At 39.0% G+C, this 72089-nt stretch overlaps 3 protein-coding genes across 5 annotated transcripts; 1 reads left to right on the top strand and 2 right to left on the bottom strand.

Annotated features, from left to right (window-relative positions):
* Positions 1-27794: 27794 nt before the first annotated feature.
* Positions 27795-49870, bottom strand: dars2 (aspartyl-tRNA synthetase 2, mitochondrial). 2 transcript variants are annotated; one of them, XM_072688239.1, is made up of 17 exons: positions 49306-49870; positions 48886-48985; positions 47736-47802; positions 47514-47615; positions 46774-46869; positions 46291-46414; positions 46161-46207; positions 43197-43303; positions 42990-43059; positions 42567-42746; positions 41962-42069; positions 39001-39063; positions 34379-34531; positions 30833-31051; positions 30392-30502; positions 28949-29024; positions 27795-28519 (listed from the first exon to the last, which is right to left on the bottom strand). In XM_072688239.1, exons 1-17 carry the CDS (start codon positions 49484-49486, stop codon positions 28329-28331), a joined length of 1995 nt encoding a protein of 664 aa, XP_072544340.1. In that variant the 5' UTR covers positions 49487-49870; the 3' UTR covers positions 27795-28328. The 2 variants fall into 2 exon arrangements, with proteins under 2 accessions (XP_072544340.1, XP_072544341.1); XM_072688240.1 differs by lacking the exon at positions 47736-47802 and having other exon boundaries at positions 48886-48922; positions 49343-49404.
* Positions 49871-50445: 575 nt separating this feature from the next.
* Positions 50446-54064, top strand: cenpl (centromere protein L). The gene is made up of 5 exons (XM_072688237.1): positions 50446-50468; positions 51250-51415; positions 51891-52142; positions 52572-53117; positions 53914-54064. Exons 1-5 carry the CDS (start codon positions 50452-50454, stop codon positions 53986-53988), a joined length of 1056 nt encoding a protein of 351 aa, XP_072544338.1. The 5' UTR covers positions 50446-50451; the 3' UTR covers positions 53989-54064.
* On the bottom strand, positions 54035-64210 carry klhl20 (kelch-like family member 20). 2 transcript variants are annotated; one of them, XM_072688236.1, is made up of 12 exons: positions 64066-64210; positions 61956-62322; positions 61287-61493; positions 59221-59379; positions 58536-58630; positions 58061-58176; positions 57759-57942; positions 57483-57626; positions 56575-56708; positions 55865-56073; positions 55671-55777; positions 54035-55587 (listed from the first exon to the last, which is right to left on the bottom strand). In XM_072688236.1, exons 2-12 carry the CDS (start codon positions 62289-62291, stop codon positions 55503-55505), a joined length of 1776 nt encoding a protein of 591 aa, XP_072544337.1. In that variant the 5' UTR covers positions 62292-62322; positions 64066-64210; the 3' UTR covers positions 54035-55502. The 2 variants fall into 2 exon arrangements, with proteins under 2 accessions (XP_072544337.1, XP_072544336.1); XM_072688235.1 differs by having other exon boundaries at positions 55671-56073.
* Positions 64211-72089: the final 7879 nt, after the last annotated feature.

Here is a 72089-nt window from a genome sequence, read left to right as displayed (position 1 = left end):
CAACCGTAGTAGTAGGCACAACAATTACAGTATTTTACAGCAGAACACATAAGCCCTTCTAACTTGTCATGAAAAAAAAGAATAGACACCCCATTAAAATGTTTTTTTTTTTTTTTTACATATTTAAACATATGGACATTTGATCTTTATTGTGCCAATATGGAAAGGATGTAATTGATGGAGGTCATATAACTAAATAATAACTCTGAAGAAAATAAATTTTAATCATGAAATGTAATTAATAAAGCTTATTATTTCCCTGTTAGGTTAGAAGGTTAGAAGACTTCCAGATTTATTACTACTTAAAATCCCTAAAATTTGTATGTAGCAGTGCTCTACATCAGCTGCAGATAATTGGAAAAACATTAGAGAGGATTTGGGATCATATTAAAACATCAGACGTTTAGTTAGGCTTGCTCTTGAATGTTGAAATGAGTAGCATCACTACAGCATAGAACTCTCTGATGCCTTTTAGAAAGAAGGTTGTAGATACATATGGTCTTCCTAGCAGGTTCAGCCCAAGAGCAGGCCCCAAGATGCATAAACAAGTCTCCAATAATTCTTAAATGTCATCTAGGCACCTACAAGTAGCTCTTGCCACAGTTGATATCAAAGTACACCATCAAAAAGAGAATGCTTAAGATTCGTAGTGCGGAAGAAGGAATCCCTTTCTGTACATACAAAAAAATCAAGTCAACATTTGGCCATCTTGGCAGCTGTTCTCTGCTTCTAAATGTTCTCCACTTGTAAATATTTTTTCATTCAACTGTCTGGATCTCACCATGGTGATACCACTTACTTCAACAAACTCTAAAATCTTCTCCAAAATCCCTTCTAATGACGTTCTAATCATTCTGATGTGCTGTGCCTGATTCTAATTTTAGGCAGGGTCAAAATTACATTTACATGCCCAAATATACAACCCCAAACATATGTTATTAATTCAGTTACTTGCTCTTAATTTCCTGCACTGAGTAGCTCAGTGTAGATCTGAGAAGGATGATCATAGATTTACAGGTATATAAAGCACTCGAAACCCAGACTTCAGTGAAAGTACTCTAATGCTCTATCTAATGTTCTTTAAGCACCGTACTTAAGCAGAAGTACTAAAGCATTCAACATTATTTGCACTTAAGTAATGCAAATAGTTTATTCTAAAATGTATTACTTAAGTACTGAAAGTAAAAGTACAAGTATTATGTTATGTAGTTATTACAGAAAGCAGTTTGAATATCATTGTTTATATTATTTCAAATGCTCAGACTTAAGTACTGTCACAATTCTTCTGGCTGTAGTACAAGGGCATGAATGTACAAGTCAGAGTACATGTACCTGCAGTCTTCAATTAACTCTCTAAACAAACTCCAAAAGAAAGGATTAACAGAATTAACAGCAAAATGCCATTTTTGTATGTAAAATACAAGTGAGGAGAGTACCTTAAAACACTGAGCTTAACTCTTTGTAAACAAAACTACAACTAAAAGATCTAAGGTCATTAGGCCACATACAAGTATTTCTTATGTATAAAAGTGATTAGTGCCACGATCACTGGAAGTTGAAGGTGGTGAAGATGGGATTTCTTCTGGTGGTTCTTCCATCTCGAAATAAATTAATAAAGATCTAGTGTTAGTGTTTTCAATACAGCAGCGGACTGAAAAGAAGAATGGCAGCATGCTCGATCACTCGCAGCTCGATCGCTTGTTCTGCTCAAAGTTGAGGTGGCTTTATCAGACCCAGTGACAGTGCCATCTAGCACTCTGGCCTGGTGATAATGTGAGTTTAAAATGATTCGTACCATTTTTTAATTGTAAAGAGTAACAATGCAGCACATGAAAATGTAACAGAGTAAAAGTATTAAACTCATCCAAAATATGTAATGAAGTAAAAGTAGGAGAAAACAATAATACTCCAATAGAGAACCGATACAGCATTTTAGTACTTGGTAGTGAAGTACTTCTACTTCGTTACTATACGTCTCTGTGTAGGACATGTAAGCAAGCAGCCAAGCAAATTATTTGCGATGGTGGGTTCATTGACAACATCTAGTAGTTTCCAGAGTCTATTAAGGGAAGTTGATTTGTCAGTGTGTAAGTCTAGGCTGCCATAGCAGAAACTCACCATACTATAAAAGATGCCACTACACTACAGCTGCAATCAATGATACTTAATTAATGTAAAACATGCATTCTGCTTGTAGTGTAGAAAAAATAGCATATGGAACATGGAATGGCACCACACTGGAGTACATTTCATCAGGGTCATTGAAAAAGGGATGTGAAATTATAAGGTGCTGATTATATATTAAAATAGCCATCTCCAGGGATATAAGTGAAAAATATTCATGTACAGTCAGGTCTATACGTATTTGGACAATGACACCATTTCTGTCATTTTGCCTCTGTACTCCACCATAATGGAAATGAATTGATGCAATCAAGTGATTGAAGTTTAGACTTTAAGCTTTAATTTCAAGAAGTATAAGAAAATGGTTGCATTATCTGTTTAGGTATTAGAAATTAGGATAACTTAACTAAAATTACAGCCTGCATCACTACACTCCAAAAAATATATTCTGCTGCGTTTAAAAGTTGTAGTAGAAGAACAAATTAAGCCATTTTATTTTAACACTGCTAATGGTGATGCAATGTTTGCAATTGTATCATAATGAAAGTTAGGAGACCACAGTAGTGTCTTGAAAAGAGTCCAACTCATATACTGAGAAGTTCAAACGTCCTTCAAAAGACAAATGGCACATAATCACGACACAAAACAAACAGAGACTATGAGTTGAACTGAAATGTGTAAGTACTTTAAACATGCCGTTTTTCAACTTGTAATGTTTATATGGGAATAGATGATCTGTTTTTAATCTGTTTGTGTATATGTTAATAGTTTTTAATGATATTTTAATGAATATATTATCTTGTGAACCTAATACAACCATAAATCTCTAAAACCAAAATAGGCAATTAGGCACTGTGGGGCAGGGCTTGTTTACTTTCTTTGTAGCGAGATGTGTCACACATGCTCAAAAGCACTGTTTACACCTGAGAGAGTGCGCTTTGCTCTTTTGTGGAGTGTGTGTGTGTATGTGTGTGAACACTCTCTTTCTGAAGCACCACCACAGAGACAATTAAGGCAGCCCAGAGCTGTGGGAGAGAGAGATATAGAGAGTGAGAGAGAGAGAGAGTGAGAGAGAGAGATGAGGGAGGTGGGGGGCATACAGAGGACTCTGATATACCTTTGTTTTTTCCATCTCTTTAGAAAGTGACGTGACTAATTTTTCCCAACGCACTCATCTCTTTGCTCCATCACACGCCTTGGCAGACCTCAATAAGAGAGAACAGCTGTGATGGATGGCTGCATCTTATGTTGGGAGGGAGGGGGAAAAAACACACACACACCCTCTGAAAAACAACTATGTCAACAATGGCTAAAGCATTTGTGCCCCCCCTCGCTCTCCCCAAAGTCAAGAACCCATTCTGATCTTTAAATATTCCTCTCCCAGCTGGCCTCCAAACAGCTGAAGCAAAAAGCTACGCTGCTCTTTGATATGCAATTGTGGGGAGTCATTTCTCTCCCTTTTTCTCGCTCCTTCCACGCTTACCACAGCAGACGAGATCGAGATCGGGGAGGGGGGAAAGGGGGGGATTCAAGGGGGGGATTCAAGCTCTGAAGCCGCTTTCCCCCTCAAACGGATGAGGCTGGCTAATGAATTTAATGACGGCTTCACTTTGTACTGTACTCACTCTGTCGCTTTTTTTCTCGTCCATGAGAAAGCGTTTTATTTCCCTGCCAGTGGGGACGCGGGTCCAACAGCATTGGGCTCGAGCAGAAGGCCGGGCTTGTGATAGTCGCAGATCAAAGTTAATGAGAGTTCAGTCATTTAGCACGGCGGATTCAGCCTGGGGATTTAGCGCCCAGTGATGCTGTGGCGACAGCATTTTTAAAGCTCATTCAATAAGCTTTAACTAAGTCAAAGTAACTGGATTTGTGTGTAGCATCGGGTGAAAGAAGAAGAAAGAGGAATACCTTGACAAGAACAGACCAGACTGAAGCACTCTAATTGAATCCCTGCATGCAAAACCTGCGGTCATTTATTTGATTTCTACAACCAGTGTTTGCATCATGACCAGCAGAGCCTGAGACGCTAATGACCTCGAATAAACGATGTGATTTCAAACAATGCGATTCTTGATTCAATGCAGAATGAAATCTCACATTTCATTTTACAATTATCATAATGTGCAATTTGGAAGCTGCTTTTACCTTCAGATTCCTCCTGTCTGTTTATCTGCTAACTGCTTGTAATCTGCTATGGCTTTATGTGGTCTTGTTATAATATGAGGTCTTCATTTAAAACAGTAACACAGTGCCCTCCCTAACTCCTTCAAAAGGCTACTGTTGCCAGGCCAGAGTGTGTGTAATCAGTGAAATCCAGAGCGGCAGCTGTAGTCAAATTTGTCCTGAGGTTGTTTTGGAAGGGAACGAGGGGTCATTAAAAATGCATGAGAAATGGAATGGGTGCCGTGAGCGTGAGATTAGAGCCAATTGCGTGAGTCTCACGGCCAATGCGTAAGAGTTGGCTGCCCTGCTAACTACCCCTAACTCTATGACACACACGAAACACGCTCTGTTTTAAATAAGAATGAGCCTCGTTCAAATCCACAAGACACAATCTGCAATGAGATGTGAGCTTTTTACAGGCTGAAAGATGTTGGCTACTGTTTTCTGCTTTATACACTGCTGCTACAATGAATGGTTAGGCACAGATGGTATGATGTTATATTTATTTATATTTAAAGAAGCTGGTCACTCAATGTCTACATTGTGGTTTGTTTGTTTTTTTAGATATTGAGCATATTAAGCCTACAGATAAAGGACATAACCTTGATCACATTTTTCCCTTTGATAGTTTGTTCCCTAAAGGGGTGGATGAGAAATTTATAATTAAAGTGTTTCTGTAGATTGTAACTTTCCCCCTTTTATTATTATTATTAATATTAGTACTATATTATTTTGTTCGGGTGATATACTGTATATGTATGTATATGACTGCCTTTTGGTTGACTCAGTAGTCAAGGCTGCCTAGGCTGCAGACGAGGTAGGCTGCCATTGCATCACAGAAGGCTGTTCCAAAGTGAAGGACCTTCGTATACTGCCTAGAAATGCAGCCCACGTTCGCAGTGATTTCGAGGTTGCAACTGATGTCCTTTCCAGCCTTTGGTAACCCACAGTTCTCTGCGCACATACAATGCACACAAAAGAAAAAAACAGCACCACAAAAATGGCTGAAAATGAAGCCGAGCTCGGGTAACCACGGCTTGTTTTAAAATGTGTAATCATAATTTATTTCTGTGACAGACTGAAAACTCACACAACTTTTGCACTGCAATTACAAGAAGCAGGGCTTGTTTGGTGTTGTCACTACACTGCCTAGTTAGACTGCTGTCATCTGTGTGACCAATAGGCTACTAAAAAGGAATCTTCATAGGACAGTCCTACTAAAGACCCGCCCTATCTCGGCTGTAGCTTGTAACCTCCTTTGCTCTAAGTTTTTTGTAGCTGCAGCCATTTTTTTGTCTCTCTTTAAAAAGGAACCTCCTGGTCTTTTTGTGTGAAAATATTCATATATTTCATACTCCAAACATATAACACAAGAGTACAGAATATGTACTTATGTATTTAAAGTACATAAAAAACACACTTTACTAAATATTGATTTAAAACCTTCCAACTGATTACACAGCCATCCATTTGTAAGCATGACATTCTTGTTAACAGCCTAAAACTAAAATGCTAATATTTCCTTATTGAACTCTATAAATGCTCCATCAATACATGTGCTCGTAGGAGGACGAGTCCATTTAGGTGACCATAAATGAACTCACTGACTAATAGGAGAGCTTTTAGGACAATGAGATTGTGAAGTATTTTACATAATACACACCTGATTGACATTTCCCACTTTTTCTCAGCCTTTTCAAGTCATTGATCGCTTAACAAAGCCAGTGGTGGGATTTTAGTGGGTGAAGAGCTCAGGGCTGCGTTTTTAAAACCTTATTAAACAACAAAAACAACCTTTATACAAAGTGTTTTCTCTCTGTTTTAAGTGCAAGACTCTAATTACTGCAGGCTCTAAGACTCTTCTAATTTAGAATGAATAATCTCACCTTTACAATGTTCTCATTAACCGCAGTGAGGCCAAAGAATTATTTACTGCACTTAATATAGATTTAATGCAATTGGAATTAACCTATTGAAGTTTCTAAATGAGAGATTTGCCCAAGCAGACAGATAATTATCTCAGTTATAAGATATATAGGACCTTTATACCTCATTAGTCTCTTCCTCCGTTAGCCACTGTCCTCAACTCACTTGCTCTGTGTTTCTCTGTGTCTCTCTCTTCCTGTTTCCTACTTCGATTAAATTTGGGGTTTATTTACTCTATGTGCACAGTCGAGCAATGCAAGAAAACTGCTTTGATATAAACATGAAATTGGACATTACAGCATGAAACACCATCTCATACTTAGTCCATTTTGTTTTATTTTCCGCTTCCCCCCAGTGAATGATAAGCTCTCAGTATTCCTTAAAACTCCCTCCAGTGCTTCACCAGTGTGTGTGTGTAAGAGAGAGGTAGAGAGAGAGAGTGAGAGAGAGAGAGAGAGAGAGAGAGAGAGATCTGCAATAAAGAAAACTATGTCCAAAAAGTCAGAAAACTGAATCAGCTCTAATTTGTTCTTTGAAATGACCCATTGGAAAGGACATACACTCCGCTGCACTGAGTGCATATCTGGCGAGGGAGTGAAGGCATTGCTGGAGGGGTCCTTGATCATACTCCAAATACGCTCAGCATGTGTAGTTTATTCAGTGGTGCAGAGAAGGCTCTACTGGACGTCTCAGAGAGCTGCCCAGCTGCCTGTCCTGTTAGGACCTGCCATGCACAGCCTGAAGTGTCTAAGTGACGGCACCATGGGTCTCAATTAGACGCCCCAAAGCCTTGTCATCACAACAAGTTCGGCACAGTACCCTTCACAGGACACACCTATAGGAATGCCTGCTTAGCAGGGTACAGAATATAACTTTCGACAGTCACGGTTCTTTGCTGTATTTCTGGGTTTATAAAAAGTGCCCAGGCACTAGCAAAGGTTGTGTAAATATGTACAGTCATGTGAAAAGACCGGATACCCCTTGACAACCTTTTTAAAATAATAATAATAATAATATTTAACAATTTTGGACTTATTTGGACATTTAATCTTCACTTTAACAATACTAAGAGATTTAGTTCACATGACTAAAATAAAACTGAAGAAGTCTTTTCAAAATAATATAATAAATAATGTATAGAGAATTAATAGAAATGCCTAAACAGGATTTAAAACAATCTCAGTTACATTAGCCATTCCATTGCCCCAAAAGTAATTTACAAGTGAAACATGGCACAACATGGGTAGGTCAGGTCATCCTAGCAGGTTCAGCACCAGGATGTGAGAAAGTCTTCTTATATCATAAAAAGTCATTACAGAACCAACAGGTAGCTTTTGCCACAGTTTATGTCAAAGTACAGCATCAACCATCAGAAAGAGACGTTTGATTTTCATGGGAGGTGTGCAAAGAGGAAAAAACACAAAAAAGATTTTTTTTTGACAGCAATCTTGCCATTGTGATACCACTAACTTCAACAATCAAGAGCAAACCAAACTAAATGTCCGAGGTTTAAAAAACGCGACTTACCATGTTCTAATCATCTGCTGCTGATGTGCCTCATTTTAAATTGCAATAAATTTAGCGTTGTCCTTTTTCCTCACAAGAAAATTGCATTTCTATTACTTACATTTTACACAGCAGTTATGTGCAGTTAACAGTGAGTGGCAGTTTTGTAGATGGAAATGCTTTGTTAATGTGAGAGGTCAAAGGACAATAGCCAGACTCAGATAACCACTCTGTACAACTCCGTAGTGACCAGAAAAGCTCAGAATCTCAGAATGCACAACATGTTGAATCTTGAGGCAGATGAGCTACAACAGCAGAAGTTGGGCTCCACTTCTGTCAGCCGGGAACAAGCTGAAACCACAGCAGGCATAGGCTCACCAAAACTAGACAGTTGAAGAATGGCAATATGTAGTCTGGTCTGATGGATTGTGATTTTTGCTGATGTAAAACACACAAAAAAGCACAATGATTATTAATATTGAATTATAAATAATGATAATCATAAATATATTTTTATATCTGGCATGCTTGCTAAAAGAAAATGTACATGACAACATGAGCTGGTGGTTCACTGTTGAGGCAAGCTGAAGCTGAGAAACTAAAGCAGAGGGGGTGGTAAGTTAAGCTAGCAATAACGATGCTTAAGAAAAGATCTAATGTACAGAGGCATTTTTATAGGAGAATCCTAACATTCTTAAATGTGAGCTCTTTCTGCAAGAATTCCCTTATCATTCATCAACATCGAACACGGCAAACCACCTGAAATGGGTTAGCTGCTATAGTCCAATTATCTGGGAGATTTAATACAGGCACTAAGTCTATTTACAGGCTATTTCAAAATATATGCTATGTATATCTCTGACCCCATCATAACACGGAAAAGTATGACCACATATCTGCCTTGTGATTTAAATGGGCCAGGACATCTTTCCTTTTAGACCTGTTAGTTATTTGTTGTGCTGAAAAGGCTGAAGACAAACATTTGCTATTTCATCTTAAATGATTCAGAATATAAATACAAGAGTTTACTTTGATTATTTATTTATCAAAGATTTATTTTTATTTAATGAACAATACAGTCACCTAATAAACCTGTAGAAGACGAGAAACTATTATTTCAAAGTGGGCAGTGCCGCAAATTTTTAGTTTTTCTTTTTTGTCTTTTAAAGAATTTCACATCTTGACTAATTTGTTTTGTTAATTTAGTTTTAGTTTATGAAAGAGAAATAAAGAAAAGTGTTGATCCTGTTGAAAAAAATGATTTCAATGTTAAAAAATGTTTAAAAATTTAAATTATTTTAAACATAAATACATGTGTGCTGGTTGTCTCATTATTATATAAATTCATATGGCAGTTCAGTGTTAAATGTTGGTAAGTAAAATAGTCTGCAGTCTTTCATCATACGCAGTGTCTCTTTTACTGATTTTTAAATGCTAAAAAATATGTTCTGTTATGAAGAAAAAACTAAAACTAAGCTCCAAGTCACGTAGAGCCTTTATATCTAAGTACCCAACCTGCCCTGTGTCAACAGTCCAGGGTGGTGAAGGTGGTGTAATGGTTTGGGCAGAGCAGGTCGGTGTACTAATTGTGTGTCCAAATGTACCATTTGGGTTAAAATGGTATAGCAGCTATATTTCAATGAACAGTGAACAATCATGCTGGAACACACTGACTGACAGCGAAAATCACCAGTGACACACCCCATTATCCTGGTGCATGTAAACCATAAGGCAGCTGTCTCCTGAAAGAGCATTTCTGGGCGACATATGCACAGAGGTCGTCCCATAGGCAGCAACTATGTTGTCACATTCCCAGGTATATCAGTCATGACATAAGTTGAAGGTGCAGCTTTATACTGAATTAAGCTGGCAACCTCTAAGAGTGACTCAATAGGTGGTACTGCAAAACCAGTGAAATTGGTGGGGTTCTATAATAATGTGACTGAACTGCACTGTGCATGCCTGAAGGCTTGAAACCATTGGAAGGCTATAATAAACTAATCTACAGGAAACAGTACAGCACTCTGTAAGAAGCAGTAGACTCTGTAAGATACTGTCATTACTGTAATGGTAATGGCTCACGTAAGTCCACAGACTTGGTGTCATAACATGCAATAGTCATCTAAAAGATTCACGATAGTGTCCCAAAGTCATTAGAACTGAAAATTGTGCCACAGCAACAGACTGTGATTCCACCAAAGCCCAAAGCCAATTAGTTGGTATTAGGTACTTCAAACTACAGCGGCTGAGTGCAATATTTTCACAAGGTAGTGTGGTACTGCAGCTGCGTGGTTGCATTAGATAAGCACTGTGGCCAGCCTATGGGGCTCGGAATGACAAGTTGTTCAGTAAAAACAACGGTACACCTCATTAGTCTCTACCTACTCTAGGCATTTGCATTCAAAATTCTAGGCTTTACTCACGCTTCCTTTTTCCCCCCTCTCTGGAGGAATGAGATGATATGAATCAGAAGACTTTTTCTCTCTCCGCCCTCTCGCTTTGATGACTGAACTGAATTTTACCACTGCTTAAAGGGTAGACTCTATTTCAAGGCAATAGCTGGGCTTTGTAGGCAATAGCACAGCCTGGATCCACTGCACCTCAATGGAATCAATCTCTCCTTTTTAAGGGAAGAGCGCGTTTATTATCAAAGTGCAATTGCCACTGACTGAATACAGATGGTGTTAGAAAGGATACAATCGGAAATAAATAATAAATATCCATTTTGCTAGCAAATCCCATTTCAACTCATTACACCAAATACCTTTGCTAGCAGCCTTGCTAGAATACTGGAAAGGCCAATATATAATTAGTTGACTTAAATAGGAAATTGTACCAGACCTTTGTCAGTTATGGATTAATTGTTGAACCATATAACTTCTATCACCTAAAAAACCTTAAAACTCCTTTTATAAAAAAATTGAACATCAGCTGCCATTTACGTTGTACCAATGAAACTTAGTGTTATTAGTTGTATTTATTAGTTGTTTTTATTAGAATTGCAGCAAATCATATTGTATTACATATCATGACTATGTGAGCTTTTAGCTTGTGGATGAACTGACTTTTGTCAATGATAAGTACAAATAATGTACTTTTATAATGTTAAAGGTTCTAATACATTGAATAGAAGAAGAGAATTTTACATATACACATTTTAAGTTTTAGATTTAGAAGTGTCCTACTTCTTTGGCAGGATATTTAGCTTGTTTTTAAGCATTAGTAAAAATCAGAAAGAAATAAGAGTTAAATAAAATGACTTAAATTACACGTAAAATGTCTAGATACATGTATAATAAACAATCTGAAATCTGAAAATATGAAATATTATATCGGATTCATGATGAGCTCACTTATTAAGATACCTCAACTTTTAAATGGTTATTCCAAACTTCTGAATGAATGTGAGTTTGAAAAGGCTGGAATCAGGCAACCAGCAGACCTTACCATGGTTGAAGGTGTAGGGCAAAATTGAAATGTTCAATGAACCTCTTCCCAATTCCTCTTCCAATGGCACTCTCAGTACTCAGTCAGGTCAGTAGTGCCCTCTATAGAGAATCTATCACTCCTCTGGACCCATCTTCTCAGACTCATGAGGCAAATGTGCATGTTCAAATGAAGTGTTCCAGAGGTTAAGGTTCAGCGTCTGACAAAAGGCTGTTAGAATGGAGAGTTTATCAGGCCAGGCTCAGGAGTATTAGTAGCGAAAGGAAAGGAAGGTGGTCTCTTTATCTCTAATAGAGGTCAGACCTCCCAGGGAACATGGCAGGAGGATTAGATATGGGGATTAGGCCGTCTTGTAATTACAGCCCATGGAGAAAAAAAAAATTATGCGAAAGCAGCATTAATCAATAGGTGAGGTCAGGCTAATCCTTGAGCCGGACAGCGTTTATGTCAAATACCTGAGATGGCGGCAGCACAACTTGCTTCATTTAATTCTGCTGGCAGACACAAGCAGGAGCGAAGCTGTCAATTTACACATAACAGCACGTGAGCCCAAAGCTGAAGTATTCTGGGAAGCTGCAAATGAAACACACGTTGAGACCTGAGGCGACATCCACTAGCGACCCGGAAACACACTTTTAAAGTCAGAGGAGGAATCTCAAACGGCTCCCTATATAGACTGCATCACATTGGTCATGAATTGACTTCTCCCCCACAACAGGGAGTCTTTTGGGATTTGGTTGCAACAACTTGGTACCAAGAGAAAATGGAGGCAACAGAGTTCTAAGCTCAAGGTTAACACAGATAAGGTGTGACGACTGTGGCCGTTCTAATATCAGCTGCCACACGGGTGGATTTATGGTGCGAATAGAATCCCAGACTGTCCCCCAGGCCATTACTCACCACTTCTTTTTTAACCGATTGTCAGGCCGTTGTAAATCTCAATGAATTAGTACGTCTGAAATCTCCCTGCATATGAGAAATGTCCACTTATTAAAGAAAAATAGAAGAGGCTGCCTTTGGCAGATAGAATCTCATTGAACTTGCTATAACGGATGTCTGGGGTTTCTTTTAAGTCTCAGGGTGATTCTGCTATCCATCATTGCTTGTGACAGAGCGCCTTGCATACGGCAGCGGGGGCTCTAGTAATAATTCTAGTTAATCACTGTCACTGAATGGCAGTAATATGAACTATTCATTACCCCTGATCTCACCTCAGAAATGAAGTATTGATGGATTCCGAAAACAACAACAGTGCCGCTGGCGACAGTTGCATTTTTTTTGTGGCTTGGTGCAACAGTGCCGCTCACAGCTATCAACTATACCACGCATGCGCTTCCATTCTCTTCCGGAAAATCGTGGCGGCTGATGAAAGCGCAGCCGGATGTTTTATTCATTGTGGCTGCGTGGGTCGAGGGGTTGAAATCGATGGAGATCTGCAGAAACCTGCCGCCAGCTCCGGTGACTGATTGAATTCGGAGGAGCTCTGAAGCTTTTACTCACTTGAGGAAGGAAACAGCAGTCTATTGGAGCCCCGCCGTAGAATAGTACCCCATTGTTAGTCTGCATGGGGGCAGAAGCAGGGAAGTCCATCCTGGCATGCAGCCTGTGTTAGTGGTCACGTTTGTGGACTGATGTGGCCGCCATGCCTGTGTGTGCTACAGCTTCCAACAGTCAGTGAATCAATACACAAGCGAACATGCAAGGGCTAACAGAAAAACTATCAAACGACTTAGCGTTGTGAGTATGAACATGACAGGTGGCCCACCCACCATATTATCTGCTTCACACTGCTTCACAAGGCTGGTTGGAAGTGGTTGATGAATATATACTCATTATGGACATGAATGTCAGATAACAGCTTATTTGAAGTCTTTATATATCTGGAATCTTTTGTAGATTAATAAACTCTTAGCAGAGTATCAGTATCACATCAACATATCAGCAGTGAAGCATCTGAATATATTAAGGATATCTTGAAGATGTGCTATTGATTCATTACTTACATTAAGTAGATTTACTGTTGATATGTTACACCAAGTACACTTAATATGGTACTTTCAATAAGAAAACCTAAACCAACCTTCCTCTGAACCTAACCTTAACCTTGAATATTACCTGGACCTGTTAGATGAACATCTAAAGATCTGAACATGAACGCTCCAAATAAACAGCATCTCAAAAATGTACTGAATGTTCAGATGCATAGTATTAATATGTTGTTGATTTGTCACTAAAAGTCTGATGAGTGTTTATTAGATCTAAACAGGACCACTCCAAATGAAGTTTAGCTTGCCAAATCCAAGGCCTCTTAACCTTCTGATAGTGATCATGATTGACTACAGCAAATAGGTTCTCTGTGCCTACAGAGCTTCTCTGTGCCTACAAACAAAGAGGATTTGTTTGACAGTACTCATATGGACAGACCAACACACAGTGCAGTAAGAAACTCCAAGAAGCTCAGTGCAGATCTGAGTAGGATGATTATAGATAAATAAAAAGATAAATTAATTGTTTTGTTTGTTTGCTGGTGGTGTTTATTGTAACAAATAGGCAGTACAGGTTATTACACAACAATAAATAAGCAAGATGCTGTTGGTTGGTTTGTGATCCTTCTGAAGCAGAACATTTCAGGGTTTTTGGAACATTCTTGTCATTATATAGACCATAGGAAATGGCTCAACTCCCAGTTACTACTATACACAGAGTTGATACAAGTAGTTGCTGTAAGACACATCTTCTCTCACACTCCCTTCACACACTCCCACATACCCATTTCTCTGCTATCTCCCTCTCTTACACCTTTCTCTGCTCAAACCATTAAAAAAACTCTCTTTTTCATATCAGTGCTGCTTCTCATCCGGCTGCCCTCCAAGGCACTATCTCTGGAGAACTTCATATGGAAATGTTTCCTGACTTAGGATCAAAGTAATAAGTCATGAGACTCTTTTGACATGACGATAAATGTTTCACATGTTTCTCATGATCTCTCTGTGTTTCCTTTTTCTGTATCAATATTGCCTCTGATCCAGTAGCCCTATGGAAATACACTCCACTTAGGATCACACAGATGCTTTGAGTTCTTATTTAAATCAAAAGACATGTTTGGAATTATGAAAGAATATGAGACACCAGCTCTTAAAGGTTGCCTTCAGTCATATAACATGTATGCCTCTACAGTGTATGGTCATGCATGAAAAGAGAACGTGAATGGAATGTGCTCAGTGGATACATTTGCTCAGTGAAGCCCTTTTGCTTGCGTTTAACTCTCTAGAGTCTTTACTGGATAATTAACTATGTAGTCAATGAGCAATGAGCATTCGTGAACACAGCACACATGGGACATAACTGTCAGCATGCGTGTCCATGAAAAGCATATCTACAAATAATCTGTTCTAAAAATAGCATGCATGCCTTGTTTTGTGCTGTGCCACACCATCAAGCAGTTCTACATTTTGACAGAAAAAATGACTGACAGGCTGATTTTCTACTGGGATAACCCGGTTAGGCAGTTGGTGGTGCTTTGCATTAAATATGTAATGGGTCATAGGCAATCATGGCGACACAAAAGTTGACTATCAGTCAATAACTGTGACGAAAATCAATTCGGTTAAAAGAAAATCCATCACAATTACTAAGCTCCCCACATTGCATGCTATTTTGAAAAGGTCATCCATGTAAGGAGATGGGGTCGTAAGAAAATTGATATATGCGTTGGCCTTTCACTAGCCTATATTTTAATACGAACTAATAACAACTGGCTTCTTGGCTCGTTGGGTTTGTTTGACCACAGCGGGTCGGATGAAATGACACAGGGCTTTTCAGTGGCTGAAATATGGAACCGGTTATAATTGTGTGGCGGGCACGAAATAACTCTCTCGAAATAACGTCCACAGTATCTGACTCCAAGACAACAACAAACTCTTGCAGAGGATGAACTGAAGGTAGAGCTTGACTTTATGTAAAAAAAGAGTGCTTCCTAATGTCTATCCAAGAAACAAAACAAGGCGCTAGTTCCAAAGGCCGCTTTGTAAAATACGCCTGGCATGAATAGACTGCAGGGCTAACATCCTGGCCCTTCAGGCATACTGTCCATCCAGAGGATCTTAAGACACCCAGTCCAGTAATCAGCCTGAAAGTGTCTGTAAACAAGTGTGTAAACAAGTGTGTAAACAACCTGCTCCCCTCGCGGATCAAGCAACAGAGTTAGATCTCTGGAGCTGTCCTTCAGATAGCAAATAAACAGCAGGTACTGCGAGGCCTCTAAATTGAATGACATTCACTAGAGGACTGTTAGCATTCAGAGTTGTGATTACAGCGTGTTTGGATCCTTGTAAACACTAAAGTAGACACTATCTAATCCAAAGGAGCGCTTTCCTATAAAGCTTTCAAAACACTAAGTCAGCTTTCATCACCTTTTCTTTTTAAATAACTTCAAATCATCAGCAGTTAGGGTTCTTTGTGATTTCAAGACATACTTTGAAATCTATACACCTCACGTCTGCAAGGTTGCCACATGAAGGTCCATTGTAGTTTAACGAGCAGGCATTCTTCTGAGCTAAAATTACTTGCTTCACACCTGCTGGGTTTAGGCATAATCTTAAAACAGATAGACAAGTTCAGAACATAAGTTTTAAATTTAATGATATCATTACTGAGTGAACAACAGTATTTTCCACTGTCTTCTGCCTTCTGCCAGAGAAGATGTAAAGCCCTGTGTTCTCAATAGAATTAATAAAATAAACTGCCTTTTATTTTAGATAAATATGAATATCTACTACTTATAAACACTCTCTCTGGTATGACCCTACACTTAAATCGCAATGAAAAATAATGGCATTTATAAACCAAACCGTTTACCATATTGATTGAGAGTCTATTTTCAGCGCAACAGGCCCTCTGGTCAATATTACCTTTCCTCCTCCAGTGCAGCGGGCATGGCTCCAAATTAGCCACAATGAACGTGTTTATTTTTTTGCCCTCCGAATAATTCAGCAGGCATGTGCTGTGCAGAGAGACCCTTAGCATACTGTGCGAAAAAGCTGTTTCAATATTGACAGTAAATGACATCAGGAGGCCTGACAGACTATCTATTATTCAAACCCCAGTACATCTAGGCAGATTGAGGGAGTGGTCAGACACACGTCTCAATCTTTCCTGCCAAAACAAGCTGCGATGAACGCGACAGCCACTCGTCATGCAAAGCAGTGGTCCAAGTGCTTCGGCAAGTGGCACAGAAGCAGTGGGAAAAACACATTTAAAAATAAGCACCATTTGCCCACACTGCACTCTTACTCAAAGATTTATATATAAAAATAACTTCCTTAATGTATCAAAAAGACTCTTCATGCGACTGAAGTAGTGAATCGCCACTTGACGCCCTCTCAGCTCTATGAGGGAGGCTCTAATGGGCAACACAGATCTGCGAGTTTGCTCCTGCTGCATGCTGGCCCACTGTTCGTTCGGCATCATTAACACAATCTCCTTCAAGCCCTGGGGAATCAAGCAGCAAGCCTTTCTTAATGAGTTTTAATAAGGACTGGATGGTTTGACGCATTACTGTACCTTTAAATAATTCTGGCCCATTGCCTTTTTGAACCCTGATGAATTTCCCCGCCTGTTTCTCTTGGATGGCTGAAAATCTCCATATGAGTGCAGAGGCCTGTCTCACACATTTGCACTTAAGTCTCACATGCTGATTGTCTCTTTCTGAAGAGGATGTTGTAAGGGTAGAGGGACAATGTTGTAAGGGTTTAAAGAGACAAACATACAGCCCATAGCTAAAAACAGTAGCAGCAGCCATCTTGAAGCCTGACAGTTATACACTGTGTGCAGAATTATTAGGCAAATGAGTATTTTGATCACATCATCCTTTTTATACATGTTGTCCTACTCCAAGCTCTATAGGCTTGAAAGCCAACTACTAATCAAGTAAATCAGGTGATGTGCATCTCTGTAATAAAAAGGGGTGTGGTCTAATGACATCAACACCCTATATAAGGTGTGCTTAATTATTAGGCAACTTCCTTTCCTTTGGCAAAATGGGTCAGAAGAGAGATTTGACAGACTCTAAAAAGTCTCATTGTGAGATGTCTTGCAGAGGGATGCAGCAGTCTTGAAATTGCCAAACTTTTGAAGTGTGATCACCGAACAATCAAGCGTTTCATGGCAAATAGCCAACAGGGTCGCAAGAATCGCGTTGAGAAAAAAAGGCGCAAAATAACTGCCCATGAATTGAGGAAAATCAAGCATGAAGCTGCCAAGATGCCATTTGCCACCAGTTTTGCCATATTTCAGAGCATCAACGTTACTGGAGTATCAAAAAGCACAAGGTGTGTAATACTCAGGGACATGGCCAAGGTAAGGAAGACTGAAAAACTACCACCTTTGAACAAGAAACATGAGATAAAATGTCAAGACTGGGCCAAGAAATATCTTAAGACTGATTTTTTATGGACTGATGAAATGCGAGTGACTCTTGATGGCCAGATGGATGGGCCCGAGGCTGGATCAGTAAAGGGCAGAGAGCTCCACTCCGACTTAGACGCCAGCAAGGTGGAGGTGGGGTACTGGTATGGGCTGGTATCATCAAAGATGAACTTGTGGGACCATTTCGGGTTGAGGATGGAGTGAAGCTCAACTCCCAGACCTACTGCCAGTTTCTGGAAGACACTTTCTTCAAGCAGTGGTACAGGGAGGGAAGACAGAACACCTCTCTGAACAGTGTCTGGGAGGCTGTGGTGTCTGCTGCACGCAATGTTGATCGTAAACAGATCAAGCAACTGACAGAATCTATGGATGGAAGGCTTTTGAGTGTCATCGTAAAGAAAGGTGGCTATATTGGTCACTGATTTGGTTTTGGTTTTGTTTTTGAATGTCAGAAATGTTTATTTCTAAATTTTGTGTTATATTGGTTTACCTGGTGAAAATAAACAAGTGAGATGGGTATATATTTGTTTATTATTAAGTTGCCTAATAATTCTGCACAGTAATAGTTACCTGCACAAACAAGATCTAGAAAAAGCCAAATCTAAAAAAAACACTCCAACTTCCAAAAATATTAAGCTTTGATATTTATGAGTCTTTTGGGTTGATTGAGAACATAGTTGCTGTTCAATAATAAAAAGAATCCTCTCAAATACAACTTGCCTAATAATTCTGCACACAGTGTACTGTCAGAACCTTCATTAGCAGCTCTTAAAACAATATACAGAATCTCACAATTCTTTTCCAAGTGTTTCTGTATATTTAATGTTTGCAAAAGCTAAACTAGCCTCTAGACAATATTAGAATTCTGATGTTTATTTCATTGCGAAGACTCAAAGAAACAAAAAAGAGTTTACACAACAGATTGTTGAAATCCTTATCCTCTTCTTCCTGTTCAGGGTCAGACAAGGCAAGAATACCCCCTGGACAAGGCGCCAGTTCATCACAGTGTACCACACACAAGCATTTACTCACACCTAGGGGCAATTTAGCATGGCCAGGTTCACCTACCGTGTTTATTTTTTGGGAGGAAGGAGAAAACTGGAGCACCCAGAAGAAACCTGGCGGACACAGGGTGAGCACACCAAACATCCCTACAGACAGTGACTGAACGGACAAACCCAGGCCTAATTGTTGAAATCTTTATTGAAAAATCTTACTTTTATTGTGTTTTTTGGGTCATTGTTTGTACAATATCTAGTATAAATCCAGCTACAAGCAATATCTTAAGAAGTCCATCTAAAATATTCTTAAGAATAAAGGGTCATAATTATCAAACAAACTATGATTAATGCAGGTATTGTAGGATATTGTGGGCATAGAGAAAAGCTGATCTTAAAATGGGCCTCAGAGCTGCATTTCCCAGTGAAATCTCAGAACACATGATTTATTTCTGGGACAGCTGTCAATAGTACAAAGGACATATTTGGATATTCAAGTTAGATTCTAACAGAAACAACCTTTTTACTAATACAAGACAGTGTTCTGATTTCTTCAGGCAAGCAGAAATATGTTTATAAAAGAATTTATTAGTGTGGATCTTGGCTTCTCTCTTCCTCTTGCTCTTACTATCTCCCTCACTCTCTCCCTCATGCGTGGGTGTGTTTGTGTGTACGTGCTTGTGCTCCTGCTTATTTACCGGTATGTGAGAGCAGAATTACAGAGTTTGTATCATTGTATTTTATTTTTTTTATTTTGAGCTGTTACGAGAAGCACCTATTGTTCCACCACGTTGTAGACCCCCACTGTTGTTCTTAACTGTTCACAGCTGTCTCCCTGAGCAGGCCCATTTTGATGAAAATACGTTTACAAGAAGAAAATTGGAAATAATGTAGCCATTGTTGTGTTGTTTACACAGGAAAGTAAAATCGTATCTCATCAGGTCATGCTGGGGGATGCATTTGAACAAAATCCAGATACTTTAATGACAGGTGCAAACAGGTCCTTTGTTGCCTGTTTAACAATGGGTGAAACTCAAAGTAGCTGAATGCATTCATTCGAAGGGTACACCTATAGTGTGTTTTTGTAAAGGTGCATGCATTTGTCACTGTACTAAGTACAGCGAAATGTCCAATGCATTTAACCCATCTGTGGTAGTGAACACACACACTAGTGAACTAGGGGCAGTGAGTATACACACACCCAGAGCGGTGGGCAGCCAACTCCAGCGCCCGGGGAGCAGAGAGGGTAAAGGGCCTTGCTCAAGGGACCAACAGTGGCAGCTTGCCAAGCCCGGGAATCGAACCCACAACCCTGTTATCAATAGCCCGGCACTCTAACCGCTGAGCAACCGCTATTTATTTATTATGAATTATTTTAGTGTTTTACTTTTACTACACCTAATGTTTTTTTTTCCCTATTCAATAATCCATACACATTGATCAATTTAAAGAATGATCCTCTTACCCTCCAGTTAACCGCTGCAGCATGTATGAGGGGTGGGGTGTTCCTTATACATTATATTTCTACCACATTGAAAGTGGCAACCCTAGTGGGCAACGCTGAATTTTAAAGAAGCAAACTTCACAAACCTCATGTCTTGGATCATTGACCATATTTGACAGTAAAGAGAAAATTGTGTAAATTACAGTTTTGGCCAGACCATCTCCCAAACTCTCCTACTCTATTTGTACCAATTAAAAAGCTGTGATTTGATGCAGTCAGTTGTTACAGGCAGAGCTGGGCCATCAGTGCCATATCTGTTTCTTCTTGTTCTAAAGTATTCTCAGCAAAAACTAACTAAATCAATCAATAAATAAAAAGCATACAAACAGACAATCCTCAAGAAACCCCTCTCTTGCTCTCAAAGTCCCCACTTCCCCAACCTCATAAAAAATCCAACAGGGGTACCCCATTAAGAGCAGCATGTTTAAGATTTGCAAAATTTCCTGCAGGAAAAACTGAGATGAGCCTTCCAGAATTAGCCAAACACTACTCAGTGCTGATTTGGTTTTTATTAGTATTCGCTGAAGGGGAATCTCATTGTCAGTAGTTTGCTACTTCATAGTTTTCTATAATATATTCCTTTTTTCAATTATTTACCACAAGCCTAGAATATGTACTGTACTACTCTATGCAGTATACAGTATGGCTAATGCAAATTTAATAATTCTCAAACATGTTCAATTTCTTTTTGAATTAATATATAAATCATCCATAAATGCAGAAAATGATCTTCATTGTGTGAGTTGTACAAAGATTTGTAGAGAATTATCCTCTTCTGCAGCCCGCCAGTTCACAAGCGACTTAACATGGGTGTTCTTGCATCGAGTCCACTGTCTAGTTTAGGGCTGTGTTGAATAAATGACCAAACGTGTGAAAATGTTTCTGCAGGTATGTTTTTACTGTCCTTATTTCCTTATTTTCACACACACACACACACACACATTAATGTATATATTAATATATATATTTTTTTTTATTTTTTTAAGAAAACAGTCATAGTATGGTAGGATCTGAAGACAGAGTACAACACTACAATCTAGTGGTAACTATTAATTAAAAAGTGATACTGTGTTTAAGAATATATGATACTGTATTGCAAAACATATTGCGAAACTTGAATATATCAATATTTTCTTACACTCCTCATGACCTCATGACATTTTATGGCAATAACAATAACTTACCATACTGCCCACTCCTTCTTCCAGATACGATACTGATACAGATACTGACAAAGTATTCAAATTGGACAGAGGCTGAGCTTTTTCTCTGACACCTCAGCTACATTGGTTATTCAGCTACATTTGTAATATTGGCAAATCTCCTGTTGCAATTTACTGTCGGACAAATAATTCATGGGGCATGAATTCAACCTTTCAGTTTGCTCTTGTGCAGCTGTGGCAAAAGCAGGAAGGGAAGGAAACTTAGGGTATTTTTCTTTAATAGGAAATTATACAAATGACTCTACGATTTCCTTATTTGACTTCCATCCAGTGATACACCTAGCAGTGAAATCACTAGAACTGTTGGAATTACATTGTTGGCTTTGGATAATGGCCCACCTACATTGGCAGAGATCATATGTAAAGATCACTGATATACAGAAAATATATCAAATAAACAAACTAAACAAACAAATAAACAAACAACAGATAACTAATAGCGTCTGTCAGTATGTTGTAGTCATCGGGCCTGGACGGCTGCCTCATACTGCTTTGTCATGTTTTTATGTTTTCTTAAAACCATATTAATGAATTTGTTCACACATTCGTCACTGCTGTTCTTCTCCAGACATTAGCCTGAACAGTCCCACCTCCCAAACCACAACTGTACAACTGACAAAATAAGATTAAGCCTGAAAAAAAAAAAAATAATAATAATAAATAGTCATCTGCTATTAATCATGTTAACCCAGTAGACCTTTTATGTTTACTTACTTAAGTCACAGATTAAAAATCGGTGTGCAAGTTCTACTTTTTCAGAGGGATTTACTGAAAATAACACATATACTCACTTAAATTGTTAACTCAGCTGTGCTAAAAGTTCCTTTTAACTTACCATTAAACCTCTTAACTTCTTGTTAGTGATCATGATTGACTAAAGCTGGTAGCTTCTCTGTGCCTACATATAAAGGGTATGTCTAACAGCAATCATTAAATTAACCAACATACAATACATTGGAAACAGCTCTGTGTAGATCTGAGAAAGTCAGGAATGTTTCTAGGAGCACATTTTAAACAACTGCAGATTCCATGATAATCAGTTCAAGCAACTGTACGCAAATACAAGTTATTAAAAGTTGTTAAGTGCCAAGATCTGGAAGAAGACCCAAAATGTCATTCCCACACAGCTGAGAGGTTATTGGTTATGATGGGCCTGCCATGAACTGGAAGCTGCTGGAACACCAGTGTTAATGTCTACAGTCATGCCAGTTTTACATCATCATGAACTAGGAAACTGCCATTCAAGAAAGAAGCCCTGCTCCAAATAAGACACTTTTAAGCACAACTACAGTGTGCAGCAGACCATGTGGACAAAGAAAACTCTGTCTGGTTTTATGGTCTGATGAAACAAATATTGTGGTGTTTGGCCACAATGGCCAGGGGTTTGTTTGAATAAGTAAAGGTGGCAATCCTAGAGTATCCTAAAGCCAAATAGGTGCAATGACGTGAAAAGGATGATTACCAAGTTCTTTAGCATAAACTGCACCCATCAGCTAGATTGAAACTTAGACACAATTGGGTGTTTCAATTCTGCCAAAAAGTGTGGTTCAATACCCAACCACAGTTCTGCCGGAAGCTTGTTGATGGCTAGCAGAAGCGCCTGGTCAAGTTGCAAAAAGGTAGGTAGCTAACTGTCTGATTTGTGAACATTACACAAGTCTTAGACTTTGTTGGATACCCAGAACTCATATGTGCTTATACAAGAAATTACTATAAAATATGTATTCATTTTATTCTTGATACTGGGCCTTCGGCAAGTTAGGGGTCAAATCTTGCATAGCTTGCATATTGGAAGAAAGATTCCTTTAAACACATCCCAAAACAGCCAAATATCTGTGCATGACATGCATTTGAGCAGTTCTTCCTAAGTGTCATTGAGTCAAAAGTGAGTGACTGGCCTTTTGAAACTCAGTCATAAAGTGCCACTTCCAGTATTGCACGTGGTACTGCAGGAGCTGATTAGCTCTGTGTCAGGCTTTATAGTGCAGTCAAAAGCCTGGATCTGCAAACTTCATAGATAATTAACAGCAGCAGAAAATCATTTCAGCTGTGAATTGTGGAAATCATTTGTCCTTAAGGAAGAAGATAAAGAAAAAACTTTCATTTACATTCAGCATGAATAAAACGTCACATCAGCACAATTACAACATGTGTGTTTACTTCATTTCTGTTGATGTAACATCTTGTTTTAATGGAACTGATGTTTGAATTACATATTTGAATTCAGACCACCCTTTTCTCCCAGTTAATTCTTTATTGATGAGCAGTAAACTGGCAACATCCTACAAATACCCGTTCAGATTAGCAGTGAGTGCTCTGCGTCCATCAGCCGAGCTCATTATCCGCCTGCGTGTCTGTAAGCTACCTAAAGGAGTCCTCCCTACTGACCACATCCACTTGGCTTACTCTGTCCCAAGAGATTACAAAACGGGGGAGATTTACACAGAGACAAATTAAGCCGTGGAAAAAAAAGACTCTCAGCTGGAATCCATTATAATTACTCTTCTTCCACAGCCCCGGAGAGTCACCGCGCTGGGGAAACTTGCCAATTCAAAGTGGTTTACGCGGCAGGGAGAAATTTCGCAGTCCTTTACCTGACCTTTCGTGTTTGTTGCGTGCTTCAAGCACCGACGGCAGGTTATTTTAGGCCGTTTGAGTGCATGAATAAATCGAGAGTGGCGGTAATATGGGCATAAAGAGAGAGACTGAGAGAGAGAGAGAGAGAGAGAGAGCACAATGGGGGAGTTTCTGAACACGAGTTAAACAACAATTTCGGCGGCTATTCGCTCGCTCTCCAAACAGTGGTGAGGCTTGGAGCAGCGCCACGAGTGAATTTACGCTTGACTCCAGTGCTTCGCTGTCAGCTGTGCTTTATTCGCTATTTTTTTATCAGGGAGCTTGGGTACCTTAAAGAACGCGTGACTGGGGTGACTGTTCTCCATCTGCTAAGACGAGGAACGTTCCCAGTCGAACCTGCAGCGACAAGCAGTGACTACTGATGCTTCTTGGCCTTATGTTTCTTTGTTTGCTTGTTTTGTTTTTTTTAGGTTGCAGATGCAGAGTTTCTGGTTTATTTAAGCAGTCATTACATGCAATGCATAGCAATAACTCCATAGTCCATTGGTTATATAAATGTTTACACACAACATAAAGAAGTAGCTACACCTTCGGAAAAAAATACCAGCTTTTCTTTCCACAGCTCAGATACACCTCCATGTACAGGTCCATGTTTATTATTATTTCAGGAGTACTTTAATGCTCTAAATATCCAGTTCTACCTTATCATGAAGGCGTTCATAATAATGTTCATTAGACAAGTTTGAGATGTGACATGATGCATGAAATATGATTATACACAAGATATTAGAACAAAAAAAAAAAAAAACTGTGGCACAACAACTCTGCTTATACCTGAATAAGAATGACATGTGTGAGAAATTCCAATCTGAATTCAGACCCCATCACAGTACAGAGACAGCCCTAGTGAAGATTACAAACGATCCCCTTACTGCCTCTGATCAAGACTATGTATCTTTATTAGCCCTACTTGACCTCAGTGCAGCCTTTGATACAATAGATCACACTATTCTACTAGAAAGATTAAAGAACATGGTTGGAATCACAGGAACAGCCCTGTCGTGGTTCAATTCATATCTAACTAAACACTATCAGTTTGTAAAGATAAAAGATTTATCTTCAAATTACACAAAAGTAAGATATGGAGTTCTGCAAGGCTCAATTTTAGGGCCGCTATTATTTACATTATACATGTTACCACTGGGCTCAGTTATAAGGAGACAGGACGTTAATTTCTAATGTTCTGTAGATGACACACAGCTCTATATATCAGGCAAGCCTGACGATAAATCTAGATTAAAGACAATTAAGGACTGTGTAAAGGATATAAAACTCACATAACAGATGGATGTCACATAACTTCCTTCTTTTTAACAGTAACAAAACCAAGGTTCTCCTTTTAGGTGCAAAATAAATAATAAATCAGACTTAATGTTAGACTTGGCCGATTTCTTCATTATTCCTCCATATTCGATTTAGATTTATTGTTTGAGAAACATATAGCTAATATTATTAGAACAGCCTTTCTGCATCTTAGGAACATTGCCAAACTATAAAATTCTTTATCTCTACAGGATGCAGAAAAGCTAGTACACGCTTTTATTACCTCAAGGCTAGATTATTTTAACACACTATTGTCAGGTTGTTCCAGCAGGAACCTCAATAAACTTCAACTAGTTCAAAAGGCTTCAGCCAGGGTCTTTACTAAAACTAGAAAATTTGACCATATCTATTCTAACCTTCCAGAAAATATTTGGCAATCTTTAAATCTAGGCTGAAAACTCATCTGTTTAGTTTAGCTTTTGGTAATTAATGTTTCCCCTTAAATAAAAGTTGTAGGTCCAGGCACAGGGAATGTAGTATATCGAGATGTTGGAGCTGTCGTCTTGCTGCTTGGATGCGATCACTCAGGTTTGTGGAGGGTGGAACAGATGGACACTACCGTTTCAGCTGCCACCCACCAGTCCAACCACCAGACTTCCCTACCACCCATGCCAGACCGGCTGCACACTCCTACCACTGCTACCTGCCTAATGACCATGTTAAAACCTAAATGGACTCTTAACTATCTGCCACTATTAATATTACCACTATTAATTATCAATACTCTCATTATTCTGACCATCACTGCATGACTTTATTAAGTTATACGCCATGATTATTATATTATTATTAAGAATATGTTGCACACCTGAGCAGTACAACAGTCTTGGTGGTTTTGTGATTTTTATCAGTGCATAGTAGTACATAGTATAGTTTATACATAGTTCTGACCAGAGGAGGATGGGTCCCCCTTCTGAGTCTTGGTTCCTCCAGCTCTAAGGGAGTTTTTCCTAACCAATGTCCCCTTTGGCTGCTCACTGGGGGTCTTAGATTTCCATGCCTTCTTATATTGTTGATTTCTTGTCTTTTTACAAATTACTGATTGTGTAAAGCTGCTTTCTGACAACACCAGTTGTGAAAAAAAGCACTATACAAATACATTTGATTTGATTTGATTTGATGGTTATGCTGAAGATACCAATAGAAGATGGGTAAATTGTGGTAATGAAAGGATTCACATGATAAAGAACAATATTCAAATAAGCAACCAATGATTGATCGGTATCAAGAAGCCCAAAGCGTGCCAAGAAAACATCCCAACCACCACAGCACCACCCCCACCAACCTGGACTGCTGAAACATGGCAGGCAGGGTCCATGGGTTCATGCTGCTTTATCATTTATCTTTCCAGGCCATGTTCTACCAGTCTTCAACCGTGCAGTATTGGTGAGTCTGTGGTCACTGCAGCTTCAGCTTTCTATTCTTGGCTGACGGACATAGACGGACATGGTCTTCTGTTGTCGTAGCCCAGCCACCTTAAGGTTCGATGTATGTGCATTTTGAGGTGCTTTTCTGCTTACCACAGCCGTACAGTGTGTGGGGTAAGTGACTTGTGATTGTCAATTGTCCTCACCCAGTAAATGGTTGGATATATACTGACATAACTTAAACCAAAACAGCAACTTGTGATGTATGATTCTAAATGCTTTGTACATGAGAATTGACTAACATTTACTTCTATTAAATGCAACTGAACTATAACAAAATCTATTGCATTTCATTTAAACCCAACTCTAAGCCTAAGACTAGTTATACTCTTAACCTCAAGCCTAAACCTAGACCTAATTTAAATTTTCGAGATTCTGCTTCAACAGATCAGTGGACTATCAAAAGAAAGTGTTATTCTTCCACTTGTCCATCTCATATCCTCTTTAATTCTGTCCCCACATATACACACAAAGAAATTATTGGGTTTTGAGTTTACTCTTGCAGTTGTACCTTGAAAGCCCCAAAATCATAAATCAGGGGTTGCCAAATTGAGTGTGTGTATGCCTATTGAGAAGGGTGTGTGTATGTGTTTGGAGAATTAATGAGAACATCTGTGTGCAAGCCTGATGGTGTCAGCAAGCGGCGGCATAGCAAATGCCGTCCCATCAACAGACGGTGAGCTTTCGCTGAAAGGTGGGCCTGCAGCACAGCAGGGCGGAGGCTATGCATCATTAACAAAGAATGATAAGTGAATTGGCAGTATTCAAGAACACCAAAACCTGTTCTCCACTTTCTCTTAGCATATAGGTTGTAGTCTGAAATAACACTCCGTGTCATGTCTGGACCATAGCCCAGGAGATCAGCATGCTGCTGTTGTAGGTAAGGCATCAGCCCTTAGCAGAAAACTCACTCTGTATTTGGAAGTCCAATGCTGGAGATATTGTAAGATATGCAATGCTTGCTGCCTCAATTCAGGAGGCTTGAAGAAAAAAAAAAAAAAAAAGCAATGTGGTGGAACAAGGCTACCCCCTACTGGAACATTACCCTTCCTCTCACACTCTTTTTGGAGTCATAAAGAAATTATAACGGTTTTAAAGCCCTGTCTTTAATTAATATGTGTCAAAAACAGGGAATATAAAAACACAGTCATTGACAACAATAGATTAAAAGGTATACTTTAACAGATAGATGTACAATTCTGGATTACTGAAGGACAAAGTAGATACATTTCCTCTCTCAGGCACATCTATTACTGGCAACCAACTGCTGAGGTTTGCTTAAGCAGAGAAATCATTAACACTGTCCAAGACTGGAGCTGGACACCTCTGGCATTATGAATTTCAACAACATACAGGTCATTAATAACGAGTGTTTCGGTTCATGGACAAGATGGAGGTTGTTCAGTCATTTTCCTCCACCATGCACCCTCATACAGAGGCTGTGTAATTCTTTTCTGAGATGGGGTCACAGTTCGTCTATTGCACAGAAGCAATCACCAGTGGCAAACACAAAAAGTGGACAGTGACCGCTACAAACCTGCCACAGTCTCTTACCTCCCTTCACAAACACTTAACAGGCTTAACAGGCATGAGTTACTCTGGAAGATGGAGCAGAACGGAACGGTCAGGGCTGTTTGTCCTCTCTGCTGTCCGTGCTTGGCCATACAACAGAGATGTGGTATGACTTCAGCTCCTCCTCTGACACAAAATCAGGCGCTTGGGTCATGATGTCGTGACCTCTGAGAGTCTTAGGAAAGGCGATGACGTCCCTAATGCTGTGAGCGCCCACAATGGTGGATACCAGGCGGTCCAGCCCTGGAGGAGAAGCAATAAGCTAAATGTTAATGAAATTAATTAATATTTGATTCAGAAATCTTGACAATGCTTTTACTATTTAAGATAACACATACACACACACTTTTTTTTTAAGCTTAAAAATGTTTAAATGTACCAGCAAAAAAAAAAATGGAACATCGTTTTGGGTTAGATGCTTTACTAAGGGCATGCTCCTAAGCTCAAATGCACACGAGGACAATCTCACTCAAGTACTCGAACAGTCACAGTCCTGCCAAGTAATCTCAGTCGGACAATCAATTTTCGCCCGGAGCATGACCAGTGCCGGCTGATATGAGGAGATAACTTTAGAAAGTCTTTCAGCCACTGCAGCCCTGCTATGACCTTATTTTTTTCAGACTGATGGATCTGCAGCGTTTGAGGGTAGCAGGTGTCACAGTCTGAACTTACCTAATGCAATCCCACCATGTGGAGGAGCTCCAGAGTCCAGTGCTTGCAACAAGTGCGAGAGGAGAGAAGGGTCTTCCTGTAAGCACAAAGTACAGCGATCAGTACAAGGGTCATAAAACAGAAAAATGAACAAACTCTACTAGGGATGGGCGTGGTTAGAGATGGCGTATCAGTATTTATAAGTATTGGTAACAGGCCAATATCAACAGAACATTCTGCACTCGTATCAAATCAATTGTAACAAATCTAGACTGAAACAGTGCACACTCATGTGAGGTCATGTTACACACACACACACACACACACACACACACACACACACACACACACACACACACACACACACACACACGGCCCAACTGGACTACTACTTAAAATAAATGGGACAAATGAACACATCATACTTATTTTTAATACGTTAATAATTTTACAAATCTTTTGCAGTGAATAACTACCTGAGGTCTAGAACCTATGGACATCACCAAATGCTAAGTTTCCTCCTTTAAGATGCTCTGACATGCCTTTACTGCTGCTTGTTTGTGGATCTTTCTGCGTTCAGTTTTGTCTTCAGTAAGTGAAAAGCTGCAGTCGGGTTGATTTGGCAATTTAAGAATATTACATTTTTGGAGCAATTTTCAATCAGTATTATTTCTAACAGTAATCCAGTTCCCTTTAAGGCCATACATACCTATAACAACACCCCCACCATGTTTAAAAACATGATGTCATGTGCTTCGGATCCTGACCTCTTTTGTTTTTATCTTCCCTTCAGTTCCCCAGTTTGGTTTCATTGGTCCAAACAATCTCGTTCAAGAACTGTAAGGGATTTTTTTTTTTATGAAAGTCTAATCTATCCTTTCTGTTCTTCTTTGTTTATTGTGGATTTGCAGTTTTAATAAATTATTTATTTTTCATGAAGACACATTTTGTCTCCGTTCAAATACTGTAGGAGATCAATGGAGATGTAGGAGATCAATGGAGGAGATCTATTTGTTTAAAAAAATTCAGATATGCAAATACCAAAACTTGCCATATGACAAAAATAAAATTGCATTACATTTCAATTGTCTTTTACACAGCACAAACCTGCATTCCCACTTTAAAGAAAACAAAACAGTCTACAGTACCTAAAATAGCTTTGCCGTGTGGGAACAAAATCTCAAGGTACTGTGTAGGCACGTATAAAAGCACTAAGCTTCCTTTTGCCCAGCTCTCGGCAAGTAAACCACTGTTTAAGCATTAAATATAGCCTAGCGGGTTACCACAGCGACGGAGCTGCGAACTGATTGAGGGGAGTGGGAGTGTTAAGTGAGAGAAGCACTCACGATGAAGTACTAGAAAACACTGCTCTAGGAAACCATGAGGCCAGCGAACAACCATAAGGTATTTTTTACAGCCAGAATGCATTTATTAACTTATGTTTTTCTATTGTGAATACTTTACTTTGAGGATGTTCTTTAGGACGTGGAGCTGCTGGTCTGAATTGTGGATTCGGATGGAGCCTCCACCGATCTCGCAGCCGTTCAGCACCAGGTCGTAGTGTTGGCCACGGACCTGAGGAAGGAGACGGGGATTAAATAGAAGAGGTGGCATTGATGTAATTTGAAAAGATAGCGACGAAGGTTTTGACTCGCCTCAGGCAGAAATTGGTAACGGCATTGACCACTGCAAAATGGTGTCAGGCACACACACAGAAAGCACCAGCAAAAGGCTGCTGTGTTTTTTTTCTATCTCCCCCTCGAGGAATGTGATGATACGAGTCAGAGTTTCAGATTTATGGAAAAACTGTACTCACTCTGGAGTATCTCCTGGTTGCAGGACCACACCACAATAATGATGAGGGGGTTGATTGAGATGTGGATGGAGAGGTATCAGTGTACTGACCTTGCTGGGCTGAACATAGAGAAGATGTGCATCCTCAGGGACAGGGGCGGTGAAAGGGTGGTGGGCGGACTCCAGCTGCCCAGGGTCATCCTCTTTGGGTAGGAAGAGTGGGAAGTCCACTACCCACAGGAAGTGAAAGACTGAAGGGTCACGCACAGGCACACCATGACCCTCCAGCAGGTCAGCACACTGGAGTCTCAGCTTCCCCAGGAGTGGGAGCTGTAAAGGCAGGAAAAAGCAAGGCGTCAATGCCACATTGCATAGCAATGTTTACAGACTAAGCTGGCAGTTTATGTTGTGTTCCTACCTTGTACACTTACTGGAAACCTAGCAAACCTGCACAATTCGTCATACCCCCTTACTCTGTCCCTTAATGGAAAGGCACAACCACTGGACAACTTCTGACCAAATGTTATTTGGGTGGTGGACCACTCTTAGCACAGTTGTAACACCACCATGATAGTGGCATGGAAGTTCAGCTGGTACAATACAGCAGCATTGCTGGGATAGGTAATTGTTAAAGGTCAGGAGCATCAGACTGTATAAAGCAAAACTTAACTGCATAAAAATACCATGAGGGAAAAAAAAAAAAAAAAACTGAGAATGTGACTCTTCAGCTAGCTAACCGCACACTGCACCAAGAGGACAGCAGCATATCCTGATAAGACTTGGAAGATGCTTTATAGTGCTATAGTGTGGTGTTACAACCCACACTATAATATGCATAGTGGTTGCAGTGCTGTAAACACACCAATAAAATGAGAGCATTTTTTCCACAAGCCCACCATAAAAGAAAAATCAGCATGGTTCAGTCTGAGGCAAAACAACAGGGTTGTAAAACCACATCTGAGCATTTTTGGTTAACCAAAGCCACATACAACAAACAACAGCTAACACCACATAACTTAAAACCTAAGTAAGATAACAAAACAAAAACCTAATAAGTGGAGTACAGGGGCAAAACAAATACCTTAGTACAGAATATTGTATTTGTACCATCTTGTAGCATTGTATGTACCATCTAATGCATATGCTTATAGAATGAGTGAATACCAAATACTGCAAATTAGTGATCATAACACCACTTTAAAGCTTAGACAGTTTTTACTTGTTCCAATGGTCCTTAAAATGAACATGACACTACAACCCTACACACTGGGGTATAATTGCTTTAAATAAAGAATAGTGCACGAATGAGTGAACATGGTTTAGTTTCAGCAATGTCATTTTAACAGGCGGCGCCAGAAGAAATATTACACTACAACGTGAGCAATGGTCTCAAAAGGAGGTCAGTGTAATTGGCTTCCTAGTACTGAGGTACGAAAAAAACAAGATTATTACTTAATGGCTGTGGGATGTTGCATCACAGCATGTAAAACGCCTTGATAATGAATGTGTCAGGACTATTTTTTAGCCACTATACTCATGGGAGAACAAAAAAAGTGAGGACAGTCATACAACACCCCCAAGACCAAAACCTGAAAATGTTAAGTGGTACAACTTTAGCTTGAAGCAAAAGATTTTGGGAAACTCCTTGTCCTTCTCTTGTGGATTTTAGTTTGCACAGTGGCATTGTAATTCCTTCCACAGACTCCAATCACAGAGGCTGCCACTGATCCCTAGCCATCGCCACAGATCTGTGCTTTGTGACTAAACAGTCCGCTCACCCGGCGCCAAGCACGCCATCTGCACCGGCTCGGAGCTAGAGAAAAGCGCTTTCAAAAGAAAGCGATTGGATCATGTCAGCGTTCACCTTCTATCAGATTTCTGCTGCTTTAGTCATCAATCATTCAGGGGACGATGCACCTAAGCTGCTGAACTAACTGAAATAATAGGCAGGTAGTTGAGGTCAAGAGGATGTTAAGTATGAATAGGAAGGTTTTTCCATTACTTCAGATTACAGCTCCAGCTGGATCAGACTATATCAATAAGTAGCACATAATGCAGTCTAGTGTTGTTCAAGAAAAGGTAATTCAATATTTCAGTTCGCAAGAACTACCAAAAATGTATGCATGTAATCCCAGAATAAATTAATGATGATTTCCCAGCAGTGAGGGTGATATTCATTCGGACAAAATCAACAATTTAATTTACAGAAATTCAGCCCTAAACCTGCAGTGCTTCACTGTTAAATACAGACACTGATCCATGTACCACTCTCCAGCCCTTCAGCGGACAAACTGCTCCAGTTGGAGCCAATATTTCGCATTTTGACTCTACAGGCCAGAGCACCTGCGGCCATTGTCCTGCATCCCAGTCCTTATGTTTTTGTGCAAAGGTGAACTGCTTGCCACTGTTTCTTACTCTGAGCCATGTCTTTTTAGTTACAACTCTTCCACTACAAGGCTTCTCTAGACTGTTGATGGTTGTACCAGGGTCCCAGTGGTTCTTGCTTGTTCGTTGAGAGTGGTTTTGGACATCTTCGATTACCAATTACCAAGAGAGGTAAGCCTGATGTACTTCCGCACTTCACACACTCAGTTGTGCCTGACACAATGTTCGACCACAAACAATGACAGACATTAAGGTGTGAGTAATACAAATTACTCAATTTAAACAACAAATGAGACAAGTAATGCTAAACAATGAACCAGGCAAGTATGTAAACTGATCTGTGGCTTCCACTGATTCAATAATGCAGAAGAATTAAAATAACCACACATTTTGGAGGAAAAAAACAAAATGTCTCCATAGTACTTGATCTAAATGATCCCAATTCTAATTGGTTAATGGCTACACACAGACTTCATTTAATAAACATTCAAGGCTGAAAAATGGAACAAATAGGTGAAGGCTGAAATACTCAGGGATGTAGGAGAAAGGCTAGTGGCTGAATTTAAAAGCATACAGTGGTGCCTAAAAGTTTGAACCCTTTAGAATTGTCTATATTATAGCTACAACAAGTCCTACAAGTAGATAAGGAGGATCAAAACAAATCTAACTAAACTAAACATTATTAGAACTTGTTGATCAGGCATCAGACTTTGACGGATCCCAGTTCTTTTAATAAGGCACGGCACTCACTCAGACCTGATTGCCATGCCATTCAACAAGAAGAGCTTGTCAGTATGGTCGTGATTAGGACTGGGCCATATAGTAAAAATACTATATCACGTCATTCATCATTTTTCATGCTACACAATATTTATCACAGACTTAATACATAGCAACAGATAACAGATTCTTAAAAATTACTGTTCAGATACTTTCCCATTCTGAACAGTGATTTTTATTCAACATCTGCTGAACTTCATCTAATTAAACCAGTCTTTTTGCAGTTTGTAATGAAACTATAAATAACAAAATTCATCATGATACAATAAAATATTGTCATATTGCCCAGCTTGTGACACATACACTCTTTAGTATGTGGAGTAAATAATAAGTTTTGAAATGATATGAACCTTAAGTGACATTAAAATAGCATTTAGCATTCGATTGCAGCAGCTGTATGACATGTTTCTCTGAGCACTAATGACGCTAAATGAGAGTATGTTACTATGTCAGTATGAGGAGTGTGTGTGGTCTTGTTCAGGCAGTACGCACCATCCGTTCCTGAGTTCCAGCGGCGATGAGCAGCAGGTCTCCGGCGTTGCCTTGAGTCGTCCGCAGCAGCTGCTGTCTGGCCATGTCAGGCATCAGCCGGCTGAGAGGAGACTTCAACGAGCCGTCTGCCCTTACCAGCATGCTGCTCACCTCCTACGCAGCACGGGACAAAGACAGAGCAGCTTTCAGCCACTGTAGCCAGCAGGCCATACTTAATCATAGAAAACCAGGGCAACTGCATCTACACACAAAGTATCATACAACTTTACATCTCCAGTCCTGGAAACCTATTGCCCTGCAGAGTTTTAACTATTTCCAGCCACAACATGCTTGATCGAACTTATTAGCTAATTACTGAATAATCAAGATCCTTGAGTTGGATGCCCAAGTGCGTTAGGGAAAGGAATAGCTAAAACTCGTCCCCAAGATTTGTCATTCAAATCATCTCAGGCCAAGGTGGGCAATATGATAATTGTTACTGAGATCAATTGACTTTGACTTGACAATTTTTTTTATGTGATGAAACCCACTGCTATTTAATTTAAATGTGGTAAATTAAAATATTAACTACATTTAATTAATTAAGTGTTTTTATGAGGGTGGAAATATAAAAATGCTAAGTGTATTATATAGTGTATTATACTGTATGATAAGTATTTTGTGCCAATTAAAGCAGTAATGAATATGTTTCTCCATTCTCTGTTAGTCAGAAGACTTGGGAAACAGCGAGCGTGGGTGGGCAAAACTTTTTAACTGACATTAAGTGCGTGTAATTAAAATTGCTCAAGTTAAATGACTAATGAGACAAATAATGTTAAACGATAAACCAGGCAACAAATAAAAAAATGACTAATTAGATTAACAGTGGCATGCAATGAGCAAAGGTATGTTAAGGGAAAAAAGGAGGGCAGAATTTAATTAAAAGAACACCTCTGCGACTGCTAATTGTTCATGTTTTAAACTCGTGTTGCGGCTAGTGGTATGGGGAACATTTCACTGGCAGAAAGATAAATGAATGAAATACCAGAAGATTCTGAAAGCAAACATCACACAAACTGTTAAAGAATCACAATGACCCTAAATACATCTTAAATTCCACAATGGAGCTCTTTAAGAGATGCAAGCTGAACTTTAGAGTTTACTCAGATGGTACAAGAAAGAAATAATATATAAGTAATATAAATATAAAAGTGAGTGGCAATTCTGCAGACAGAAATGTCTTTTTAATATATAAGAATGGTTTGAGTGGACAAAGGCTAGAGTAACTCAATCACCAAGGCATCTCATAATGCACAGCATGTCACACCTAAAGACACACAGGCTACTACAGTAAAATACCACATCAGGTTCTGAGAGTCTGTCAGCCAAGAACAGAAAGCTGAGGCTGCAGTGAGACCTAAAAAAAAAAAAAAAATCTAGTCTGGCCTGATTTTTTTTTGCTGAGGCACACAGATGGTATGGCCAGAATATGACGCCAGCAGCTTGAATGGACCAAACCTGCCTTGTGCAAGCTGTTGGAGTAAGTGTAATGGAGTGGGGAATGTCTTCTTGTTCAGCTGCAAACATTATAAAGTGAGCATGAAACACTGTCTTTTTTTTTTTTTTTTTTTTAACTGTTTTTGGGGGTGAGAAACAGAGAATGTGTCACTGCACTTTGTGAACAGCGCATTTGATAAGTCGACATAAAGCTCAGAAATGAAATGAGACAGCACATCATTGTGTGACTCACTTCAGACAGAAATGCCAGCGGCACCAAGTGAAGAAGATGAAACAGACACTCGAGTCGTTCTGTGTCAAATTACTGGGGCTCAAAGCCACCCATCTCAGATTTTGGAGCGGCGGCGTAAGAAGGTATCAAAGATGCACTTAGGATTTCTGCGTTTAGGGTGTTAAAGCTATATTACCTTCGTTGTGGAAGTCTGATTAGGTATTTAAGAGATTCACTTTCGCCCCCAAGACAAAAAAGCACTTCCAAAACATTGCACTGGAAATGTAGAGATAAGCTGGAAACAGCCAATACTGTCCACTGCCAACTTAGCTTACTGGTCTATTGAACAAAGTTTCTTTACTTGCGCCACTAAGGTTCTTAATAAGCAAATAAAGGTGTTAAAGAAGCTTTGAGGTACTAGTGACATAACTGAGACCTGAATTAAAATTTGGATCGTAAACCATGGCTATGAAATCATTCAGAGTCTTGTTTTGCTCCTTGGGTGCAGAGGTGGCTGCCCATCGCTCTGGGTGTGTGCTCTCACTACCCTAATCACTAGTGCGTTCACTGCCACAAATAGCAGTGGCAGCAAAAGTGTTCTTAATCTGAACCTTGATCATAAACTTAATCAACCATGGTCTGCAAAGCATTCGTCACACGATCGGGAGGCGGACATGTTGGTCCAAAATTTACATCCTTCTTATTAGAGGTCCCTGAGTGTGATGTGTGATGGTCCGCTTTGATGTCATTTAAATATTTGGGTATGTTTAATTGTTTAATTGTTCCTTTGTTTTGTCCAATATCTGTGACAAATGGTGACAGAACCTCCTCTTTATACCTGAATGATCCTGCATTCAGTTGCTGACATAAATAAATAAAGAGGCAAATACTGGATTCTTTAAGATACCTTCCAATTAACTATAAGTGGTAATGACAGCTAACCTAACAGCCAAAAAAACAGCCTAAGAAACATTTATCAGGATGATCGTTCACTGAGACATCTCCTTAAATGTTCCCGTAATACTGAAAACAGGAACACTTGCTAATCTCTTGAGACTCTATGTACAGGCCAGCATGCCGGTCCTTCACGTGTTTGGTTAGACTTGCTGCATTAGCACCCTTAATCCCTATTCGGACCGGGATTAGTTCTACACGAGGAAGTAAAGTAATTTTACCGCAGGGTATCTGCAATGTTAATGACTGATTTGTACAGGAAATCTCCGTATAAATGACAGAGAGGGTAAAGTACTTTTTCTGAGAGGGTAGGAGACTAAACTCCTATTTTGTGCACCACACTGAGTATGAACCAGAGAAGGAAAAAGAAAGACTTGTCTAAGGAGATTAAAAAGAAATTTAAAGATGTTAGGCCAGGTGATGCAAATTTCAATGCTTTATGAATACTCCACAAACTTTGTTCCAACAGTCAGCAGCCATGTTCTCCTTTAATAGGCTGCATATTAGGTCGGGTTGCTAGGCATTTGCTATAGTATCACAGATGGTTGTTATAGTGTCTTGGGTGGTTGTCAAGTGGTTGCTGTGGTGTTACTAGAGTTTTTATAACATTGCGATGCAAGAAGGGTGCCAAAACTTTTTTTTTCTGCATTAATCTGTTGCTACATAGAAACTATGTGTCTGATCAAAAAGCTGTATACAAGCCTGAATTGAACAATCAGTTGAAGCGGTGGCAAAAAAGTTACCATAATAAGTGATGCCCACAAAGCAGGATATAAGAAGATAGCAAGGCATTTTGAGGTAGTAATCAATCACTTCCCCAACAGTTCAGTACAGTGGCGGATCAATCATGCTTTACTTAAGGTCCACAAAAAGGCTCTATCATCCTTTATTCAAATAATATACTACCCCATAGGGAAAAAAACACATAGCTAACATCATGTATGCTATTTCAGGCGAGATTTGTTACTGGATTGCATAGTTCTTTAATAATTGTTGATAACTGACAATTACTAATCAATATTGCCTAACCAGATCAGGTTCATTGACTCTTGTTTTAACAATGGTGTTACAGCCTGGTTGGAGAACCTTGGTCTTCCATGTGTGAGGGGTTGGTGTTCTTATTCATGTTATTCATTTGCACGAGTTAAAAAGAATGCAAATGAATGTACTAATTTGTGGCCATGCATCACTACTTTCTTGTTATCATCAGCTATAAACAATTTAATAGTAGTTACAGTTTCCCATTTATCAGCAAATCTTACATCAACCAGCAATAGATGGTGCACCATTGCACCTGACGTGCAACTGTTATATTAGATTTAAAACTAAACAATGCATGAGTTAATTCTACAGGAGCAGACTTTGCACTATATATTCCCTTAACATCTCCAACGTGAAACCCACTGGCCTTGCCCCCCCCCCCCCCCCCCCCCGTCACCACCATCTGCATAATTACAATCTCATTACCGACAGATAATTACAAAAGGAGCAACCATTATCACCCATTAATTAATTATTCAACAAAACAGGCCAAATCACCACGGACTACAAATTACTACGGCACGTTTGTCATTTGTGTGTGTGCATAATGGAGACGCAGAACCGCTGTAAATTTATCATTCCTTTTCTAAACGCGAGAGAAGAGCCTCCACTAAGGGCTGAAACTCAGTCTTGTAGTGTGGTCTACCCTTGCCTGGGGGTAAGTACGCCGTATGCTGTGCTTGGCGCTTTTACCGCGCTATCATCCTGCCTTATGGATTACCTTTCAGATAAATATTTCATGAGAGCTGTCTGTATCCCTGCCGCTGTGTGCATTCTAAGTGCTGGTGATGCCCCTGTAACAGAGAGGAAGAGGGATGGAGAGAGAGAAATGGAAAGAGAAGGGGAGATAGAGATGGGAGATAGAAATAAGGAAGATGGAGATGGAGGGACAGATAAAGGGAAAAGAACAGGAACCTACCTGGTTGAACTGAGTCTTGGCCGTTTGCTTTAGTAACTCCACGTCCTTACCCTTCAAGTGTTTCTGAAAATGCAAACAGCACATGCAAATCAGCTTCAACCAAAGCTCCTGTGTTTACTCTCATGTGTCACTTCCAAAACTTAGATTCATAGCAGTTTGTCAATATTTGCGTGCTGCCTAAGAGAATGCATTTACATTAGCATCTTATCTTAACATTACAGACGTCCTTGGAAGCATACAGACATACGCAAAAGTCTGTGCACCCTTGGCCAAGTGATCCATTTTGTCATTGTAGTAAACATAGCCTCTGCCGCTAATATAAATATAAAACAACATTTTCAGAAAATAATAATGCACAGTTACTCGGTCTTTCACAACATTAAAAATTAAAATGACTGGTGTAGCCTTTGCAACGGTTTGGACACATTCAGTGACCACAGTTAGTAGCTTCCTTTTGCAGAAATCATAGCCTTTACTAACGTTTTGCAGCAACTAAAAGTCTCTGTTCTTGTAGTTGCAACTTTCCCACTTTCTACTTTGCAAAAGGTCTGTAGTTCTCAGATATTCAGAGACATACAGTGGGGGAAAAAAGTATTTAGTCAGTCACCAATTGTGCAAGTTCTCCCACTTAAAAAGATGAGAGAGGCCTGTAATTGACATGTCCTTTATTAAGTACTAATTATGTAAAGCTGCTTTTTGTGACGACAACAGTTGTAAAAAGCGCTATACAAATAAATTTGACTTGACTTGACTTGACATCATAGGTAGACCTCAACTATGAGAGACAAAATGAGAAAAGAAATTCTGAAAATCACATTGTCTGATTTTTAAAGAATTTATTTGCAAATAATGGTGGAAAATAAGTATTTGGTCAATAACAAAAGTTCATCTCAATACTTTGGTATATTTCCTTTGTTGGCAATGACAGAGGTCAAACGTTTTCTGTAAGTCTTCACAAGGTTGGCACACATCGTTGCTGGTATGTTGGTCCATTCCTCCATGCAGATCTCCTCTAGAGCAGTGATGTTTTGGGGCTGTCTGCAAGCAACACAGACTTTCAACTCCCTCCAAAGGTTTTCTATGGGGTTGAGATCTGGAGACTGGCTAGGCCACTCCAGGACCTTGAAATGCTTTATACGAAGCCACTCCTTTGTTGCACTGGCAGTGTGCTTGGGATCATTGTCATGCTGAAAGACCCAGTCATGTTTAATCTTCAATGCCCTTGCTGATGGAAAGAGGGTTTGCACTCAAAATCTCACAATACATGGCCCCATTCATTCTTTCATGTACACAGACCAGTCGTCCTAGTCCCTTTGCAGAGAAACAGCCCCAAAGCATGATGTTGCCACCCCCATGCTTCACAGTTGGTATGGTGTTCTTTGGATGCAACTCAGCATTCACTCTCCTCCAAACACAACGAGTTGTGTTTGTACCAAACAGTTCTACTTTGGTTTCATCTGACCATAAGACATTCTCCCATTACTCTTCCGGAACATCCAAATGCTCTCTAGCAAACTTCAGACGCGCCCGGATATGTACTGGCTTAAGCAGGGGAACACATCTGGCACTGCAAGATCTGAGTCCCTGGCGGCATATTGTGTTACTGACGGTAGCCTTTGTAACGTTGGTCCCAGCTTTCTGCAGGTCATTCACTAGGTCCCCCCGTGTGGTTCTGGGATTTTTGCTCACCGTTCTTGTGATCATTTTGACCCCATGGGCTGAGATCTTGTGTGGAGCCTCTGATCGAGGGAGATTAGCAGTGGTCTTGTAGGTCTTCCATTTTCTGATTATTGCTCCCACAGCAGATTTCTTTACACCAAGCTGCTTGCCTATTGCAGATTCAGTTTTCCCAGCCTGGTGCAGGTCTACAATTTTGTTTCTGGTGTCCTTCGACAGCTCTTCACCATAGTGGAGTTTGGAGTGTGACTGTTTGAGGTTGTGGGCAGGTGTCTTAAAGAAGAAGTTACAGGTCTGTGACAGCCAGAAATCTTGCTTGTTTGTAGGTGACCAAATACTTATTTTCCACCATTATTTGCAAATAAATTCTTTAAAAATCAGACAATGTGATTTTCAGATTTTTTTTCTCATTTTGTCTCTCATAGTTGAGGTCTACCTATGATGTCAATTACCTCTCTCATTTTTTTAAGTGGGAGAACTTGCATAATTGATGACTGACTAAATACTTTTTTTCCTCACTGTATATGCCCTGTTCTGTTTAGCTTCAGCATTTTAAACCAGGAGTTTGACATTTGCATCAAGGAATCCATTCTTCCACAGCTGGCAAAATGCACTCCATACACTGTGGCCTTAGAGTTCTATTTTGACCTAATCAGTCCATCTTGACAGCCACAGGTCCCCTGGACACCATAATGTGTTTTATATTTAATTAGCTACAGGCAATAAACTACTTCTCAATAAATAAAAGATTACAGCACAAATGTGCATGTGACACATCTATGTTATAGGCTAAAATAAGCATTGTCAGGGTATGTGCAAGTATCAAAAAAATCAAATTAAAGCATTTTAAATTCTTTGTATGCCATAATCGTCTATTATTTATATCAAGCTGCACAAATCTACGTTAAAAAACCTTATTCGTGTACACTCAATTGGTAACAGCAAACATTTAATTTACTGTCATATACATGGAAATTGTAACTACAAACATGTTTTTTGTGAAATATTGCTGTTGTGGGTTTCCCCTTTAGTGACTAATGGCTAATAGTGCTAAGTGGAGAATGTTCAGCAGGCTTTATAATGACTTGCAGATGCCCTGTCAAATTACAAACTAATCACCAAGCTGATTCATGGAGAAGGTACATTTGAATCATTTAATTTTTGTTAACCGAGTAGTCATGACAGCCAGAGATACAGCTGGGGGAAAAATCAGAAGGTTTCAGCATGAGATGACTCAGCTTTTGAGAAGAAAGAGTGAGAGCAAAGGTCTCATCTTCTACTTACGGCTCCTTCTGGAACACAGATGGCCTGGACACAGTCGCCTGGCTGGACAATGGCTTCCCTGATGAACTCAATCTGTGTGTCCTGGAATGCCTCAGTGACGTCCACCAGCTACACATACAGAAACGAGAGCACCCCGTCAGGTGACCAACTCATACAAAAACGGGAATTCCAACCAGTTTAAGAATCAGAAACAATAAACATTCTAAATAGAACACCACATTTCAGCATTAGCATCATTGTACTGGCCTCCTATGTCTTAAGATTTACAACTATCCTCAGAGTTTAGGAATGATGACAGGTCAAGCAGTTCAGCAGTGTAACCAGCATCTTAGTACCAATGAAAAATAAAAAGGAAAATGCTGTGGAAAAAAATAATGCTTACCTTCTGTTGCTATATCTAAACCAACTTCTGTTTTACTCCTTGCTGCACCCCATTTGCACTAGTCAGTGGTTACACCACTAAAACAGCCTTCCACTGATTTAATAATTACTTAACTTTTACTTTTAAAATGCATTTAAAAACATTGAACAAGCTATCATTTGTTGTCTATATAAGTTAGTATTTCTTCCACTTGAAGAGCTCACTGACAGAAAAGTACATTTACCTTCATTCCAAATCGAGTGTCAGGTTTGTCAACACCGTAATTCCTCATGGCCTCTTCGTAGGTCATACAGGGGAAGGGGATGCTGAGCGGCTCTTTGTCTTCAGGCCAGGAGTACTGCAGCAAGCCCTCAATCAAAGCCCTGATTCCAGCCTGCTCCACGAAGGACATCTCAATGTCCACCTGTGTGGGCAGACATGGCCTCATTAAAGAGGCAGACGAGCCTGACCGAGGTCTAGGCTCTTCTGCTTTTTCTTATTCTGACTGAGCTTCCTGAGAAGCCTATTAGCAGGGCAAGCGGCATGTGTGGGTGGCAGAGAGAGACACATCATTAAAAGCAAACTCGACATTCATCAGCATCCAGGTCAAACTGCACTCCGTCACACGCTTGCAAGCGGCTGATCTCACTCTTTGTCACGTCCTTACCTGTGTGAATTCAGGCTGTCTGTCGGGTTTGGAGCCTTCGTCTCTGTAGCAGCGTGCCAGCTGAAAGTACCTGAAATTACAGAAATCAACAAGCAGCACTGTGTGTGTGTGACCCACTTCAGATAAAAGTGTTGACGGTTGTTTAACTATGACAAGAAACGTGAAGTTTTTCAAGTTATAAACCTACTGAAGCAGGTTTATTCTTACCGATCTAGACCTGCCACCATCAGAAGCTGTTTGAACTGCTGTGGGCTCTGCGGGAGACAGTAAAATTTCCCCGCTTCTCCAGTTGGCACCACAAACTCTTTGGCGCCCTGAGAAATGAAGTGTGACAGCTGAATTTAAATATGGCCTAAATGCCTGAAACAGTACAAACTGTCCAATACATATCACGTTCTTTAAAAAAAAGAAGACCTGGGAAGAACATGCATATTTGTTTGAGTGAAAATATAGTGTGAAATAATAAATATCTCCCAGACAAAATGTTATCTATCATCATATTTTAGAATTATATGGGCAGGTGATAGGGCAGAACTGCAAGATTACGATACATTTTCACAACATAGTACTCAAGGTCGACTGATAATCTGAGTAAATATTTTGCCAGAAACTGCCAGAAACCACTGCCACCCTTTAAGGTAGAATGGAAAATGCCAACATAAAGATGGTTATAAGATGACTGGTTTAATCCCACACGGCACACTCATTTGTTGAGAGTAAGATGGCTGCTCATAGGAGAGTCTATTCAAGTGTTCATTACTTATATACAGTAGCATCTCTAAAGACATCAAGTGTCAACCAAAGTGCTGTACAAAACAAATAATCAGAAAAATAAAACATGACATTAAATCAATAAAACAATCTACACATGAATAAAACAAAGACTTCAGGACAAAACACAGATGATAAGACAAGGCAAATCAACAGATTTTAAACAGACTCACATGCCTGGGAGAATACTTTTTTTTTTAATTATACATTAAAAATGTAGACTGTTCCATAATTTCAGGCCGCCTCAGCAAAAGTTTGATTGCCCTTCAATCTCAATTGCAATCATGAGTTGATAAAGCGATGAGAAGATCTTAAAACTGAAATGCAGAAATGCAGCTTGAGCCCTGCAATAAAGCAATTTAAAAACATTCAAACCTAAAAGCATGCACTGTGCCTAACTGGTGGAGGGGAGGGACTAACCAACTGACTGACCAAGACAGAATACTCAAAACACGTAATAATAAAAGCACAAATCATAGTTCCCAAGTCTTGGTCTTATACGACAGTACACTTTTAGGTTTTGCGATAGTTTTACAGGGAAAAAACTACCACTCACTACTGCTTGTTCACATTTACTCATAACATTTAAAGAGGAATCAAAGACAATGCTAAGATTTGTTTATATGGTTTGTTTCAAGGACCAATTTTATTAGCCACAGCTTCAGCACAGTTAAACTTACCAAAAACAATAACTTCTGATTTGTCGTTATTTCACTTAAGAAAATTCTTGAACAATCAACATGTATCTCAGGTCCCCCTCAGAAGGTTTTGTAGAGACCTATAATCATCATGTTTTAGCACAAAAGGCAACTGCATATCATCAGCTTAACAGCGGTAAGAGATTATATATTTCAGAAAGATTGACACAAGAGGAAGCACACGCAGTAAGAATAAAACCGGGTTCTTTATGAAGCCCTGAGGTTCACCACAATTAACTGCTGCTGTAGAAGAGAAGAAATGGCCAATTTAAAAGCGGTCCACTGGATGGCAACATCATGAGCAAAATATGGTCAACCAAAACAACACGGCATGAGGAAAACTGAAAGAAGACTACCTTATATTAGGTTGAATTATTGCATGTTTAAAATTACCTGGAACATTGCCCATAACTACACCGCTGTTTGTTATGGATAAGATACTACCCAAATGTATGTAAAATGTCAATTGTAAGGTGTGAGAGCTACATCATATTGACCAGTAAATGGCCATGTGCTGGACAAATTGGTTATATGTGAAACTGACAAGCCCAAAGTGGTCTAGGAAGACTGAACATACTATTTTTTATTTTTACTGCAACAGGCTTGGATGCACAACAGATCTTACATCCTTGTTTTTGGGAGGTTTACACACAAGTGCATAGAGGATGGTCCCAAATAGGTTAATCAGAGTTACACCTCACAACAACAAAAAAAAAAAAAAAGTACCAATTTTTGACCATGGACCCACAGTCAATGGTGTAGCATTTAAAATGATTGCTAAAAATTCCAGTCCCACCATGACCTGCAGCACTGGGGGCAACGTTCAACAAGGGGGCTAAAATCACCAGCAGTGAGCCAAACCACACACACACAAAAAAAAAAACTAAATCCAAGCCACAGAAAATAAAAAAAGCCTTACTTACTACAGATCTTGCATTAAAAAGAGTGACCCTGGCTGGGATATAATCCATGACTGCTAAGCCAGAAAAAGCATTTGATGATAAAAGTTCAAATTGATAAAGGTTGTCAAAGTGGATTCCTTTACTTTGAGCATGCAATCTTGCTGGGCAGCAAAGAGAGGATGACCAGATGGATGGGACATGTGTCTTAATGGCAGTGTTTGCAGGTATGCAAAGCATACTGCGAGAGCCATGGTGAACATAGCCAGGGCTACAAGCTATCCAGAGACTGATGTGACACAGTGCTTGTAAATCTCAGGAGATGCTCAGCCTTGGTATTAAAATGCAATAGTTCATATTTTGCATAAACAGCTCTCATTTTGCAGTACATGTCAATGATCATGCCCATTATCATGCCAATGTCTAATGATCTACATAACAAAATAACACATATTATTTTACGCAGTGCAAACAAATGAAAATGATATCTTATTTTAGATTTTTCAAATTAGACTTATCTTTGCTTTGATACTGTTTTACAAACCCTAGTCTGGGATGTATTTGTAGTTGTCTAGCATTAATGTATTTATCTGGTTTCTTTCAGCATTCTGCTGGAAGAACAAGAGGAAGAAAAAATCTAAACATAACAAAAAAACACATTTCAAACACTTAAAAGGCATCAAGAGTGCCAATGAGTGTGCATGCGCATGTGGCCCTAACCTTAAATGGACTACATACAACCATACTACAACTATTATTTTCCAGACTGCCTGTGGGTTTCAAGAGGAAAAGAGAAAACTTACCCCTGGAGTCCGTTTGAACAAAGTTGGAGTCTCCACATCCACAAATCCTGAAGCAAATCCATTATTTAATCAACATTCCAAATACACAATTACATAAGACTGGAGAAAGCACATTTAGTTTTGCTCCTACCATGCAAATTGCAGAGGTATTCTCTCATTTTCATCACAAGTCGTGATCGCAATCTCAGATTGTACTGCATTTCAGATGAGCGAAGGTCGAGATACCTATACTGCATCCGGAGAGCCTCAGATTTCTGCCACAAGAATAAACAAAAGAGCTTCAGAAGCATTAGGTGGAGGTCATGTTGTAATGCCATGTCCAAGTTTGTTTCCTCAAAGTTTAAAAAAAAATAAAATAAATAAATATATATATATATATATATATATATATAAATAAATAAAAGAGAATTTCTACAAACAAAAAGGCTACAACTTTATAACAACCCATAGCAACGGAAATCCCCATAACGCATAGCAAAGCACATCACTGCAAACTAATACGAAAAATTTGAATGCTAATTCCACATGAGCATAAAGAGATACAAAGGAAAGCTTTCAGAGTACTGTATAAAATGTTTTTTCTTGTTATATACAAGGACACTGATAACTTTACCTTGACAAAGTCTTTAATCTCAAAAGGCAGCTTCTGACAGGTGTTCAACACTTCCAGGCTCTTAGCACACACTTCAATTTCTCCTGTGGACATTTTCTGAAATTCAAGGCAAATACATACAATACAGGCTCTCAAAGGCTTTCTTGCTTGGCTTGTTTCATTTATGCTAGAGAATGCTAAAAAGAGGTCCCCGTTCTGGGCTGTGCAATTCTGATGAAATTGACAACTGTGATTATTTTTGACAGATACGGAACTTGTAAATATTAATTTCACGTTAGTGCAGATTAGTACAGCTTTAGTGCATAGTATGAGCATTTTCTGCTGGAACTGTGATTTTAGCCAGCATGATCACTAAACCAATATTGTCGGATTTTCCTGGACAGTTCACTTAGTCTTCATGTGTGTAGTCTAAACTGCTTTGTTCTAATGCTTTGTCACTTTACTATATGATATTAATGCCTTACCCTGTATGTAAGCCCACACTTCTTCACTTTCATGGCTTTCATAACTACAGCACTGTCATAATTAACAAGTTTTATAGGCCCAAAAACAAATAATTCACACATATATTTCACATTAGAACTAATAACTGAACAATAAACCTAGGGTTTAAGAGATTAACCCAACACCAAGACATCTGATTTCTCTGTGAGTGGCGAATAATTACTGTGATTACAAAATCACAATTTTTTTTACTGATTTCTTCCTATCCTGCACCCATTAATCCAAAAAATACAGACCTTATTCTCCTGGCCAGCTGGACGAGGCCTGACCCTTCCTTTGACTTTGATGACCGACTCGGTGGACAACCCGGAGAAAACTTTCTTCAGTTCACACACAGACTAAGGAAAGGAGTCATCAGAAAGTGCTTAGAATGAGAGTATCTAGAGACTTTACAGACAACAGTTGAGAAAAGTGATTCATTTGGCAGAAGAAAAGTAAAGGGAAAAAAACTACACTACCTCATCCTGTGGGATTAGAATCTGTACCAATCCACTAAAGTCCCTCAAAATCACAAACCGATCCTGTCTGACTTTTCAAAAGCAGAAAGAGAGAAATTATTAGGATGTTGTGCTACATTTAATTAGTGTCATAAACTAACTTTATCTAAAAGAAACAATTTACTGAAAATTATATGTCATTCTCAAGTCACAAATACTCTGAAGACACCCAAAATACTTGCACATACTGTATGATAAAGCAAAATTCATAGGCTGTTGTAAAAGTTGGTTTTCAGAAGTAAGCGTTTTCCCCTGGCACAAACACTGCATAGTGTGTAAGGATGATATGTGGGTAGAAAAATACAGTTAGATGACTCTGGTTTGGTTGCTGGCTTCTCTTGTTGCCCTCTAGCCATTGTATGGATTACACTAGCAGCTCAGTCATTCCCATTTAAAGAGGATTTCCACAATTTTTCAAAATGTCCTCTTAATTCAGTTGTTGCAATGTAAACAAAGTCATTCAGTGTGTCTTGATGTGGAGCAGTATTTCATCGAGATTTCTTTAAAGTGGTGAAGGAATTAGGGGTCACAATGTGTAGAATACAAATAACCACCCAAAAACACCAGTGCACTTACATGTGTCTTTTGAGTTATGTTTAATGTTGATAATGGTCAAATCTGGGTAAATCTGAATTTACTGCAATTTATCAGAGCACATCCTTCCTTATAATCTCTATGTACCCTCAAAAGTAATAAAATGGCGTCTTTTATTCACTACTATTTTGGGTGCCTTGTCGTGATGTAGCTTTTAGAAATGCAGTAAACACTGGAACTACTAAACTCTGAAATACTGCATTGAGATGTATTATCTGTAAACACTAACCATGTAATTCTAAAAAAGCAGAAAAAGCCCCCTTTAAAGGAGGATTGAACAGATAAACTAAGCCTTTTACGAAAACTCATTAAAGAGATCCCTGGAAATGCGTAAACTAAGACCCACATCAAATCATACTGTATTGTTTATTACTGTTGATTCTGAGACTGCATAGTACTCTACATTTCTTTTTTTATGGATCTCACAGACAGAAATCGGAAGTCAACTGTTGCTTATTCATACATTTATTTCCAAAAAACAAACATTTTTAATAAATAAAAATGCAACAAATCAAACCTCATGTACTGAACCCAGCCGCATAACGTCACATCCTCTCCTATGTGACCGGAGTGCAGTTCACCACAGGTATGACTTCGTGTTGACAAACTGCTTTGACCTACAGAACAGACAATGACATTACCATTACTTGCAGTCTTTTAGGTATCACTAAGGAGTAACCAAGAAAAAGGCTGCAAAAATGTTTAATTTACACAGGTTTACCCAAACATAATCGATCAAAAGCTAATACAACTACACAAGATAATACAGCTAAAGCGTAATGGAACTCTTTCTGGGTGATAGGGCTATTACAGCAGCCTCAAACACAAATTAAAGACACCAGTCATGCTGGCTAACCCATTGCATTGCATAACTGCATTTTGCCAACTACGTTAGCCATCTCTTGTAAAATAACAGAACTGTTTTATGTCCAGTTACCTGAAGTGGAACTGGCAGCTTGTCTGAGGGAGGTCCTGGACCAGGACAAAGGAGGTGAAGAATAAATCTGCTGTGTGGTTACAGGTAAAGCTCTCCTGCTTAGCACATGTGGTCTAAGGTGTGAATGTCGAAAAAGGTGTCGAGCTGCCCTCAGCAGTAGAAATGTACATTTGTGTGTCATTATAGACTTTTATAGATATAGCTAGCTATAACTCAAAGGACAGCACAGAGTATCGTTAGCTAGTGAATTCTACTACTACAATTTACAAGCCTGTAACTGCCCGCCTAACTAACTAACCAGACAAATAGCGAAAGTCTACAAATGAGGAATATATGAATCTATCAGTTGGTCCGAGTCCTTGTCAGCAAAAACTACCGAGCGAGGTCACCTTCCAGTTTCATCTCTTTTAACCACACATTACGTCTTCCGTACATCTTCATAATTCTATTCTATGACATTCCATATCAGAGATTACCAGTCCGCATACTCGAGTATAATACTGAGGTAAATGCACCGAGGCGAGCTAGGCTAGCAACACAAGACACACACATGCAGAAACTTCAATTTCCAACACACTGAACGGGCGCGTTTACCGCGTCATCCTCAGACTTGACTAGTCACACTCAGATCTAATCGCGTGAGTCCTCTTTACCCGAAAATATCCTATTCTGTGATGTAAAAATGCATCTAACGGGACTTTTATATTACTTTTATTACGTATTACGGATTTTCACAGTTTTAAACAAGTAAGTCCTGTTCGCCACCAAATACCTAATTAAGTTTTATATTATTTTTTTACTGGCATGAAAATATTTTTTTAAATATGGTAAGACAAGCTGAATGAAAGAATATTATTTGATCATATATGCTACTGAGGCTTTTATCTATGTACACATTCGCAATGGAATACAGTGAACTACTGCCCAAGTTAAATCATGTGGAAAACGGCGGGACAGCGAAGATACATATAGATTTAGAATTTAAATGTGTCGATGTAAATCAATTTGTGATTCAATTCCTGTGTAAAATGCTTTCAAATGCATTCGTGCTTTCGGCGCTTGATTGGTTAACCCTCACAGCTGACTGCATGATGGGAAAGCGGGCTGTTCAAATCGGTTGGTCTCGTCAGCGGCTCGTTGTCAGTCATGGAGGGACAGAGCAGGTAGCGTTTCTTTACATTTCTTCCTGTAAATATAATAAAGATCCATTTAATTATGTGTTCTGAACATACGCGGTTCTGTGGTCTCTTTGCATGAGTTAAGATAGCTAGCCAACTAGAGAATCTTCTGGTGTTTAACTTTGTGTGCCTGGGTTAACGTTAGCTTGGTGCTAGCTGCATGATCGGATATTCACAACAATAACAACAGTAGTTTGCCCAACTAATACATACACTGCCATTGATTGTGTGTGTACATGCTTAAATACTTAAAGAAATATTATCTCCTGAATAGGACTGCATGATGCTGGAAATAAATATGTTTGACTTTTCTATTAGTTTTAGTTTTGTACATGTTGTTAGTTAGCTGTTTTAAACTTCTACAATTGCTGGCCAAGATAGAGAGGGGGGTGTTAATTATGTACACCTCTGAGTATTTTGACCCCTATCATTGGGCTGTGGAGAAGTAAAACTGTGATCTCTTAGTTTTAGAGCTACAATCTAATACTTTTGGGTTGAGCTGAAGTGGCACTTGCAATCCAGAACTCTTGCAGCTCAATGCAGTCAGCATTGTTGCTGCAGAAAAAGGGAGACACACTCGCTATTGATACATTTTGATTTCAGGAGAAATAATGGACATATAGGGCTAGATTCATCAAACTAATTTGCTTTGCCAGTAGTATTTCAAAATTCAAAATGCTGTTTATTTATTACATGCTTAATTTGGCTTCACGATCTTGAGTGTGTTTCAACTGTGATTGTACATGTTTGTTTCTGCTCTCCACAGTGCAGTGAATACTCCAGCAAACAGGCCTGTAACAAGAAGAAGCAAGAGTTATGGACGAAGCTGTGTGGAGCCTCCGTCCTTGTTCTGGCAAACCCCAGGCCATTTAACAACTCTTGGTCACAGGATCCCAACAAGCAGAAGGGCTGCCAAGTCACATAATATTACAGTAAGTGGTTGCTATCTACATTTATTCATAGTTTTATTGAAAATATTCATACTTCTACCTAGGAGTGGGTGATATGGCAAAAACCTAATTATTTTCATGGATCTTATCAGTAGCGACAGATTATTTTATTCAAACTATTAATCAAATACTGTCCCATATTTAATATTGATGTTTATTTAAAATGCACTTCATCCAATTATTCTACTGTTTGTAATGAAATGTGTAGTTGATCACTGTTCTTTAAGCACTGTTATCCTTGATATGCTTAGTAAAGCATATTGTGTATCACAAGTCACATAGTCATATTGCTCATCTTTACTCGATTACTGATTATATTGATGATGATTTATATGCTTTCTACCTTTTGTTAATGTCACTGTTGCCTTACAACAAATCAAAGAAACAACACAAAAGCTTTACTGTGAGTTGGAGGAAAATAGTTTAGAATTTATTCTCTCTCTATCTCTCTTCACAGAAAAAGGTTGACCCAGAGCAAGTGGCTCTTTTGGTCAGCAGTGAATGGAAGCTGTCCTACGTCACTCCGCTGTACCGCTTCCGACACACGCAACTTAAACTGTACTCCAAGCACCTCTCTGCTTTTATTGTATCAGAGAAACAGCAGGGTGTTGCAGTTGAAGTTGGACTGGAGACCGGTTTCAAGGTCACATTCTCTGCTGTTCTTGGAATGGCTGAAACAGAGGAGGATGCTGAGACAATTTTCATTCAGGTGAATAAACAATGTACAGTATTCCAGTGGCACATTACTACAGAATTTGTATTAGCAATACAGAACACCAATACCATGAAACAGTTTTGATGTAAATGTTATTATTATCTTATGTTGGTCTTACTATTATTTTGTAGTGGCCAAACTGCAGTATTTTAAAGGAAGACTGACCCGAAAGGGCCATGTTGTACAATTACATCTCACGCTACATTTATTTACATAAATATAAAAAAGCGGAATGAGCAGACTTATAGACACATTCATTCGTTCATTAATTAGTTGGTATCGGAAAGGAAAAAGTTATATTAGTTCATCCAGTACTTAGTTAAATTTGTCATACAACTAGCACATGTACTTTGTACAATATTATTTTGTTGCATTTTGTAGATGCTAGTTGAGCTTAATGGATGTTGATCTGATTTCTCACAGATACACTCTAAGCCCATGTTTGTAGCAGATTCCTCAAAGCCTGTTTGGCAGGGCTGGCTGACATGTGTCAATGGAGATCCAGAGTACCTGAGGTCATTACCCCCGGACTTTGTTAGCTTGCCTTTGTTCTGCATCCACGGGCCGGAATCACTTACAGCTTTGGTCAAGTCCTGGTTCCAGCAAACATTTGACTGTAACTTTGGCTCACTGTGTCTAAATTCCACTACTCTGAACTGGCTTGCTGCTCTGTGGACAGGTTGCCATTCCGCCAGCAATATCAGGTACCTGAAGTTGGCCTGGACCATGCCCACTCAGCCACCCCTAGACATTGCATACACAGTCAACCCACAAGATGCCTGGGATCTGTGGAACAGCATTCACAAAGAGGATAGTGCAGATGACCGAATCAATGTAGATGAGGTTCAACATTTTATGAATGGGCTGGAGACTCACTTCTTCAGACATTTTAAAATCTACCTTTCTTCTGGGACACTCATGAAGGTCTCTACTGCCCTTGGTTCAGCACATCACGATGGAAAAATAAAGGTAATTGATGCTTTTTATCAATAGAAGAAAGTAGTTATGGCCTAGTTAATGCCTTTACAAGGTACAAAAAGGGAAACATTAATACTGCATGTTGGCTTTTAATTCAACTAGCCTTCTGTTCTATTTTTTAATTTTGTGATCTGAAAGGTGTTTATATAGTCCTGCCTTAGATATGAACATATTGTAACAAAAACTGTATTAAAACAATATTTTTATAAACCTAAATGAGCATGATTTCACTTGCCTCATATGACATTGATCAGCCAGACCATCTAAAGCTGAAGTTTGCTTTTTTTTTGTTTAGAAAGGAAGATGCTAAGTTGAAGTTGCTAATAAACAATGGACTTGAACCAATCACCCATCAATACATGCAGAAATACATATTTTTGACCAACCTCTCTATAAATTGATATGGTTTGGAACATGGTAAACAAAAACTATGGTGGATCAGTCATTTTATGTAATGCATTTTATGTGCATTCCAATTTTAACTGTTAACATTTTTAAATAAGGTCTAGTCATGCTATGTTTGCTAAATTGCTTAAAACTGAAAATAACACTTCATAATTATATACAAAAAATAAAGAAACAAATGACCACATTCGTAAATCTTGATTATGCATTAGAAACATCACAATTAAAGAAACAGCATGACAACTTTATTCATTCATTAAATGTATTTTAATTTATTGAATGAATGAGCAAAGTGAAAAATTATGTAAAGTTATCTTTTGCTGATCTATTTCTTTACCCTAATGAGATACCAATGGCATCACTTTCATATTCTTTATTTCAGATTGGCAGCAGTGACTACATCACCACCTTACTGACACTTCTTACTGAATGCGCCCTCCTGAAAACACCCGTTTAAGCTGTTGTGTAATATCCAGATATGAAATGTCTTTTTTACTCATGTGTAAATTTTTGTATACATATTTATTTTGTCCTGCCCAGTGATAATTATCAAAGTAACTTCATGATTTTAAAAATGTAAAACGTTAATGAGCAAACATTGCTTTTGTGCTGAAATTGGAGTCATGCAAGATGCTTCGGTGGCAGTGAAATGCTATGAAATTGTTCATTTAAAATCAGTACTGCCACCTGTTAAGTCCTAAATGAATGTAAATTATGTGCTTGTAAATGTTCTTAATGTAATCTTATTCTTTTCTTTTAGTTTTTTGCACCCCACCACATCTGCTTTTTAACATTTCTAGCTGACATGTTTTATCCATTTCATATGTAAATATACTTTGGTGGGTTGTTAAGGAAAATAAAGACCTTAATTAATTGCAGTTAGTGCTACCAATGCATTACATTTGTATTTAGTGCAGCATTTAGCCTTTGCAACATTTTAGGAGGGTGCAGAAAGTTGTCACATTTATATGAACTGCTCATGTTGACTTTACCAACAGGAAGCCCACTTAAACAAGCAACTGTTACGTGTGGGTAGTTTATACATATCAATATGCATCACATTTTTATTCAGTTAGGTAACTTGCAATCTAAATGCATAATAAATTTAACTGTTTTTAAACTATGGACATGTCTGTGTTTCAAACAGAACCGTGACCAAAAAAAAAAAAAAAAAAAAAGATAAAGTGCACAGACTGAATCAGCAATGCATCCTGTGGAATAAAAGTAAACAAGAGTGCTAGTGTTGAAATGCTGGAAACCACATTAGAAAAAAAAAAATCGATGGCTGGTGTTGCACAGGCATTCATTACTTTGCAGTGTCTGAAGGCAAGCTTGAGAATGTTCCACGTACTACAATTTGATGAGCACCACTATACAAAAAGAGCATTCATAATTAGATCAGCAGGGTCATATTATGGCAGGTGGAACAATCTTTAAAAAATAAAGGGGGGAAAAAAAAAAAGTGTTAGACTGGAACAAAAAAAAAAAAAATCACAGTGCATTCAATTCCTAAGATTAAAACACCATTCGGACACAGTACTATTTATATGAACATGTGGCTATGATACCAATTCTCACAACTTCAGCTTACCATGAGGAGTGTCCAATGCAATTCAAAAGTCAAACAATTGGCAGTACAGATCCTTCCAGAGAAATGTATCCTTAAACATGACTGTTGCCGTAACAGGAGTGATGCTGCAGTAAGGGACAGAGCTTCCCCATGTTACCACTTAAATGGTCACTGGCCTTTGGTTATGGGCAAGAAGTACTGTGGAACTGCGGCCGAAGTCAGTCTTCGCAGATCAGCTGCACACAGGAGTGTCAGATAGATATCCTTGGCTTAGCGATCTCAATGGCTTGAGATGTAATAGTCTTATGCATGTAGTCTTTTCTCATTCATGAATCAATGTGTCAATGAGAGGCACAAGCTATGGTGAGGCATCTATGGGAGTGGGGCAAGGTGGCTGAGTATTACCATATATGTGATTCACAGTGAGTCATTTTAATCACCCCAACCCCACCTCCCAATCTCCTGTAGTTCATTCCGCCATAGAGCCTGGGGAGGGGGAAAAAACTGATTAGTTACTTTTCTCAGCTGACAATATAATCATGTTTAAATGTTAACATCCATCTAATTACCTCCATGTGTTAGCATCTGGATCATAGACTTCTATTGTTTTCAAGTAGGTAGTGCCATCAAATCCCCCTACTGCCATCAACTGGCCATTCACAACAGCTAAACCAACCTGAAAGAAGAAAGCCAAAACAGAAGAGTGATTAATTAAGTGAACAAGCTCGAGACTGTTCAAAATGTAGGAGATCCTAAACCTTACCCCACTTCGTCTGGATGTCATAGCAACCACAGGAGACCACTGATTGGTTCTTGGGTTGTATCTCTCAGCACTGCTTAGTTCTGTGGTGTCATCTCGACCACCAACTGAATAGATCATGTCTTGGTAGACAGCGCAGCCTAGGTGTTTCCGTCGCGTGCCCATAGGTGCTACTGTGTGCCAGCGGTTCTCCTGAGGGTTATACCTCTCCACTGCAGATGCCAAAGACATGGGTGTAAGAAAAGGTCTCTTTTGGAGAGCCAGCCTTTTCTGAATCTGCTGTCAGCTTAAAATGTAATAATTATGTCAACAGAAGTTACTTGATTCCAAAACAGGGTATTGAATAGGGTGAATTAACCAGATAAAATACTAGTTCTGCAGTCATTGTATATTGCAAAATATTGCAATGCTAGGCTTACTACTACATCAAAATGCACAATTAAATCAATACATCACTATCTTAAATAGGGAAAACACCCACAGAACCACTCCTCCAGAACTGTTCACAGCATACAGGAAAACATAAAAAATTGGGTACATGGCTCATTTGCATATTGGAGCCTTTGGCAATATCAGTTTTGAAAATATCAAATTTCATGACAATCCAAAACAAACCATATAGTGCAGTTTTAATACCAAGCTAAATTTAGAACCAGAATGCCAGCTGTTGCCACTGTAATATGTGATATGCAGTGCTGTAAAAGGAGTAGTACCTGTATTTAAGGGAGAGGTACCATCTGAGCCTCCCACTGCATACAAGAATCCGCCCAGAACTGCTACTGCCACCCCTAAACGACGAGTGCTCATGGAAGCTACCCGGGTCCACTTATTCTCTTTAGGATCGTATCTGTGATGGATAGCAGAAATATATTGTTTAGACCAGCTTTATAAGTTAGCAGAACCCATTTTTAAACATATGTACTGGAACTTCATTTAAACAATATAAAATAAATCAGAAAATATAACTAAACCAATAAAACTAAATAAAACAAAATTATAGAAATGCAATTGTCTTGTCAGATGTCTGACATTAAATATGAGAAGGTTTTCTCCACTCCTCCAAGCAGACATCTTTTAGCTATATGACATTGCACATTTTCCTCAAGCACTCTCTGATACAATAAAGAATTCCTAGTGGATTCTATTTTAGAGAGCTCTCCAGGCCCTACTGCAGAAAATTAACCCAATGGCATTTCCATCTCCATGCATTCTAAGCTTTCCGGGGTCTTCCCTTCCTGGTCTCATATGCACCTACATACTTCTTTCTGAAGGTGTTTCTTTCTGGATATCACCATGGTCAACAACCAAACTAAATGTCTGAGGTTTAAAATAGTCTTCTCCAAAATCCCCTCTAATGATGTTCTAATTAACTGCAGCTAATGTGGTGCACCTGATACTAATTTTAGGCAATTGATGTAGTAATACATTTGGAGCTGTCTGAGGTTTTACCCTCCTGAGTTTGTCTTCAGTTATATTCATCCATCTTCCAATATTGTTCAAATGAAGATCAAATGTCCATATGTTTAAGTATGTTAAAAAACAAAGGTTATTATGGGGTGTCCTAACTTTTTGTATATGCATATTTACAACAATGTAATGCATATCAATATGGTATACCAACCTTTCTACAATGTTGAGACATGAAACGCCATCTTGTCCACCCACAGCATACAGATAACCACCCAACACAGCTACACCCACGCTGGTTCTACATGTACTAGTAGGTGCCACATCACTACTCCATTGGTTAGTCTTGGGGTCATACCTGAAAGGAAACAGCAGAGGGCAGCACCAATGACATTTTCTAATATTATATTCAAAAGTCATACGCAGTTTTGTTTCTATGTGATGCATGTGATATTTTCTGTTAAAATTTCCTAATTCATCCAGTGCTCACCTCTCCACGCTGTTCAGGTAGGACGAGCCATCATGTCCGCCAACAGCATACAGCAGATCATCCAGTACACTGACTCCCACACCACAGCGGCGCTTGCTCATCGAGGCCACCATCCTCCACTCATTGGTTTGGGGGTCATAGCGCTCCACACTTGAAATGGCATCACCACTGCACCATCCTCCTACTGAAGGACACACATGAATACAGTATTTCAGGATATGCAGTCAGGCACTGCTGAAAGGGTGAGGAACTTGAGCTCAGTAGAAAACAAATTGCAGTCCAGGTGAGCAAAAATCCCCTACCTGCAAAGAGGACTTCTCCACAGCGGATAGGCTTGCGAGGTCGAGTGCGAGGTCCTTGCATAAGAGGGCGCTCTTGAGGAAGGAGAAGATAGTTCTTTGCCTCATCCACGAGATCCCTACACAGAAATGTGCAGCAAATTTCCAAAATTTTTTTAGTATTTTATGTTGGGTGTTTTTATTTGGTATGGTACCACTTACTCCAGATGTAGTCAGTCAGTGAAGTTGTTTACACATATACACTGGTTACACAGTTCAAAACACATCTAGGTCCAGATGTGTTTTATAACTTAACTTTTTTGTTAAATAGGGTATATCTGTGCCATTTTTGTAGATGCCCAGTAGATTTAAGAAAATTAATTAAAAATAAATAATGTAAAAAAGGTCTGCTGTCTGTTCCTTTAACTATGTAACATTTAAATATGACCTTCATGATAAAAAAAAATATTATATCTGTACTGGCTGAGAATGTACGCACCTACACTCCTCATCACTCTTGATTAGTGGATCTGAGCCCACTGTTCCCACTAGAAACTTGGGGCTAAGGAGAGGAAGACGGACATGCTGGAGGACCTGTTTGTTATTGAGAAAACATTAAACATAAATCTAGATCCTATAGTAAACATACAGCTTATAAAGAAATCTTTAGTCACTGTATTCAGATTTCTGTTGACGTTAAACTGACAGGTGCCTGCTTCTTCAGTTTTGCAGTGGAGATATGAGCGTAATGTAACCAGTGGACCTTGTAGTTCCTGTGGCAATCTGTAAAATTGCTTTAACTATGCAACATACTAATATATTTTTCTAAACACAGGATGTGCTTTCATTTATTGTTAGCTACATTAGCCTCAACACTTCACTGCAAAATTAGAGAATTAAGCCGCATACACAAAAGAAAAAGCGGTCATGCAAAAACCTTGTATCTCCAAAATGGCAACTTTGCAGGCAGGGAAAAACAGTCTTAACCTTAACCTTTAAGGTCTGCAATTTTATTGGTCAATTTATTTAAATTATGTTTAAAAAAAACATAAAAAACTTACAAAATTGAGATACTAGGTTTTGGTGTGACAGCAATGAAGTAATATATACAGTACATACTACAGAAGTACAGAACAGAACATTAAGAACACAAGATAGACTATAAATGTTTTTGCGTATGTGACCTGTGGGAGCTGTGGCCGGCGTTCTTGGATGCTGTATTTGACCCAAGCCATGACTGCATTAAACACCTGCTCCTCGCTACGCACATTCAGCTCGTCACTGGAGATGATATCTATTAGCTGATTAGCCGGAAGGAGCATGAACTCCTCACTCTCCATCACCTGAAGGTGGGGGTTAAACAAACAAGAGAGTAACTTGAGAAGGAGAGTCAAATCTGACTTGAAATAAAAATTATTTCTATATATGATATGATATATTTCGGAAACAAACATTGATCCACCAGATCTGTCTGACTTAATGGTTGGTATGTTCATTCATAAAACTGAAGTGTCTGTTTAATTTCACTGGTATGTTTGTCTCATAATTCCTCTTCCTACTGGAGTCCACTTCCAGAAGCATGAGTTTCTCTTTGCATGTTCATTAGGGGTAGAGGATTTGGAATAACATCTAAATGCGCTTAATTATGTAATTATGTTATTTCAAAACAACTTTTAAAACAGTATGCATAAAACAATAAGAAAGGATAATCGATTACACAGGAGTTCATTAGTAAAATGCAATGTTTTTCTTCCTCAGAGGACTAGGGAAGACAACATGACTCCAGGGCAGAGCGGATTCAATCTCTTTCCTAAAAATAACACTGGACTGCTCAGTCATCCATGAAACCCAAGTTAACGGAAAAGGGGAGACAGAATATAGTTCAGTACCAAGGAGCATGGCCAAGTTTAGCATGGGAGACACCACACTCCACTTACACTTAACTGATTTTCACTTACTAACCTGAAGTAACCACAAAACAAACACCAGCAAAGCCTGTTCTCCCATTTCCTGATTGATTACATTATATAACAGCATTCTCTCATAATGTTTAACAGAAAACAGTCCTTTATCATACCAGGATCACTAACAAGCCACTGCAAACTAAACAGACGGAACAGCAAACAAAACAATGGTGTGTATAAGGGTGTGAGAGACAGTCAAAACAAATATATTCAAAGATAAGATTGGACAAGTGCAAGAGTGTTTGACCAAAGGTACTTTCAGAAAATATTTAAAGCAACAGGAAACCGCAAATGTATATGCTGAATGAACCAGGGCTCTGCAATTAACTGAACATTTATTTAAACCGGCATTCAGAACCTCTAATAAACATAATCTTGCCCATGTCAATTAATCCAATATCTTTTCATTTTGTTAGTACTTTCTCCACTGTGTGTTCATGTACCATCCCCTTAAAACATACTACTGCATTGTATTCAGGTAACTTCACCTGGTCCAGTGTGCAACACTGAAGCAACATAGAGAACTCAAACACTCAAAACACAACTCTCATACTTAAAAAATATTTTTTCCTTATGAGAACTCCAAATCTCATGATCTTAACCAAGCAGTGACATTGCTTGGGTTTCTTTCTTTCTGTACTACATATGCTTTGTTTAAGGTATGTCGGATGTATTAGGCATGCTTTGGCAACATTTTATACTTTTTAGTAAAACTATATACCCTTGCATTTTATCCCTGTATTTCTTCTGCTGTTTCTCTTGTGCACGGTAATTAAAAGCGATTAACCTGTAATTTAAAACTTGTAATTCGCTGTACAAAGGAGGAGTAACATTATGTTAAGGTTTTAAAAGTAATTTTTGAGACATGTATGCTAATGATCTTGATCTACATCCCAGTTTGTCCCTCTTGGTTTAGCGTTACAAATTATTCCAGAGAACTGAAGCCAGAAACGTGAAATACGAAAATATGTGCTTGTCTATAAGAAACTACTTTTATGACTCTGCACACAGTGTACATAAACAGTTTCAGAAAGGACCCTGTTGCAAAATTAAGTTACAAAACACACACACTCACACACACACACACACACACACACACACGAGATCAAAAATCAGTCATCAAACTTTTAAAAAGGTGTAACTTGCCACAAAAACCTCATTGCAGGCAAAAAAAAAAAAAAAAAAAAAAAGGTGTTTTTCTTTTTCCTGCAAGCTTTTACTTTGTGCAACTGATTCAATTGTTGTAGCTTCTACTCTACCATCTCAGCTGGAGGGAAGCCACTTACTTCTTGAAAGTTATGCTGGGTGAATTTGTCCGCGATGCGCAGTAGCTCTCGGCAGGAGTGTGTATCAGCAAAGGCCCGGATGCCCAGACAGTTGGAGGGGTCAAGCTGGCGCTTGAGGAACTCACAGCAGGCCTCCTGAATCTCAGCCAACTGTAGCAGGCAGGCAGCAGGCAGCAGGGTCTGTACATTACCCTCCTCTACAGTCACCTGTGCATCGCAAATACACCTGTTAGTACGCACATTGATACAATATAATAAGAAATTTAGAGATTTGTGGTTAAAGCAATGTTTCAGTAAAAGGTTACATCTAAGAAGTAGCCCATCAGTCATCAGACATGTTTGTGACCAATCATGGATGGAAGCATACAATATTTAGCTTTCAAGATGACTTAATACTTTTTAGCTTATCCGTTCTTGGATGAAATGAATGCATCCATTATCCATTATGATTTATATAGGGAAGTAACAGCACTGCCATGCATGCAGCAGTCCAGGGTGCAATTGCTAGACCAGGACAGAATACCATGCTATACCAATGAGTCCCTGGGCAAGACTCCCCATGTTACATTCACCTAGATCTGTAACATGATTAAAACTGTGATAAAGTCTCTCTGGATAAGTCTTTATATATTAGCTAAATTAGCTCTAGTGACAAGTGTAAGCGAAGACCTGTGAAGTGTAGGCAAAGTCGATGAGCAGCTCCATGGCACGCTCATCGATGTCACGAATGACCACCTCAGTCTGGCGGCTCTCGGCAAGCTCTCCAGTGAACATGGCCCTAAAGTAAGGGCTGCAAGCAGACAGGATGACACGATGTGCATAAATCTTCTTGGCCCCCACCACCAGAACCACGTCGCACAGCTCCCGATGCTTGCGCAGCAGGTTGATGACCTCCAGTGTCTGGCGAGGATGCTTGTCTGAGACATAGGGCATGCGAGCGGGCTGCGGCACACCCTCCGGCAGTTTGTTGGGGTCACCCAGAGTGCAGCGGCTAGTGATGTCCATGGCGGTGGAGTCCGAGCGCACGCAGGTCCCCCTGAACATGCAAACATTGTTTAGAGAATGTTTATTGATTTATTAATTCATTTCTATGCAATTAAGCCCTTTATTGTATGAATCACTGTCATTTTTTCTGTACTTGTCCCAATAATAGTGAACAAAGTGGTAGACTGATTGGGCTCTACAGATCATCCCTTAAGAGAGCTTTTATCAGAACACATGACTTGCATTTTTAGTTTCTGAGCGCTGGATAGCTGCTTCACCAACAAAGACTGTACGTTTCTACACATTCAGCCAAGTGCAAAAGTCAAGTCTACTTGACCACTTTTACAAACAGAGATGCATCTCAACACAGTGTTTTTAAAACACACAAAGCTTACCACATGTACTGGGCCAAGGGCATACCCTACATAACTACTAACATTTAAATTGTTGCAAAAAGTATTTTGTCATCAGTATGTGGCTAACTGTGTTATTTACTATGCTTATCCGGCAGTGATACTCTACTAAATGCAAATAACGTGGAGATTCATACCAAAGGAACATGTGTAACAAGACATACAAAAGCATGCAGAATTAGTAACTGTATTATTAGGGTTACAGGCATTTTAGCACAATCATGACTACAGACCAAGCATTACACTTAAAACTTTCTCTTAATACAAAGATGTTTTTTGGGAAACTGGGCCCACAATTAAGTAAAGCAGTGGTTACCAACCCTCTTTGTGGAGATCTACTTTCTTGTCAGATTCATTCCCAAACCAAACATAACACGTTTCAGTCAGCTAATCAAACAGAATAGAGCAAAATGATTTAATTAGGGCTGGGGAGCAGTGAAAGGGCTGGGGAGAGTACACTAAACACTTGGATATTACTATTCGGAAATCTGTTTTTTTTTTCTTTTTTACAAATGTCTCAACATTTTAGTTGAAAGGGAATGCAGTCAAGGAAATTTCTAATGGCAAACAAGTAGTGCTACATCATGTTTAAAGTCCAAGTAAGGATCAGTACTGACTTAAAAGAATAGTTCTCTCTCTAGTTGACCAAGAAATGTCTGATACCTTAAGTTTAACCTTCTTTTAGCTCGGAACTGGAGCTGTTACATCAGCCTCGTAGCTCCAATTACAAGCTAAAGAAGCAAACTCGAGAAACCAGACATGTCTTTGATCATCCACTTCATGTTAGGGGTAAGGAAAAACTGTCTAAACTGTAAAAGTAGGCAGATTATTCAGTTAACCATTCGCTTAACTCACAAAATGAGTTAGACAACTAAGTTAGCAATAGGTTGACGTAAAACAAACCGGAATGACCACACTACTATACACTTATACTAACGTAACGCCTCTAAAAACTATGGAGTTCAATAATTAGCTAGCTAGCTAAGTAGCTAATGAACCAAACGAGAGGTGAACTGGTGCTGCAGTGGTTTGTGAGCTGAAAGGCCATGTTAATTTTAAGTTACAGGAGTGCTAGCAAGTCAGTTAGCTAATCATCCCTGCTGTCACAAAATATGTCTCGCCGATGTAGCTAGCAAGCTGGCATCTAGCTATATATAAGAGACAGAACTAACATAACTGTCTGGTCAAATTATTAAATAAAACTCTAATTAAGAGCTCACCGTCTGAGCTGTCAAGTTGTTGGCTATCTATAGCTGAGCTTGATGTTGTGAGCTAGGCTAAGTGGTTAGCTAACAATTAGCGGGGGCAGGCAGGTAGGTTAACAGAGTAGCCAGCAAACAAGTGTACAAACAAATGATGTACTTAAACTGTGTTAAATTTACCTTATTTGTCCATTCAAACGGTCCAGAGTGGTAACTTAAGTCGGCGACAGAGACAGAATTATCATCAAAACCCCACTGAACGGTACAGTAATGACGATAACAGTGAATTCAGCGACCCTAGCAGAATTCTTCTTCTTCTTCTTCGTCTTCTTTTGGGCTCTGTTGGTCCGCCGCCGGACGCATTTCCGCCACCTACAGTCAGACCTGAAAGCCCATTCACGCCTGGTATAGCTTGGGTAATCACCTGTGTTAATAGCCGTATTTGTTTCTATCAGCCATGTGTCTAAATAATGTACATTTCTAGAAATTAACGTACTTATTTTCACAAAGGTTTGACTTACTATGTCAGCGTTAAGGTAGCTTTATTACCCCCTAAAAACATATGCTTCAGCACAGTGAATAGACCTCATGTGTTGTAGGTGTGATCGTGTCCAAAACAGGAATTCTGGGTCAAGGCAGTTTTTCCTAATGGGAAATTGTACTGTATTTCAATCCTATGCATATTTGTATCACTATCCACTATAATTACAAGATGCAGGTTGGAAATATTGATATTGCTACAGTGGTACTAGAAAGTTTGGGAACCTTTTTTTCTGTATTTCTGCAAATATTTGACCTGAAATGTGAATATATCTTACACACAAGTCCCTTTTTGAGCTGCAGTAATTCAACCAAACTTTTTCACTAATTGGTGTTTAATCCTGCACAATGGGATGGAGGAATTTTGACCCATTGCTTCTTACAAAAGTGTTCCACGGTAGTGATGTTGGTAGGTTTCCACAATATTTCTGTTGGATAGGGGAAAATGTTTACTGCGTTCACTGCTTTATTTCTTTATTGGGTCATTGTCTTGCTGCATGTCCCATTTATGGTTAGGCTTTAATTCACAGACAGATACCCTAACATTCTCCTGTAGAATGTGCTGGTGCAATCCAGAATTTATAGAACAGTCAATAATGATGAGTCGCCCTGGACCCACAGCAGCAAAGCTACCCCATGTTTAATAGTGGGGATGAGGTTTTGGTTTTCACCAAAGGTAATGCTTTTTATTTAAACCAAACAATTTACCACTCTGGAGACAGTAATAGTGGTGCTGAATTTCAAAATACGTATCCGCCTGAACTGTTATTTTGTGCTTTGTACATTTCTATGCATTCTCAAATGCTCTCACTTTGTGGCTTTAGCATTATGTTAGATCAAAACCGAGTTCTTTCTTTGACATGAACCTTTTTCATGGATTCTTCTACACTGGAAATTAAATGAAGTGTACACAATATGAATATATATATATATATATATATATATATATATATATATATATATATATATGTCTTAGGAAGGGATTGAACCTTGTTCTGAACTATACAGTATTTTCCTTTCCATAATTGCCTTCGGATACAAAAGTTCAGTTCAAATCGCTGGTTATTCCAGGACAGGGCTTAGTCCCAGTCCAGGAAACTGCCTCTATACACCTTTTGTTTCTAAAGGCACAAACCATACAAATGTAACATCAAATGTGCTACATGGTCCTTAAGGAATTCATATTTCCTGGGAAATGGGGCATAGATGTACCCCAAATAACAGAAAAATAACAGAAAAGGCCTGGAGGAGGGTGAGACCACTGAAACTAGAGGGACCTCTCCAGTTTGTTAATCTGGTAAATGTTATAAACTCACATTACTACACTTGTTTACAGTGTGTGACTAAAGTTACTAAATGTCCATCACAGTATTTTTGTAAGAGTACTAAGTACCCCTTTTTTGTAAAGAAGCTGTTGATGTTAAACTGACATTGACTTCTTTAAATATTTAAAATGTTCTTCACACACATTTCTTTTACAAAAAGGTACTCAAATAACCTTTTCTTTTTAAGTGTGCATTGGACATGAGATGTGACTTCATTCATTTTTGTTGAATTTGAATAGCTTATGTAATGCAAAGGTAACCAAATGATGTTACTTTAATATAGTAATCCTCTGAATTACTTTACAATTACATTTTCAACAGGTAATTAGTAATCTGTAGAGGAATACATTTAAGTAGTAAGTAACCCTCCCAACCCTGCCACCTCAGTGACAATTTGATACCTGAAATCTTTTTAATAGCTTTTTCCAAAAGTGTATTATAGAAGTCTTTCAAAATTTCAAAGACGGCTTTGTCGAATAATATTAGTGCTTCAGTCGATAGAGTCTCTTTTCTAGACAAGCATTACAAAAACTCTAAGTATTGTTGATTCTCCAGGTCTTCATAATATGGTTTCTCACTAAGAGTCAAGATAATCTGAGAATGATATTTAAAACGTCTTGTTCTCTGAAATTGCTGTAGGATCGATATTTTATGTTTCAGAAAAGATCTATGTTTCATCTAGTGGTTCTTCTGTCCTTAACAATTTGTTGATGTAAAAAAAATCTTACACAAAGACTTGTAACAACTATTATGTGAAATATGTAATGTGTTGCTAAAGTTAAGTCCTTCATAAATTATGTCTTTAAATATTAGATGTTAATCTCAGTTTTGTGAGTCCATGCACTGGCCACAGACCTGTTTGAACATTAGAAACTAGGTAATGTTTTTGGGGTTGAAGGCGTGGTATGTTGTGATGAACTTAACCTTTGGTCAGTCTCTGGCCTTTGCATTCCAGTCCATTGATTGCCCAGACCTCCCCAGCGCCATCTGGTGGAGAACAAATGTATAAACCCCACTTTGCTGAACTTGGAACCTGTTTTTGTTTTAGACCACTATTACATTCTTGACCTTAAACACAATGTATAATTTAAAAGCTTATCATTTGTTTTCTCTTTTTAAATTGTTTTATTAAAACAATTATAAAAAATATAATTTTTTAATATTTCAAATGTCCATTTTAGTTATTAAGTTAATAACTGTTGTACTTATTATATGCGCGACATGATATTGGGTATCATTTTCATGTAATACATTTTGAATAATACCACAAAATTTGTTGAACCATACATTCATTTAAACACGTTTTGAAGGATTCGGCATTAACCTTTTCATCTTAAATTAAATTACACTACTAAAGTACTAAAGTACTTACTAATTACTACAACAAATTAGATTTTGAGGATGTATAGTTAGTAGAGGTAAAGGTGTGTTTATTTTCCACAATGGAAAGGAGGAGTTATTCAGGTCTTAAAAAAATAGAAAAAATGTCAGGACAATGATGCATGTGTTGCAGCAATGGTGGCAGGAGGACATACAATGATGTGTGTTAGCATAGAAGTACTTCATCACTTCCTGTTAGTATTAATCCCTTCCTCCATGGTATTAGTATTATGTGGTGTAGTAACCTGGCAAGCCCACACTATTAAGATTAGTATATACTCAGCCTTAGTATGTGGTACGCAAATGGGACAGAGCCGTACTGATATGTGTGTTAAAAGTGTTAAATTGCAAATAAGGAGGTAGAAGGCCAAATATTGTGATATTGTATTTTCTTCATTTCTTTATTGTGGATGGAACAAGGGTTGCTGCTGACATGTAGCATTTTCTAGTTTTGTTGTGTTCTGTCGTTCTGTGTGTGTGTGTGTTTGTGTCCCTGACTGGCTGTCTGAATTTGAATAGTGTCTACATTCTTCCATTCCTCAATGGAATGTTTACAGAGCAGTTTACAAGCTCAGTGATGCCTGTGCCCCCCATCTCTGTCTCTCTCTGTCTGTACGTCTGTCTCTCTCTCTGTCTCTCATAAGGATATCTTATTCAGGTCTTTGTGAAGTGTTTGACTGTGTGTGGTTGGTGGCCACCATGCAGCACTATAAAAGACATGGTTTCAGAAGGGATCAGAGGGAAGGCAGCAGCACCATGGGGGGAAAGCAAATCACCCACCCACCAGCCCTCCCTCCCCATCCCGAGCAGATATGTCACCATACCAGCTAAGCCACCAGCCAACCACTTTCACTTTTACCATGCCCTCCTGTTGGCTGGCTGTCTAGAACAGAGTGTGAACACAGGTCGGTAGTGTGGCACAAAAATCTGTTCATCTCTCCGAATTTTTAGATTCAAATTTCATCCATCAGCCAAGGCACCCCCCCCCCCAGACTATAGAAATACACCAGACTACATAAATAAAATACTGTATGTACAGAATTTTTTGTGCAGTAATCCAATGGTGCCTAATCATTCTGCTCATTGTGTATACTTCATTCATCTTCAGTGCTTCTCCTTGGTCAGGGTCACGGTGGGGCCAAATACCCATTTATGCATTCTTAATGTTCTTTGAGTTGCCATGGTTACATAACCATTGCCTTTACAGAAGAACCCTTGAAGAACCATTTTTAAGATTGAAGCAGTTTAATGTCACACCCAGCATCGATCAGTATAGGAATAGAGGTTTTCTATGTGTTTTGTCCTGACATGAAATGATAACATTAAAAAGCCAGAGGTGTAAGGAATCACACAGCAGTGCAGATGTTGTCACCAACAACAGGATTAAACAAGACTGCAAACAAAAATTATAAACAAGAAAGAATTAATGGCTAAAATTATTGGACAAAGGGATAAGCATTTTTAAACTCACATGAAAAAACTGTTTATATACTGTATAGCTAAGAAGGAGGGCCATCCTACCCACCCAAAAAGAATGAGTGCCCTTTTTGATGGCTGTGGGATCACCAGGGATTGAAGTTGCTCAAACTGCTGCACCACTCTAGCTTTTACTATAGTAAAAGTAATATATAAGGACCTGTATGTATTTGTATGAGGTTCAGTATGCAGTCTGTAAAGCAAATTTTGGTTCCTTGATGCTGAGTGCCTAAGGGTCTGTTTACTGTTTTAAGAGAGGAATGTGATTAAAAGCCAAGCCTTGAGCTTGCTGCAAGTATACAGACAAACATGCATATGAAGCATATAAAGACATACAGACAGAGGCCATTGTGTGGTACAGTTGGGCAAGCTGTGTGAAAACCCTCAGATGGTTTGTGCCCCCACAAACCATGAGTAAGTGTGGAGAGCAAAATGAACGGGCTGGCTTTGTAGTGCTGCCAGTAGAAACCCTTCTTTTGTTTTCGAGAGGGGGCACGTGGTACAATGTGGGGGGGCTTAGACAGAAAGTTTGATGCAAGAGCAGACATAATGTGTGTAGTGTGTGTTATCCAGACCGAAATATTCACTCATAGCCACATGCATGCATACAAAACAGTGTGTATGTGTGTGTGTGTGTGTGTGTACACATTTGAAAGCAGCTAGGCTGAAACATCTCTTTCAGCTTTCTGGCTCACAGCTATGCACATACACATAAAGAGATGTACACACTCACACCACACACACACACGTCACTTTACGTATGCTCAGGCTGCTGAAGTTGATATCAGAGGGTCTGTTTTTTTTTTGTTTTTTTGGAACTTTTATCCCCCTCCCTTACTCCCCCTCCCCCTCCTGGGAAAACAGCGACAACAAATTAGCCTTCTTTTATGTCGGGGCCTAAGGACGACACTTGGACAGGCCCGAGATTGTCCTTGTGGGTTCCCATGAACCGCACTAACCTTCCTTTTCAGGCACGAAGGAAGCGGCCATTGTGCCAGCACCTGTTTCTGTGGAAATTGGTAAAATGATGGCTTTGTTAGCCGTTGCCCAGGCAACCAGGAGAAAGGACCAAGGAGGGGGAAAGTTGAAGAAGAAGGAGGGAGAAATGGAAGGGGGGGGGGTGATGTGTGTGTGTGTGTGTGCTGGACCTTAAGTGTGCATGCTTAGGGTACTTTGATAAGGGTTGTTCCTTATTGCTCCTGCAGGGGATCAACAGACAGCAGGTTCCTAGCTTGGCTTGTGAGTCAAGGCTGTTAAACCAGTTATTGGATACTGTTTTGACCTTGGCAGGGGTGTGTTGTGAGCTGGTGTTCTCTTGGGCACATTTTTGTGTATTTAATTGGTACATTTGCTGTTAACACTGTATTTTGATGGGCCACTGTAGACACCATAACTCAACACGCAATACATTTGCTCTTTAAATACTAATTTAACACAATAATGAGCCACCAGGTTTTAATGTGTATTGCACCAAATAACTGTGACTCTGAATTGTACTAAATAACTTCCCTGGTACATTACTTCTATGAATTATTATTAATAATTATATAACATAACACTAAACTCTAAGTAGCTCCACCTGCTGGTTTGGGTTGTGTTATGCGTTCCCAGCAGGCAGAAAGTAAGAGTGACATCCCTCAAACTAGAGCCTCTCTGCTTCCTATTCTTCCTCATTGCCTTACTCTTTCCAATATAGAGAATACCGAGCGTTGCTGCTGGAGGAGCAAGCAAGTAAGAAAGTGGGTGAATGTTTAGTGTTTTATGTTAGTCATGAAAACATCCAGAGAAGAAAGAGAACAGAATTGTGGTAGTCTTCAGTATCATTTAATAAAAAAAAAAATCACTGCATAATTATTCTTATGGGCTCACTGAAGGAGAGGTGTTGATTTACAAATCCTGACTCATGACTTTTTTTCTGAACTCTTTGTAGAGCTCTAAGTGATGCAGAACCCTCCCAGCAGATGGCAATCATCTATCAGTGGTGGCAGATGGATATTGAAGAAGTGTCCAGAAATTGTGCAGTTAAGTGTGATTCAGGTTCCAAGTATTGGGAATAGGATATGAGTATAAGATTTCTTTTGTTCAACATCTTTTTATTTAAATTCTCACCAGATATGGGTAACAACCCATCCACACCACACCACGCAAATAAATCAAACAATAGATTACGTTATGTGTAATAATATGAAATGACACAGGGTAAAAGTATTGAACACCTGAAGAAAGAGGGGTGCAAAAAGCCATGGAAAGTCATGACACCAGCTGAAATATATCAGTAATTACAAAGCAATCCTGTCGGGTGCTCCCCGCAAGATTTCAGACAGAGAAGTAAAAAGAATTATCAGTGGAGTTGCCCAAGAGCCAAGGACCACCTGTGGAGAGTTACAAAAAAACCTGGAATCAGCAGGTACAATTGTTTCAAAGAAAACAATAAGTAATGCACTCAACCGCCATGGCCTTTACGCCATGAGGCCATGCAATACTCCATTACTGAAAAAAAGCATGTTGAAGCGTGTTTAAAGTTTGTTCAGCAACATTTAGACAAGCCTGTGAAATACTGGGAGACTATAGTCTGGTCAGATGAGACCAAAATTGAACTCTTTGAATGCCATAATACACAAAAGGCAGTGCATATCACCCACATGAAGTTTGGAGGAGCATCATGGTGTGGGGCTGTTTTTCAGAATACGCCACTGGCACGCCTCATTTAATTGAGCAAAGGATGAATGGACAAATGAGACATTCTTGATATAACTCTGCTGCCATCTACTAGGATGATGAAGATAAAATAAGGGGGGACATTTCAGCAAGACAATGAAACAAACACACAGCCAAGGAAACTCTCAATTGGTTTCACAGAAAGAAAATAAGGCTGCTAGAATAGCTCAGCCAATCACCTGACCTGAATCCAATTGAAAATCTGGAAAGAAGGAACTAAAGTTCCTGAGCAATGCCTGCGACTAGTTTCTCCATACAGGAGGTGTCTTGAAGCTGTCATCACCAACAATAACTTTTGTAAGAAGTATTAAATACATTTTAGTGGGTTCAATACTTTTTTTCTGCATCATTTCTCATTATTACACATAGCTTAATTTAAGGATATCTATGGTTTGATTTATTTGCATGTGTATATTGAATGGATTGTTGCAGACATCTGGCGAGAACATTATGTCAATAGCACCTTTAGAAATATGTTTACCTAGAAAATTGGTGACATGTTCTAATACTAATTTCACATGCTGTATATTGATTCTATATCAGTACTTACAGTTGCAATCAATAGTATTTAACTCCAATGGTAAATTAGGTTTATTAGGAAAATGTACAACATTTCTGCTGTTTGCTACAAACCAGTCAAACAAAGACAGCTTAAGTGCTTTAACCAAATTCATAATAAAACCCCTCATAAAAGCACACATTTGCAAAAGTCAAGTCAAGTCAAGTCAAATTTATTTGTATAGCACTTTTTACAACTGTTGTCGT

This window comes from Salminus brasiliensis, chromosome 9, assembly GCF_030463535.1.
Source record: "Salminus brasiliensis chromosome 9, fSalBra1.hap2, whole genome shotgun sequence".
Lineage (NCBI taxonomy): Eukaryota > Metazoa > Chordata > Actinopteri > Characiformes > Bryconidae > Salminus > Salminus brasiliensis.
This window is presented reverse-complemented; position numbering and strand designations above follow the sequence as displayed.

Bases quoted from the DNA above. Each gene is read 5' to 3' on its own strand.
- klhl20 (XM_072688235.1), bottom strand. From the start codon at position 62,291: ATGGACATCACTAGCCGCTGCACTCTGGGTGACCCCAACAAACTGCCG. The intron at 56,709-57,482 runs GTTGGTATACCA...TATCCATCACAG, and splicing joins TGTCTCAACATTGTAGAAAG to ATACGATCCTAAAGAGAATA. The intron at 55,588-55,670 runs GTAATTAGATGG...CCCCCTCCCCAG, and splicing joins CCAGATGCTAACACATGGAG to GCTCTATGGCGGAATGAACT.
- dars2 (XM_072688239.1), bottom strand. From the start codon at position 49,486: ATGACACACAAATGTACATTTCTACTGCTGAGGGCAGCTCGACACCTT. The intron at 47,803-48,885 runs GTTTGATTTGTT...TTGAAAAGTCAG, and splicing joins GGCTGGGTTCAGTACATGAG to ACAGGATCGGTTTGTGATTT. The intron at 28,520-28,948 runs GTAAGTTCAGAC...CTTCTCCTCCAG, and splicing joins ACATGGTGGGATTGCATTAG to GGCTGGACCGCCTGGTATCC.
- cenpl (XM_072688237.1), top strand. The intron at 52,143-52,571 runs GTGAATAAACAA...GATTTCTCACAG, and splicing joins CTGAGACAATTTTCATTCAG to ATACACTCTAAGCCCATGTT. The intron at 53,118-53,913 runs GTAATTGATGCT...TCTTTATTTCAG, and splicing joins ATCACGATGGAAAAATAAAG to ATTGGCAGCAGTGACTACAT.